The following is a 67,518-nucleotide window of genomic DNA, read 5'->3' as shown; positions in this document are numbered from 1 at the left end:
CTTTCTTGTAGGTTAAGTTATTTATATTATGAAATAACTGGTTTCATGCTGTGTCCAATAATATTACATGTCTGGAAACCCTGGTAATTTGGACCATTGTGGTCAAAACTTACACAGTTAAACAGCAAAAGCTCTTAAAAACTTATTTCCATATGGAGCAATTCAGCTGCTGCTTGATGGTGTCCAAACCAGAACTCTAATTATAGAGAGTTTCAGCACAAAACCTTCTTCATATGAAGTCAGTCAGAGCCAAGATAAATATTCCCTTTTGTGGGATACTGGTAAATGATGACATGGCACATGGTTCAGTGTTTTCTGAATAAAATAAGCTCTTGTGACAATTATAAACTGCCATGCATTGCAGTAATGTTCTCCATGCACGTGACAAAAGGAATTTTCCAAATCTCAATACAAAGCAGGAACCCAGCGTCCTCCAGCTTTGTGTTACGTCACAGAAGGAATGATGTTAGGAGAGTCTCATGGCACACACCCAGTTACTCATGCAAACAACAGCACCTCACAAAACAATCACATTTACATCTGAGTGCTGGATGCATCAGAGCTCATGTGCATATGTATGTGCTCTGCGACACTGTCCTTTTTTATTCTAATGTGAAGGAGGGTGGAGAAACTGCTTTTACCTTTATACACCCATATAGCTGCTAAAGAAACTGGTAGAAACAACTACAAATAGGCCAAAACATCAAGGTTTAAAAATTCATGTGAGGACAATCTCAGTTTTGCAAAAAAAAATTGCAAATGATTTAGCTTACATTTTTCACATTTTGACAAATAACTCTTATGAAACCAAAATATATACTGGAAAATATAATGCAGTATACTAAATGAAGAAGATATGGGAAGCTTTTTTTCATTATGCAATATGTGCAAGACCATGGCTATATTGATACATTTAAAAATATATAGCAATGAAGAACACATATTCATAAACTTTTATCTCACTTTATTAGTTATACATTTCATAAAAGAACATTTGTGATGCCATTTAAGAAAAAAAAGCTACTTTTAAAACCAAAACCAAACACACACACATATATTATATACTGTATATATATAGTACATCAAATATATTTATATACACACACAGTACCATATTTGATCACATATACATCTATGTATTAGGAAGTGTATTATTCGATATAAAATTACATACAATACAATATCGAAGTAAATATATTGTCACATTTTTCAATATGAAACGTGGTATTACTCAATATGTGGTAATATATTAACCCAATATATTATGCTGCAGATTTTCACTATACATTAAATAATTTAATATACTGATCGTTAATATATCAAAAATTTATTTTCATTGCGTATGGGAACAGAAAAGAAAATGAACCTCATCCGTTAAATCAGTGGATGGCAGAAGGGACACATTCTTCAACACAATCAGTATTGTCAGCTGAATCCATCCGGGACTCAACAAGATGTAGAAAAACCCTGGATCAATGATAAATGATTTACATGGATCAATCCCAACTCATTTTGTTCAGTCTGAGAGTGGAAGCAGAGAGATTCTTGTATTTCTGAAAGGTTTGTTTGTCTATTTTGCTGTGTTAGGTGATAAAGGTAATGGATAAAATGAACTGATCTGACAGACAGAGGTAACATGAATATATAAGTACTCTAGAGCAGATGTTATTTCTCCTCAGGGACTCAGGCTCAAACTTGTAAAAGTGAGGCGTTTCAGCGTGATGTTATGTAACTCATCGGGCAAGCAAAGACTTATCACAGCAGTCTGTACAAGACAATCATCTGTTCTCTTTAAACAGCTCGCTTAAAGTGTGTTTTGGGTGAAGGATGTTTTAGAAATTAATCAAATTGTAAAATTTAAGTTATTTTGTATTTGCTTAATCTCCAAAATTCCCACTAGCACTAAAACATTAAATGAAAACCCATGTATTATGGCAAAGCTATCGTATAAATCAATAAGAACATGTCCTGAATAACGGCCTAAAGTCTTCAACATTAACAAATCAATGACGTCTTGAGGGGAGAAGGAAGTCAAATGTTGAATGTTCATTAGATTGATGTTTATGTGCAGCTATATACGGTTGTACACTCTGTTTAAGGATCTGCATGATTGGCTGAGAGTATCTGTAACATCAGGGTCATAATGGGCATGTTCATTCATGTGCACCAGCTGAACCGCATGACCATCTCTCAGTCTCGTCCTGTGCATAGCAACTGCTGTCAATGGAGATGAGTGGGAGAGAAGCGTGTCGTGATCCTTCACCCGCACAAGCTCTCCCTCCCCTCACAAGAACACAAGCTGTTTTTCAGCTCCACGTACACCTGAGACAGAGGCTTCCCAGAACCAATTCAACTTAAGACAACTTTTGTCAACTTCAGCAGAGCACAGTCTTTTTTCATTCAAGCCCACGCTTGTGAAAAAGAAGTCCACTTAAGTATACTTTCAAAAAGAGTATTATTAAGGAAATAGTATAAAAGAAGAATGAGCTTATTGTAATGTTTTCAGAATCTTAACTGCATTTTAAATTATTACAGTTCAAATATATATTAAATTCAATAAGTTAAACTTAACAACAGGACTTAAGTACGTCTTTATATGTAATTTCATAAATCTATTGTCATTGAAATATGGTTAAAGAGTAACTGCTGAATGTACAGACAAGCATTTATGATAAACTAAATATATGTTAATGTAATTTCTACTGGTGAAGTTGCATTTTAGTACATTGAAAATATATTAATCAAAAAACACATTGCAGTTAAAATTACAATCAAGAACTTTACACATTTAGTACACATCAAAATAAGGGTACCTCTTTAAAACACCACAAAAGATGATTAAAACATAAGGACATTAACAAAGTGCACTTATTAAAAGTGTACTTAAGTATGTTAAGAAACATAGTAATAAAAGTGAACTCACTGTAAGTAGGCCTACACTTAAGTGACCTTTTATTAATATTTATTATCTGCAAGTCCCTTTTTTTTTTATATATATATATATATATATATTTGCACTAATACACTATTAGTGTACCTACAATACAATTAAGCGCACTTTTTCATTTCCTAGGTGTTTGTCTGGGTTTGGCACTGTACTACATCATTACTACTGTAGTGTAGATGTAAAAACAGGCTGCAGGCATTCATTTTGCTCGATGCTTCCGGATGTACAGTGCATTCAGTGCTATAGATTGTATCAGTGAAACACTGTAGATTATATCAGTGTTTCCTGGGGAACAAACCCGTGACTTTTGTGCCGCTCGCACCACACTCCAGCAGCTGAGATACTAGTGCATTCAGATGCCCGAGGCGTTTCACGGAACAGCTGTTGAGACAACATGTTATGCTCACCTGGCTGGGAGGGAAATCAGTGAGTAATTGTAATGCCTGGCCCTGGGAGAGTCGTTAAGGGCGCAAGCACTCAAGCGTGAGCAAGCGGTTTTGGCCAGGTAGATACATACATGTGCCTTTGGGCTCAGACTTATGGAGACAAACCAGTGACTGAATGCAACTACTAAGCCAACACCAGAACACCCTAACAACCCTCAGAATCCAAACCTTAAAGGGATAATTCACCCAAAAATGAAAAATCTGTCATTAATTACTCACTCTCATGTCGTTCAAAACCTGTGTAAGACATTCGTTCATCTTTGAAACACAAATGTAGATATTTTTGATGAAATCCGAGAGCTTTCTGACCCTGCATAGGGTACCACATTCAAGGCATGCATTGTGATACTCCCCATAATGATGCCAGGGTGCTTCGTCGGAGAACTGTTGAATAAAGTCGTTATTTTTGTTTTCTTTGCACACAAAAAGTATTCTCGTAGCTTTATAAAATTACGCTTGAACCACTGATGTCACATGGAGTATTTTAATGATGTCCTTACTATCGTTCTGGGCCTTCTCTTGTAGTATCCTTGCTGTCTATGCAGGGCCAGAAAGCTCTCGGATTTCATCCAAAATATCTTCATTCGTGTTCTGAAGATGAACAAAGGTCTTACGGGTTTGGAACGACATGAGGGTGAATATAAATGACAGGATTTTTATGTCTGGCTGAACTATCCCTTTAAGACTAAAGCTCTATTATATATGCAGTGTAAATTTTGTAATAATTATATTAGATTTGAGGAAAGTTACTTTAAAAAGTAATGCATTACAATATTGCGTTACTCCATAAAAAAGTAACTGACTGCGTTACTTAGTTACTCTTTATGGAAAGTAATGCATTACGTTACTTTTTGTCACCTGGGCTGAGATTGCTTATTTTTTTAATAACAAAAAATCCCAAAATGATATTTTTGCCAACTGTAAAGTCCCTTTCACACCAAAAGTGAAATGAATAAGCCTCAGTCTGAAGGACGTGCCTCTTCACCTCGCTCCTGATTTCTCTCAACACAGGGACAGGAGAGCTGTCGGTGAATACACGGGAAAACTAAGTAACTTGTGTTACTTATTTGAAAAAATAGCTCAGATATTTTTGTTGTAAATTTAAAAAGTGACGTGTTACTTTACTAGTTACTTGAAAAATGCAATCTGATTACATATTTTTTTTAATATTTTTAATTTTACATTTCATTTACGTTTTAGTCAATGTTATGCGATTTCATCATTTATTTATTTAATTTGCTTTTTATATTTATATTTAGCTTTAATTTACTTGGTGTAATTTTAGTACTTCAGCTTACACAAAAGCGCTTCAGTTGAATTAACGAATTCTGGAGTTCATTTTATTGTTAAAATCACACATTATCATTAGCAAAAAAAGTTAGCCATTCTCTTTCAAAACATATTTTGTTCAAACCTTGTTATGTTCAAACTGATTTAATTCCAGTGCTGGGCAGATTACTTATAGTTCATTATCTCATCATGAAAATATAGTAGTTAGTAAAGTAATCTGTTGGATTACACACATTAGCAAATGTATTTCGACTTATTTTCATATTAATATTGACCTAACTAGTAAGAAAATATATTCCGTTCTTTATCAACATCATGAAGTGTATTAAACATGACATTATACCACAAACAGCTAATAATGAAATAATAAAAATGTCAAATTAAACTGATTTACTCATACACTCAGCCCACATCGATGTATCCTGACACGAGTTATACAAAGAGAAGAACCCCTGAGATCAATGACAGACAGGACATTAAATGTCCCAGCTGGGAGAAACTCTTTATCAGAGGAGACTGAATGACGTGTTTGTTACTCACGTCATTAAGTCAACAGATATCAGCTATCCTCCCAGTGGAGTGCTAGTGTACTGCATACTGCATAGTACTGTACACACTGTTGACCTCCTATATTAAATGAAACATTATACAACAGCTAACATTTCAAATAGTAATAGGCTGCATTGTTTAGTTCAGTAAGAGGTGTCCAGTTATCATCTTGAATATAGAAACGTTTAGTGATTTTGCATTTTAAATCCAATTTTGTATAAAAATTATGCCATTGGAAAATCTTAAGAATCAGACCAATGGGTATCACTTAGTGCGAGACAGACATGTGAAGTTCCTGTCTTTGAAAGTGGAAACAATAACTATTGTGAGTGGAAGCATGTCAAGCGAGGTCTGAATACCAGTGTACACTAGAAAGTGTTCACATAACACTCTCGACACACTGAAGAACTGAAAACAGAGGTTTCAACACTTGCTCATTTTGAAACAGGTCACATCTAACAAAGTGAATCCTGATAAAGCATCAAAGCTTGCCCAATTTAAAGAGTCAGAGGTTGAGTGTTGAGTAAATGTGCCGTTCACATGAGACCGGAGAACATATTGATCCTGTATTATCATTTTAACATAGCAATTTTCAATAAGGTTCCATATGTTGACATTAGTTAACTACATTAGACAACATAACCTAAAAGTGTAAAATCATTTATTAATCGTAATGTTAATTTCAGCACTGACTAACATATTACAATTTAAGAGTTGTATCTGTTAATATTTCATGGACCTGAGCTAACATGAACTAACAATGAATAGTTATGATTTCCTTAACTAAAATGAAAAAAGATGAACAAATACTATAAAAAATGTAATGCTCGTTGGTTAATGTTAGGTACTGCATTAACAAATGGGACCTGACGTGTTCCCTAATTACTCCATGTAGGAGGAGAAACTCTAATTAAATTCATAAAAGTATACTTAAACGTATTAAATGTGATTTAAAATTACCTGGAAAAAGTGCTTGCACATGCAAAACTCAACACTACATAATGTGGTTAGCTGCGATGTAGTTACAAATTGCAAAAAAATATATATATATTTATATAAACTGTGGTAAATTAAACATATGACGATTTTTCAAATGAACAGCTTTGAAAATATTTGAAACTGAAATAAGAAATATTTTAGCGTATATGGGGGATACCATATATAACAGATTTTTCCTGCTTTTAAAAATGTTTAAGAGTTAAGTGTGCAGGAGACAAACCCAAAAAATGAGAAATTAAATATTAAAAGTTACTAGAAATATTAGAAGTTATTAGAAACTCAAGTCAAATTAAGTGACACAAAAATTCTAAATCCGTCATTTAAACTAGAATTCTTAAGGAACGTTTCTTCAGAATTCTCCAGCACAGTGCAGCTGTATTCTTTGAAAGATCACCCATATAAGGAGAAGGCACTTTTGTAGTATGTCCATGTCCTTGCTGACCAACCTGATGATTACCTACCCTTCTAAACTATGTAAACAACTCGACAGATTGAAAAAGCATCTCGGTGACCTACTTTTGAAATTAATGTTCAGGCATACAGTAACTTGAGAGAAATTTGAAGCACTGTGCACTTTCTTTGAAATTAAAATGTCTAAAAATAAATTCAACAGTAAGGTACCTCTGAACACACATGAGCTCAGCAGGAGATTTACAGCAGAGCAATAACATTGCTTCTGTTAGCCTACTTATTGGAAAACCATAGCACTCAACTTCAAAAGGGCTTCCAATGACAGGGAAAAAAAGATCGTTAGCAAATAAGTTTTACCAGGATTGTCCTGCTGTCCCATCAAAACAGAACTGTAGAATAGGGTTCCGTTTATTAAAATGATCCCAACATTCCATTTCTTTATAAACATCCCAGTTAAAAAAAGCTTTTCAGACCTTTGCTCACATTGGTTTACTTGTCAGCCATGCAGTTTTTGTTCTCCTTTTTTGTGCAGTTACACTCCCTTTCTGGCACTCATCACCTTCCTCTTTCATTCCAGCATTCCTAACCCTTGTTCTTCCCAGTAACCACACAGAGCCTTTAAAAGTGCAGTGTTACGAGACTGAATCTAGTCTAAGAACTTAAAACAACACTATTAGCATCCGAAATCCCCCTGAAACAGATCTGAAATAAAGACACACACACATTTTTAATGAACTTTATTTGAGCAAGCATATTTTTAATTTAAGATAACTTCACATTGCTGGTTCAGTCAGTTCTCCTACTGAGAACATGACACAGCCAGGCTTTAAAAGCAATAAAACAAGGCAGGAATGCTTTACGGCTGTTTATTCCCTATACTCTGGATTTTTTTTTTAAACCCCCAACATTATTTTTGCCCGTTTTTCCTTTTTTTGTTACTTTTTTAAAATACCTTAACTAGGCCTAGAATGCTTATCTCTAGACCTGGCTCTTTCAAGTTTTTTTTTTTAAATATGGTTTTCCATGTTTTGCGATGTTTTCAGTTTTTTTCAATGTTTCTTTTTCCTCTCGGTGAAGATTCAAGGTCGTGTCCCCCTGTAAAACAGACATCGTGACCTCGCAGTTCCCAACACAAACATTTGACGCAAGCAGAGAAAACACGTAAAGGAACACGTTACCTTGGCTTAGACGCTTGGCACGCCAGTAGAGTTGGTCACGGTTTTCTGAGCGGCTTCTTTAGCCTGGTGAGCCTGGAGTACTGCCACCGCCTCATCGACCTGTCACACAGTCGAAAAAAAACATTAAAACACGTCGACAAAACCTCTTCCAATGCTTCATTCTACGCGGTTCACAAAAACAGCGTTCAGCAACGAGTCCAACCTTGGAGCGCAGAGACTCTGGAGACTCCAGCATGTGGAGGAGCTCAGAGTTGTCGATTTCCAGCAGCATACCGGTGATCTTGCCAGCCAGGCTGGGATGCATATTCTGGATAAGTGGGAAGAGACGCTCACCTGTGAGAGGAAAATTAAACATTAGCCTCATTTCGTCAGGTGGTGGGAGGAACTTGCAGTGAAAAGCAGCACTATTTACCCAGCATCTGCTTCTGTTCCTGTGGCGGGGCAGCGGCGAGCATGGAGGCCGTGAGCGGTTCCTGTCCTTGTACGTGCACAGCAGGCTGTAAACAGAGTAAATGAGTACAGTCAGTGTTGGGAAGGTTACTTTGGAAATGTAATAGGTTATAGAATACAAGTTACCCTATTCAAAATGTAATAAGTAGTGTAACTATTTCAATTACTTTATTAAAGTAATGTAACTGATTACTGTATTTTATTACTTTTCTAAATTTCTAACAAATTGTTAGTCCTTTTGAAACATTTAAAGCAGGCAGGGTTAACCTTACAGTAGTGCTCAACACTGATTACAATCAGACTTTCAAAATTCTTATTTACTTGAATATTATAAACATTTAATTTTAAAAGCACAGCCACCACAAAATCAGACTTTAGCACTGCCTTTTACTTTTTAAGGTTAAATACGGATTTAAAATCATAAGATATGGTTTAATAGCTATTATACTGTTTCTGAAAACAATTCTTTGCATAGCTATGACAGGAAACACTGGCATCTAACAGTAAAGGTCATTGCACACGGAGCCTGAAATTTTCGTAAGCACTTTTTCATATTCGTTATCCTAAACATTTGTCACGCACAGAAACCTTGCACACTGAGTCCGATGCGTATTAATTAATCCGTTGTGAAAAAATTTGCAAAACAGTACAACATGGACTGAGTCTTCAAGCAGTGAGGATGATTTTTGTTTTAAAAAGAGAAAAAGAAAGGAAATATTGAGTCCATCCAATCCTGAGATTCCCCCTCCTTATTAAGGAGCAGCGGGATTATCACGGGCGATTCAAGGTTTACTTCAGGATGTCAGTGGCTCAGTTTGATGCTTTGCTAGCGATACTAGAGACACATATTAAAAAGACGACCACCGATTTCTGTGAATTTAGTGTGCAAGGATCTATATACAGTGCTTTGTGCTGCGAGATGAAGTGGATGAACTTGACCATCGCCATTCTGGATTTTGGCGTTCGTTTGTACGGTGGCTCTGAATTGTCAAAACACCTCAAAATGCTTGCTACGGATGTGAAAAATGCAGAAAATCTAATTCTAACAATCTTAATTTTTTTCATGACGGACGAAAGTTTCGGACAAAAATTTTGGACAATGTGTGCAATGGTCTTAAATCTTAAAAAATAAAGCATGCACACAAACCCAAATAAGAAATAAAGCAGTTATCGAATAAACGTGTCCAATTCTGTGTCCTAAACTCCTGAAACATAGCTCTCACATTTTAGAGCAATTAATGCAATTTGGGAAAGAAATCAATCAAATCTGTATGTGATTAAAAAAAAAATTCCGATGTAACCCCCTTCATAATCACTTAAAATTTCAAAAGTAACTAATTTAATTACACATTTTTCATAGTAACTAACAGATTACATTTACTTTGTAGTTAAATTACGTAATTCTGTTACATGTAACTAGTTACTCCCCAGCACAGAGTACAGTAAACTCAAAAGCATATCTTTTAGGCGTGATGGGATAGTCTTACCTGCTGCATGGCCACCTGAGGCGATGTGTTCATGTGCTGCTGGGGGCTGCGGACACTGGGGGCGTATTTGTACTGCGGTACGCCGCGCACTGGAGGAGCGGAAGCTGCAGCCGCTGCAGTGCTGGGTCGTGGACCCATAGTCTGAGCAGCTGAGAGAGAAACAACTCAATATTAATAATGGGCATGTTTGGATGTGGAGACAAGATCACATTCATCTGTTACAAGTAATGTTGCACACACATGTAAGGTGATTGTTCTTCTGCAATAATCTCTGAAATTATTAAACCCTCATTATGGATTCAAAATTTGCATAATATTCTTGCATTCTGGGGACTGTTCAGACCCGGTCATCTGAAGTCATTGTGTATTTTTTCAACTAATTGTGTATTTTTTAAACTATTGCATATGATCACTAGCTTCTGTATTGAGTCAATGGGAAATAAAAAAGTCTGTTTTGATTGTTACTGTATTATTACCATGTTATTACTATATTTACGCCTTTATTAAATCAAGAAATGTTGAGGTTGTACATGAACTCCAGAATAACCACTGATGCAAAACTTTTCAATATATAAGAAATTGTTTGAATATCATTATGTAATTCATAATAATGTGTACTCTAAGAATTACCAGTAACAAACTCAATTGACAAATCAGTTGATTAATTAAGTTCCTCTGAGCTTATAACTCATAACTGCTGAAAAACAAAGCAAACTTATGGTTTAAAAACTAACTCATGAAGTTAATTGCTCAAAATATACAAAACCCACATTTTGTTTTCCCAACCAACATATGTTTAAAACCCTTTAGAATTTTCGATATTTCTGCATAAATGACCCAAAACATCATCAGATTTTCATATAAGTCCTGAAAGTAGACAAAGAGAACCGAATCAAACAAGTGAGAAAAATATTTTTTGTCATTTGAGAAAAATAAATAAATTGTTGCATATCTGTGCGTTGCAAAAGTATGTGAATCTTTGCTTTCAGTATCTGGTGTAACCCCCTTTTATTATTTGTAAATATATATACACACACACACACACACACGGAACAAAATTATAAACGCAACACTTTTGTTTTTGCCCCCATTTTTCATGAGCTGAACTCAAAGATCTAAGACTTTTTCTATGTACACAAAAGGCCTATTTCTCTTAAATATTGTTCACAAATCTGTCTAAAACTGTGTTAGTGAGCACTTCTTTGCCGAGATAATCCATCCACCTCACAGGTGTGGCATATCAAGATGCATGATTAGACAGCATGATTATTGCACAGGTGTGCCTCAGGTTGGCCACAATAAAAGGCCAGTCTAAAATGTGCAGTTTTATCACACATCACAATGCCACAGATGTCACAAGTTTTGAGGGAGCGTGCAATTGGCATGCTGACTGCAGGAATGTCCACCAGGGCTGTTGCTTCATTTATTACTGCATCAATGTGGCGTGGCATGGAGGTGATCAGCCTGTGGCACTGCTCAGGTGTAATGGAAGCCCAGGTTGCTTTGATAGCGGCCTTCAGGTCATTTACATTGTTGGGTCTGGTGTATCTCATCTTCCTCTTGACAATACCCCATAAATTCTCTGTGGTGTTCAGGTCAGGCGAGTTTGCTGGACAATCAAGCACAGTAACACCATGGTCATTGAACCAGCTTTTGGTACCTTTGGCAGTGTGGGCAGGCACCAAGTCCTCCTGGAAAATGAAATCAGCATCTCCATAAAGCTTGTCAGCAGAGGGAAGCATGAAGTGCTCTAAAATTTCCTGGTAGATGGCTGCGTTGACTGTGGACTTCAGAAAACACAGTGGACCAACACCAGCAGATGACATGGCAGCCCAAATCATCTCTGACTGTGGAAACTTCACACTGGACTTCAAGCAACATGGATTCTGTGCCTCTCCACTCTTCCTCCAGACTCTGGGAGCTTGATTTCCAAAAGAAATGCAAAATTTACTTTCATCTGAAAAGAGGACTTTGGACCACTGAGCAACAGTCCAGTTCTTTTTCTCCACAGCCCAGGTAAGACGCTTCTGGTGTTGTCTCTGGTTCAGAAGTGGCTTGGTAGCCCTTTTCCTGAAGACGTCTGAGCGTGGTGACTCTTGATGCACTCCAGCTTCAGTCCACTCCTTGTGAAGCTCTCCCAAGTGTTTGAATCAGCTTTGCTTGACAGTATTCTCTCAAGCTTGCGGTCATCCCTGTTGCTTGTGCACCTTTTCCAACCCAAATTCTTCCTTCCAGTCAACTTTGCATTTAATATGCTTTGATACAGCACTCTGTGAACAGCCACACCTTTCAGTAATGACCCTCTGTGACTTACCCTCTTTGTGGAGGGCGTCAATGTTCGTCTTCTGGATCATTGCCAAGTCAGCAGTCTTCCCCATTATTGTGGTTTCAAAGAACAAGAGATACCCGGAATGTATACTGTAGGGATGGTCATTAATTGAAACTCAAATGTAAATATTCTAATATTTTGAGATACTGATTTTTGACTTTCATCAGCTGTAAGCTCTAATCACCAAAATTAAAACTAAAAAAAAACTTTTGAAATGTTTTACTTTACATGTAATGGATCTAAAATATATGAAAGTTTCACTTTTTGAAAAGTTACAAGAAAAAAAATGAACTTTTTCACGAAATTTTTTGAGATGTACCTGTAATTTCACCTCGGCTCAGAATGCTTTTATGACGCGAGATTAATGTAAACAGCCCAATGTGAACACCCTTGTAATTCGCTTCAACTTTTTCAAATTTTATGAATGATTATTTTAGGTTCAAGTGTGTATAAGGATTCGGAAACAAGCAGAGTGCGGCTGTTTCTAAAGCACGCAGTGCCATCTGCTGTTCAAAACTAATCAACTCGAGAAAGAATCGCTATGCATTAGGAAGAACTCAGAATCGATGCCGAATCATTTCTCGATGAATCGATTTATTTTCCCAGCACTTCTGAATATTCTTTGTCACCAAAACCTCATGCCCTGCAGAGTTTAGCGCCAACTTGCCTCAACACACCTGCCTTGAAGTTTCAAGTATACCAAGCAAGACCTTGATTAGCTGGTTCAGGTGTGTTTGATTAGGGTTGGAGTTAAACTCTGCAGGACACCGGCCCTCCAGGAACAAGTTTGGTGACCCCTGATGTAAAGGCTGAAACTACTCACCAACACGCTGAGTGGACATCATGCGGGGCACCTGAGACGCAGGACGCATGGTGTTGAAGGTCTGAGGTCTGGGGGCAGATGGGCGCATTGTGCCTGGCATGTTCTGGAAGTCTGTAGGAAAGAGGTTAAATGTCTTCATTAGTATGAATCAGTACTATTGGATTCATTTAATAAAGCAGGTTTCTGGGATACAAAGTTGACTTACGCTGAGGCCGGACGCCTTGTGCGGTCCAGCGGGGACTGGGTCTGAGCTGGGTGAGCTGACTGGTAGGGTAATACGCAGCTCTGTTCTGGGCCTGTGATGCAAGGAAATCATTAGTAGAAAAAAAAAAAAAAAAAAAAAAAAAAAAAAAAAAGAGCAGTAATGTTAATCTAAGCAAAATGACAACCAACCCACCTGTGGAATGGCAGCCATGAAGTATCCTGATGGAGGTGCAGGTTGGTAGGGGTTGATAACGGGGTTTGGCACTGCACGGACACTGGCCATCCTCTGCATGTACTGGTTGGTGAGATGGGCCTGCCGTTCCTCTTTGCGCTGAGCAAGAGCCACATACAATGGCTTAGTGGCCACAATACGGCCATTCATCTCAGTCACCGCTTTAGTGGCTTCCTCAGGGGAAGAAAAACAGACAAATCCGAAGCCTTTACTGCGACCACCGTCCATCATAACCTGTGACAGAAGATGGGAAAGACTTCAATTTTTGTCTAAAAGGCAACATGCAACAAAATCAACATGAAATGGCATTTGCAAAGATATTAAATCAAGGGAAACAAATTAATTTTATTCCTCTGAATGGTGGAAACTGGGAATTTTATACCAGAATGGAGCCAAATTACAGCGTTGACAATCGGCAAGACTTTAAGGCTAACGAGCGTAATTGACAAGGCGACAAGTTGATGAAATGATTTATCCATGTTTTAATAAGCCTCTGATCTTAGAGCCTTTTAGATGGATGCCGAGACTTCGTAAGTTGGGTAGAATCTGTGATCTCTGACCAAGTTTGTTTGTTGGCTTTCGTGACTGAAAGCCAACTAACCCTGGTGGTCAAAATCCTATTGGGTAAATTGGCAGTGGGTGGAGTCACACAGACCAAAACAAAAACCAACACTGAACACACATTTCAAAGTGGAATAACTGGCTGTAGAATAGTTTTTTTGAAGAAACAAGTATGTAATGTAATGTTTGCAGACATAGAAGAAACATGCTATGGTATTTTTAGGCTTTAGTACAGTAACTAAAAACATTTCTGCGCTGCAGTAACATGCACTGATAAATTATACACAATTAGACTAAGAAAGTATATTAAAGTAAATCAATCAATTTTTAAATCCAATGAATTTTAGTAGGACCATCACTGTATACATTTAGTTCTTGTAGAAAATGTCTAGAATGTGTATAAATAACTTTGGATTCACAATTGTACCTTGGCACTGGTGATTGTACCGAAGGGAGAGAACTCTTTACGAAGACGCTCGTCATCAATACCATCATCCAAGTTCTTCACGTAAAGATTGACACCCTGAAAAGACAGCAAACGGCTGTGAAGAACTGCATCTGTGAGGGCACTTACAACACACTTCCCCTGGATTTAATAAATAAAATTAAAGATCCAAATGCAGTTACACAGTCTAACTCATGTCCTTGAATAAGAAACATTTGTACATAGCCCTTCTATCCCCAATATCCACTATACAGGAACATGAGGCCCATGGGCTACAAATTCACTGTTGCAGCCGTTTTGGCCAGTGTGGTCCACGGAGGAGGAAACACCGAATTTGACAAGGCTGCAGAGGTCAGAGTTCAACCTCACTGACCTGGTAGCGAGTCATGCGGTCCTGCTTCATCTGCTCAAATTTGCGCTTGAGCTCAGTTTGCCGCTCCACTTTCTTCTGAGCACGACCCACATAGATGAGCTTCCCGTTCATCTCTTTGCCGTTCATCTCATCCACAGCCTGTCAGAAGAGAGCAGAACTAATGTGTTGTACGTGTGCATCCTATGGTTAAGTTTGTGTCAGGAAGTCAATTATTTTGACTACATTAAGTTGAACTGACCCTCTGGGCATCTTCATGCCTCTCAAAACTCACAAATCCAAAGCCTCTGGACTTTCCATTTTCATCAGTCATGACACGGATGCTCATGGCAGAACCTTATCAAATGAGGAAAATCTTTTGGTAATGTGTAAGTCAATAGATAATAGCAGTGTATAAATTGCAGTACTACAAAGAACTTACCATATTTGCTGAAGATGTCCTTGAGTTTTTCATCATCCATGTCTTCCCCAAAGTTTTTGATGTACACATTTGTAAATTCTTTGGCTCTTGCGCCAAGCTCAGCCTCCCTCTCCTTGCGAGATTTGAAGCGCCCGACAAACCTGATAGAAATTAGGAGCATTTAATAGGAGGATCTAGTGGATCTCAAAGCAGTTACAGTGGTGTGAAAAAGTGATTTAAATTTTTTTGCATGTTTGTCACACTTTAATGTTTCAGATCATCAAACAAATTTAAATATTAATCAAAGATAACACAAGTAAACACAACATGCAGTTTTTAAAATGAAGGGTTTTTTTTTTATGAAGGGAAAACAAAATCCAAACCCACATGGTCCTGTGTGAAAAAGTGTTTGACTCATCCAAGAGGTCACAAAAGACCTGTTGGAAACTTTTCCTTCGTCAAAGCAGAGACCAGGAGACTTTGGGATAAGTTACTCTTTATTGAGAACTCGCTGTCCGTCGCTGTAGTCATCCAAGTCTAACTATGGCAGTAGACAATATACATTTCAAGGGGGAGGGATTTACATAGAGGTGGATCCACTCGGAACAAAGCAGGTAAATTAAGTATACAGGTTTAGGAACCCGCCCCAGACTCTAAGGTGTTACCAGCCCTAATCCAATCAGCATAACTATTTAAATGTATAAATGCTAATCCAATCACCCTAACTATTCAACGACTGGGACTGGGGCTCGGGCTCCAAGAGCCATTAAGGACAAAAGGTGAGTGTCTCCGTAATATGACTCATTTAACTTACAATGGAGAAAACAGGTCTGGCAGGAATCTCTTGCTGGAAACTCCGTAATCATCATTTATACCTCAAATGCTAAAATCAGTCTACTAAACTTTCTCATTTTATATACTATTGTATTGGAACCTAAATTAAACATTTAATAAATTTGTAATACAACAGACCCCACAACAACATCTAAAGAACTGCAGGCCTCACTTGCCTCAGTTAAGGTCAGTGTTCATGACTCCACCATATGAAAGAGACTGGGCAAACATGGCCTGCATGGCAGAGTTACAAGACGAAAACCAGTGCTGAGCAAAAAGAACAAAGGCTCGTCTCAGTTTTACCAGAAAACATCTTGATGATCCCCAAGACTTTTGGGAAAATACTCTGTGGACTGACGAGACAAAAGTTGAACTTTTTGGAAGGTGTGTGTCCCATTGCATCTGGCGTAAAAGTAACACAGCATTTCAGAAAAAGAACATCATACCAACAGTAAAATATGGTGGTGGTAGTGTGATGGTCTGGGGCTGTTTTGCTGCTTCAGGACCTGGAAGACTTGCTGTGATAAATGGAACCATGAATTCAGCTGTCTACCAAAAAATCCTGAAGGACAATGTCCGGCCATCTCTTCGTGACCTCAAGCTGAAGCAAACTTGGGTTCTGCAGCAGGACAATGATCCAAAACACACCAGCAAATCCAGCTTTGAATGGCTGAAGAAAAACTAAATGAAGACTTTGGAGTGGCCTAGTCAAAGTCCTGACCTGAATCCTATTGAGATGCTGTGGCATGACCTTAAAAAGGCGGTTCGTGCTCAAACCCTCCAATGTGGCTGAATTACAACAATTCTGCCAAGTTGAGTGGGCCAAAATTCCTCCACAGCGCTGTAACAGACTCATTGCAAGTTATCACAAACGCTTGATTGCAGTTGTTGCTGCTAAGGGTGGCCCAACCAGTTATTAGGTTTAGGGGGCAAGCACTTTTCCACACAGGGCCATGTGGGTTTGGATTTTGTTTTCCCTTCATAATAAAAAACTTCATTCAAAACCTGCATGTTGTGCTTGTGTTATCTTTGATTAATATTTAAATTTGTTTGATGATCTGAAACATTAAAGTGTGACAAACATGCAAAAAAAATAAAAAATCAGGAAGGGGGCCAACACTTTTTCACACCACTGTTATTTCTAGAGGCTGGTTGGCGTAACTTACATTTTATCAAGACATTTAGGATTTTTCAACAATATACCATATATCTTTGTTTGTAATTAGTCATTATTAATACAACAAATGCCAAGCCAAACATTTTTCTTTAATTGAAATGAACAAGGAAAGCTTTCCACAGTTTATTACTCAATTAACAAGGAATAATTATTTAACTTGTATAAACCAGGTTTGTTTAGTATATACACTACCATTGAAAAGTCTAGGTAACATTTTTGAAAGAAATAACTTATTCAGCATGGACATATAAAATAGTTTGAATATGACAGTAAAGACAATAATGTTTCAAAAGATTTATATTTCAAATAAACGTTCTTCTTTTGGAAAACAGTCTATTTATCATCAAATCCTTTTTTTTTTTTTTAATTCATCAAAAAATGCATCATGATTCATGGTTTCCACAAAAATATGAAGCAGCACAACTGTTTTCAGCGGTGATGATTTTTTCCTTGATTAGCATAGAATGATTTCTGAAGGATCATGTGACACTGAAGACTGGAGTAATGATGCTGAAAATTCAACTTTGCATCACAGGAATAAATCACATTTTAAAATATAATCAAATAGAAAACAGATTTTTAAAATGCAATAATATTTCACAATATTATTGTTTTTACTGCATTTTTAAATAAATTTATGCAGCCTTGGTGAGTGCACATTTAATTATCTTGTACAGACGTCAAACTATTGAATGGTAGTGTATCTCAAACGCACTTCTGTGAACAATTTATTGATGACAAATTATTGAAATAATTGGCAGTGACCCTCCTGGAGCACTATATCATACCTGGGATTGTAGACTCTACAAAGTCTGTCATAATGCAATAACACTTGCATGCAATCTTTACACAAACATATATTAGGCAATATAAAAATGGACACCAAAATGTTTTTCAGAAAGTTGATTTAAAGAATAGTTCTCCCCCAAAAAAAAAAATCAATAAAAAAAATAATTTTTCGGTACATTTCCATTTCTGGTTGAACTATACCTTTAAATTTTGTGTTACAATATTTTAGAAAAAACTCTTTAATGTCACTTAGTCCAACTCTTCCACACACTTCAATTCCAAATCAAGTCTGTTAGTCAATAAAGCCACTCCTCATGTTAGCTGGCAAGCTGTTTTAGCGATTTTCCTTCAACCTAATGCTCAGGTTTGGGACAATGCTAAAAATCTCACTTACACTTTTCTGTCATTCAGCAACATGCCGTTCATTTTCTCAATGGCTCTTTCAGCGGCCTCCTGGGTCTCAAAGTGCACAAAGCCGTAGCCCTTTGAGCCATTCTCGTCACAAACCACCTTGAAAAAGGATATCAGGCATAAAATCATGCACACACGGACCAAAAGAAGCACTCGTGCACAAAGAAAATCCAACCTGCAATCATCAAATCGCTGCAAAGCACACTCAAAAGCGTGTATGTGACTTACCTTGCAGGACAGGATGTTGCCAAACGCAGAGAAGGTGTCATAAAGGGCTTTATTATCAATAGACTTATCCAGGTTCTTGATGAAGATGTTTCCAACGCCGCTCTTCCTCAGAGAGGGGTCGCGCTGAGACCACATGATGCGGACAGGTCTACCCTTGATGACGTCAAAGTTCATAGTGTCTAAAGCCCGTTCAGCTGGAAGCAAAAACAATTATGAGTCCACTAAAATGATTAGCACTTAAGGCAAGACACTATTGGCAAAACCATTGTTTTTTTATTTCACGCACTCATCAATTTGAATATTTCTGGATATTTTGCATCCACGTCTTTTGGACTAGTAGAAAGAAAACCTCCAAACTACATATTTAAATGCATGTTTTATTACAATATTGGTGTCTATTTATTTCTTTACGATTTAACGCCATATCAGCGGCAATGGCTATATCCATGGCAAAGTCAACAGTATTAGGATTAAAATAAAATATTTCAATACATTGTTTACAATAATTTAACAATGCTATCTTAAAAACAAATCAACATACATACTTAAAATACCAATAGGAACAATAACAAATACATACCCCAATTTCAGAAAAGTTGGGACGTTTTGTGAAACGCCATAAAATCAAGAATGTTATCTGTTCATTCTCTTAAGTTCATAAACTTATTTAATTGACTAAAGTACAAAGAAAAAATTTCAATGTTTTCACTGACCAACATAAATTTTATTTTGTAAAATTGACAAATTTTGATTTGGATGGCTGCAACACACTCCAAAAACGTTGGGACAGAGGCATGTTTAACACTGTGTCACATCAACTTTCCTTTTAATTACAAGTTTCATTGTTTGGTTATTGAAGATACTAATTGTTAAAGTTTTACGAGCAAAATATTTGTCCAATCTCACTTGATACAAGACTTCCGATGGTCAGCAGTCTGATATCGTCGTTGTCTGATTCTCCTTTTCATGACTGGTCATACATTTTCAATTGGAGACAAATCTGGACTGCAGGCAGGACAGTCTAGCACATTCACTCTGTCTCTATGAAACCACGCTGTTGTAGCTGGCACCATCTTGATCTAATAACCATGAACTTCCCATGAAAGACATCATCTTGATGGCAGTATATTTCTCTGTACAATTCAAATATACAGTCAGGTCCATTAATATTGGGACATCGACACAATTCTTACATTTTTGGCTCTATACACTACCACAATGGATTTCAAATGAAACGAACAAGATGTGCTTTAACTGCAGACTGTCAGCTTTAATTTGAGTGTATTTACATCCAAATTAGGTGAACGGTGTAGGAATTACAACAGTTTGCATATGTGCCTCCCACTTGTTAAGGGACCAAAAGTAATGGGACAATTGGCTTCTCAGCTGTTCCATGGCCAGGTGTGTGTTATTCCCTCATTATCCCAATTATAATGAGCAGATAAAAGGTCCAGAGTTCATTTCAAGTGTGCTATTTGCATTTGGAATCTGTTGCTGTCAACTGTCAAGATGAGATCCAAAGAGCTGTCACTATCAGTGAAGCAAGCCATCATTAGGCTGAAAAAACAAAACAAACCCATCAGAGAGAGAGCAAAAACATTAGGCGTGGCCAAAACAACTGTTTGGAACATTCTTAAAAAGAAGGAACGCACCGGTGAGCTCAGCAACACCAAAAGACCCAGAAGACCACGGAAAACAACTGTGGTGGATGACCGAAGAATTCTTTCCCTGGTGAAGAAAACACCCTTCACAACAGTTGGCCAGATCAAGAACACTCTCCAGGAGGTAGGTGTATGCGTGTCAAAGTCAACAATCAAGAGAAGACTTCACCAGAGTGAATACAGAGGGTTCACCACAAGATGTAAACCATTGGTGAGCCTCAAAAACAGGAAGGCCAGATTAGAGTTTGCCAAACGACATCTAAAAAAGCCTTCACAGTTCTGGAACAACATCCTATGGACAGATGAGACCAAGATCAACTTGTACCAGAGTGATGGGAAGAGAAGAGTATGGAGAAGGAAAGGAACTGCTCATGATCTTAAGCATACCACCTCATCAGTGAAGCATGGTGGTGGTAGTGTCATGGCGTGGGCATGTATGGCTGCCAGTGGAACTGGTTCTCTAGTATTTATTGATGATGTGACTGCTGACAAAAGCAGCAGGATGAATTCTGAAGTGTTTCGGGCAATATTATCTGCTCATATTCAGCCAAATGCTTCAGAACTCACTGGACGGCACTTCACAGTGCAGATGGACAATGGCCCAAAGCATACTGCAAAAGCAACCAAAGAGTTTTTGAAGGGAAAGAAGTGGACTGTTATGCAATGGCCAAGTCAATCACCTGACCTGAATCCGATTGAGCATGCATTTCACTTGCTGAAGAGAAAACTGAAGGGAAAATGCCCCAAGAACAAGCAGGAACTGAAGACGGTTGCAGTAGAGGCCTGGCAGAGCATCACCAGGGATGAAACCCAGCGTCTGGTGATGTCTATGCGTCCCAGACTTCAGGCTGTAATTGACTGCAAAGGATTTGCAACCAAGTATTAAAAAGTGAAAGTTTGATTTATGATTATTATTCTACAAATATGCACATATGCAAACTGTTGTAATTCCTACACCGTTCACCGGATTTTGATGTAAATACCCTCAATTTAAAGCTGACAGTCTGCAGTTAAAGCACATCTTGTTTGTTTCATTTGAAATCCATTGTGGTGGTGTATAGAGCCAAAAAATTTAGAATTGTGTCTATGTCCCAATATTTATGGACCTGACTGTATGCCTCCATGTCAATAGTACCTTTGCACATCTGCCAGTCACCCATGCTGTTTGCTCTGCTGCACCCCATACCATGACAGACATTTGCTTTAGCATCTGTTGCTGATGAAAGTCTGGATGGTCCCTTTGGTCTTTGGGACTGAGAACTGGAAATCCATTTTTCTTGGAAACAAGTTGAAATGTAGTCTCATCGGAGTACAGCACAAATTGTCTCTTTGACTATCTGAGATGAGCTGTGGCCCAGAGAACTCGGCAGCATTGCTGCATAGAATTGATGTATAGCTTTCTCCTAGAGTAACAGATGTTCAGGTTACATTTCTTGATGCAGCAGCAGACTGTGGTAAATGACTGTGGTTTTCCGAAGTACTCCTGAAACCATGTGGCTATATTTATCACCGCAGCATGATGGTTTCTTATGCAATGCCATCTGAGGGCTCAAAGGTCAGTCATATTCACCTGAGCTTTTCTGCCTTGCCCTCCATGTACTGAGATTTCTCTGGATTCCCTGAATCTTTCCACATTATTATAAATATGGTAAGTGGTGAAAGACCTAAATTCTGTGCAATTTTTGATTTGTTTGACACTTCTCTCATGAAATTTGGCACAAAGTGATGAGCCATGATGCAGCTTTGCTTGCAAAGACTGAGATGCTCCTTTATACCCAAACATGACACCTTGACCTACTACCAATTCACCTGCTTACTGTGAACCGTTTTAAAACAGTTTAAGGTGGATATTCTATAAACTTTCACTTTTATTTTGCCTCCGTCCCAACTTTTTTGGCGTGTGTTGCAGCCATAGAATTTTGTTCATATTTACAAAATACATTTACGTTGGTCAGTAAAAACTTTGGAAATCTTTTCTTTGTACTTTTGTCAATGAAATAAAAGTGAAAGAGAATGAACAAAATCACAGATTCTTGATTTGATTGCTTCTGGAACTGGGGTTGTAGAATGTATGACACGGTATAATAAAACTCTAAAATTAATCCAGGAGAAACCTTTTTAAAAATCTATTTCTTTAAAAAAAAAAAAAAAAAAGTTCTCTCATCGTTTTTGTTTTTACAGTTTTAATTTTATTTGAGATTTATATGGACTTTATTTAATTTAATAAAAATATGGTATTTTCTGGAGTCATAAAAAGTAAAACGTTAAACAAAATTTGAATGAAATGAAGTTAAATTTGGACCCGTCTTCATCCAACAATCACACTTCTGTTCCGATACAGACAGATAAATTCATATTTAATTAGACAACACCTCAGTCGAAATATTTAAAACACTTCAGGAAACTTAATTCAAAACATCTGTCTTCATGTACTGTTATTAATCAACTAGGGGAGTATATGCTCAAATCTATGAATTAATATTGTGACCTGTGGTGTATTGCCTTAAATTTGCAATGGATGACCCTGACATTACTGGAAAAAGTGCCTATTTTTGTCTCATGTAAATCATAAAATTGTCCATCTGAATAACCAGATTAACTACTCCAAGGATAAAACTGATACATTCATTACATAGACATTGCTTAGTCCCTGCCTACATTGAATTTTAATTCAATTTTTGCCCAATCCCAAATTCATTTCTTAACCCTTGTTGTGCAACCACCAGAATCCACATGATATATGATGATATATGCAACCTGAATCCCCCCCTCAAAAAAGCTCTCGGATTGCACACTGAACATGTCTGACCTAAATTAGAGGGGCTGCACGTGACACCTCCATGACCATGTTTAAACCCATTGAAAACAGCGTGATAAACCTTAATAAAGCAGGCAGAACAGCCAGCCATAATCAATGCGATCAAGCCATTTTCATGACAGGGGTTATCTGTGCTGCACACTCTCAACCCACCCACGCCCTAAATATGACCGGCATGCAAGTCACTGCTGTCATGCAACACCACGCGCTATGCATGCAGCTGTCATCCTCAACGCTTTATAATTCATAACCAAACCAAGACGCGTGTGCTGCATGTGGATGAGATGCATAAGCACGCTACATTTAATTTTCACCGTGTTTTTATCGTCAGTGACATCATTTACCGTCTGCAGGCTGCTGGAAGTTGACATAGGCATAGCCCAGCGACCGGCGCGTGATCATGTCCCTGCACACCCGGATAGAGAGGATGGCACCGGCTGGGCTAAACTTCTCGTAGAGCATGGCTTCAGTCACGTCCTGGTGCAGGTCTCCAACATACAGCGAGGCCATGGGGTAACTAGGAGCGCTGGGGTTCATTTTCTCTTCTCGCGCAGCGGCGCTAGCGCGTGAGCTCAACTGCGTCAGAATATAGCTAGCGGTCAAGCTAACCTTTACAATGAAAACCGTCGACTAAAAGATTACTTCGCCTGGACGACTAAAACGTTTCGGTTAAAATGACGAATATTTATGGCAACTGAAATTTTAAAACGTGAAAAACCGAATCGAGCAAACCGTTAACGTTAGGTCGTTATCTTTTCGGGGTTGTTGAGATGTTTCAAGGCCTCCAGCTCTCACTTCACCGATTTAAAAAAAAAGAAAGAAAGAAAATGATTTTTTGGAGTTTTTAAAAGTTTTTAAAATTTTTTTGGTATTTTTTTATTTTTTATATAATGTGTGCCGAGGCAAGCTCCGGAGCACACGCGCACTCTCACAGCACTAACAGCCGGGGATCGGGAGAGAAGGGGCGGGGCGAGCCCTCACATATAAATACCCACCGCTGCGTCATCCACCGACGCAATGTGACGCTCAGCGGTTTTGATTGGATGAAACGTGTTAGAGCCTACAGATCTGGCCAATAAGCTTTAAGAACGATGAATAGTTGATTTTTGTAACGAATGTGAAAATAAATACGTAATTTTTTAACATTTATTAATTTAATTTAGAATATGTAATTCGCTTTTATAAATATTTAATATTTATACAGTGGTGGCCAAAATTATTATAACACTAGTATTTTAACCAGCTAAAAAATGGGTTTAAGTCAATTATTTCTGTTTTGCTGTAGTGTGTCAGTAGGAAATATCAGTTTTACCATTAATTTGCCATTAATTGTAATAATCCAGTGAGATTTTAGTGCTCCACACAGAGATCTGATCATCATCCAGTCTGTCTGGAGTGACATGAAGAAACAGAACATTAATATATATAATAATAATAAATAATTATAATTAATATTTATTCAATATGTTAGATGTGAGAATAAATAAAAAACTAAAGGACACATTCTGAAATGTGAAATATGGCAAATTACAAAAGTAAGTCATTAAAATTTGCCATTGACACTCTCTTATGATTTGTTTAACATAATTTTATAGCTATTATTTGGAAATTACACAACAATAGTCTGATCACAGGTTTTTCTTTGCTTTATTTATCGTGTCAATCAATGTCATATCAATCATGTTCTTTACTGACACTGTTTTCTAACTTTGTTGGAGGCAAATTAGTTTGTCATGGAAAATACATATAAATAATATTCACACAATAAATATGAAAACGGTTTATTTCACTTAATAATTCGTATTTGTATCATGGATTTTTCTTGGGTCTGGCACAAAGGTATTTGAAAAGTCAACATTTTTCTTTATATAACAAAAATAACTAGTTAAATTAAAAACAAGTCAAAGAAATGTCATTTCCAAATGTAATTGATCAGTAATACTTCAATAACTGCACTTACAGTGGGTCTTAGTGGCAGATATATTAGTGATAATTGCTTTGATCAAATAGGATGCAGGTGAACCCATATAGTCTTTGATCAGTGTTGTCTTTTAATCTCTTTAACAATCCTCATTGTTCATAGTTGATTAACAGCATAGGTGTCTGTACTGAAGATCACCAACAGAGGGAGTCCCAGACCTGGAAGAACCACTGACTGCCGCAGATCAGGATTATATTCAGATTTCCAGTGCAAATGTCCCTGCTGGATGTAGGAAGCATCATTTTATTACCTTCTAATTATTTATTAATTTATGAACACAAAGGCTATTGGGAGTATTTTGTTCTACAACACTAGCAAATAAATATTTTCAGAATTAGGGGAAACTAGAAGTTGTCAAAGTCATGGCAATTAAATAGCAGTTTCATTTTTCTATGATTATTTTCCAGAAAAAAAAAGCACTCTGATCTGATAGTGGGGCATGTTGTCATAAATGATCTGGATTATTATTTTTATTGTTAACTAAAACTATTATAATTGAAAAAAAAAACATAAATTAGTAGAAAAACTTCAACTTGAACTGAAATAAAATCTAAATAAAGCTAAATAGAATAAAAAAAAACTAGTGAAAATGTCATAAAGCACATAAAATTACAGTGAAAACGGAAAATATAAAAATAAAAGCAAACTCAAAATATGATGTGTCACATTCTGCTGTTTATTGCAGTGTTGACAAAAATATATTTTTTATTTTTGGTAATTGAAATACAATAAAATAAAAATATTAGATTTAAAAACAAAAACAAATAATTTCTAATGTAAACAGAACTAAAAACTAACCTAAGGTAAATAGAAATAAAAACTAATAAACAACAACAAAACCCAAAAACGTAAACTAAAATGAAAGTGAAAACTGAAAATATAAAAATAAAAGGTAATTCAAAATATGATCTTAGAACCGGATCCCAGATATTTCATATTTACAGACTTTACAGTGTTCAATTATTTCATGAAAGATTGATTTAATGCTGTCTAATTGTCCACACTAACCTAACTGGGTCATATTAAAGTCACCTTTATTTCTAAAGAGAGATTGTTTCAGAGCAGCTTCACAGTACTGAACAGGAAAGTAACAGAATGACACAAACTGAAATTATGAGGCAAATCTACAATCTGCTATAAAGCAGCTGCAGCGAGACAATAGTGTTGATTCAGTTCGGCTCAAGAACTCTGTAAAGTTCATTCATTATCAAACAAGCGATAAGCAGCTCTACTGAAGTTCAGTATTGATTCAATTCAGGTCAATAACAGTGTGCAAAATTCATCAATTATGAACCAATTAGATTCATCAGAGCTATAATGCAGAAGACAATAATGTAATTATTGTTAAGTTTTGTTCTCATAGTGTTAATAAAGCTGAATATTAAATATTGAATGAACACTGTATTGATGGCAGAGCTGCAGTGTGTAATAATGCACATGTATTGTCTTTGTGTTACTCAGAGAAGTTTCTGTCTCCGTCCCTTCCTGCTGATTACTCATCCTCTCTCCACATAAGTGCTGTTGTTCAGCACCCATCTCCATGGCAACAGGGCCCATCCCACAGCCGTGGCCCGAGGCTCTTCACTGACACACCCCAACTGAGAGGAGCGGGGCCTTTCCAGAGAGCCTTCCAGAGGTGCTCCAGTTCACTTCAAAATACAGTACTGGGTGGACAAAACAAGCATTCGTTTTGAAATCGGCCTGGAAATCACAATAGTGCAATTACAACATATTTCCAGGTTTATACAGTATATAATAGAATATGTATGTGTGCGCGCATGTTTTTTTATACCATTAAATTAATTGTATTTATTCCAGTTTTAAAGAGCAATTTCTAACCACTAAAATGTGCAGTTACTAATCATTTTCATGATTTTGAAAGATTTTCTGGTAACACTTTACAATAAGGTTCATTAGTTAACTACTTAAGTTAACATGAACTAAAAATGAGCAATGCTTCTGCAGCATTTATTAATCTTAGTTCATTTCAACATTTACTAATGCATTATTAATCAAAAGTTGTGCTTGTTAACATTAGTTAATTCACTGTGAACTAAAATGAATGACTGTTTTTTCATTAAAAGATGAAAACTGTAATAAATGTATTGTTCATGTTTGATAATACAGTAACTAATGGAATATGGAATATGTTATTTGGAAAATATAAAATAAACCCTCAACCACAAGATATGCTGTAAACCACAAATAAAGTATGCAAAACCATTCTGAATAAAGCAAGACATATTTTAGATAATAAATCAATGCATATTCTGTATAATACATTTATATTACCGTATTTAAGTTATGGTGTGGAAATCTGGGGAAATACCTTCAAAACCAATTTACAATCCATAAGTATATTACAAAAGAGAGAAATCTGAATTATTAATAATGTGGGATTACTTTATTAAAAGGATATGTGGATGTATAAGGGGATTGTGGGCTTATAAGGCTGATTGTGATTATAGAATGAATGGTTGTTTTGGATAAAAACCATGTGGTTGGTGTTTAGTTATTGTTCATTTGGGAGGAATATATAAAAATAATATAGGGATTGATGTAATACATTAAAAGATATACTGGAACGTAATGGAATTTGGGAAAAATAATAAGCTTTTGCTTACACTTTTATAACGTCTTTGGGACGTGGTTTCTCCTTGGTTCGGCAACAGTTTGTTGTGTTTATATATTTTGTTTTGTTTGAAATAAATAAATAAAGAACCTTATTGTAAAGTGTTACAGATTTTCTTAATCCTCATAATTCCTTAAAGGGATACTCCACCCCAAAATGAAAATTTTGTCAATATTCACTTGGCTTGAATATATATTATTATAATATATTATTAAATATTGAATATCTGCGTTACTGATGACAGAGAATAGCGTACGCACTTTGTCAATAAAGTCATTATTTTTGTTTTCTTTGCGTACAAAAAGTATTCTCGTCGCTTCATAAAATCCAGATTGAGCCACTGATGGCAGATGGACTATTTTGATGAAGTTTTTAATACTTTTCTGGCCAGTCAATGGGACAGTCACAAGCCTCCCGGTTTTCATCCAAAATATCTTAAAAGAGGACAAACAAAGCTTTTATGGGTTTGGAACGACATGGGGGTAAGTGAATATTGACACAATTTTCATTTTTGGGGTGGAGTAACCCTTTAAGATTTTAAAATTCCCTGATATTCCCAGGTTTCATTATTATATTATATTATCCAACACATTTTGACCATTGAACTATACAGTTACTGGACCAGGATTTAAAAAAAATATTTCAGTTTTAAAGAGCAATTTCTAGTTTTCTCTAGAAATTCTAGTAAAATAAGCTAGTTTTAAAACTGTCCAGGTTTATTATTGAAGTGTCATTGATATACTTTTACAGTTTTTGTTTTTTAATTTTAGTGAAAGTTTTTTAGTCGAGTCATTTTTATTTTAACATGTCTATATAGTTTTATTAAGCTATTAGTTTATGTAGTAAACGCCCTTTTTTTTAGTTAATGTTGAGTTAACATTAATGGATTTTTTTTGGCTGCCGTTTTAGTAAACAATAATAACTGTGGTCCAAGTTTTCCATAAGCAGGACGCCATTTAAGCATATCACCACGTGCTCAATACTGTAGAGACATCATGACATGAACAACAGATCACGCCTGGAGCGCACCGGGGACATCAGGCCATCTGAGCTAGTCAGCACCTGCCTCAGTCACCTGTCCTGAAAGTCACCTCTCCATCTCTCTCCGGTCCAGCGAATCTGGTGCAGGACTCGGATGACTGCAGTCCCACTGAGATATGACCCAGTTCCTGCTCTGCATGTAAAACAGGTCTGAGAAGACAACCACTTGACCACCAACACGCTCGAAGCCGAAGCAGCATTAAAGCACTGTCCCAGATTGAGAATGTCAACTGACCCTCATGTTGTTCCAAACGTCCGTCATTCTTTTTTACATTTAGCAGACAATTTGATCTAAAGCGACTTACAAATGAGGACAACAGAAGCAATCAAAACCAACAAAAGAGCAATAATATGCAAGTGCTGTGACAAGTCTCGGTTAGGCTAACGAAGTACACTTTGCTAGTTTTGAAAAAAAAAAAAAAAAGTAAAATAGAAAAAGAATAGAAAACAGTGTTAGAGGGTCTCAATACTTGTATTTATTTTTTCAAAGAAATAAAAGTTGAAAGAACAGAAAAAAAAGAATTGAGAACGTTAGTGTTAGAAGATCATTTTTAAAATTTTTAACAAAAATGAATGTGGATAGGAAAGTCTTCCAAGTCTCCAGTAGTCGTATGATAGTTTGTGATCAACAGACCCAATTCTTTTAGACACGTCTTCTAATGTAGCTCTCCATTCATTTGTATTAATGAACGTTAAAAGCAGCACATCAAAAGTCAGTTTCACCACAGAGCCAGTTTTGTTTGAAATCACAGACGTCACGTCCTCAGTTTCAGAGTTTGATAACCCCAGTTTCCATTCACTTTTGGAACAACATAAGGGCGACTCTCATGCGTTGGGAACTATTTCTTTATTATTTAGTTGAAAATGCTTTTTAATCGTAATTTGTGTCACATAACCAACCCCATTCCCCTGCAAGCACTTATGAAAATGAACACCAAGTCCAGGATCTTTCTGGAAAAGCCAGGTTTGAAAAACACCAGAGACCGAACGCAACGCAAAAAGACTAAGAAATCATGTGGTTTGTGTTTTATCTGTTTTAATTCCACTAACATGAGATCCAGATCCCTCCGCCCACCCTCCATAACAAATAACAATAATGCTGAGTGTTCCGTATGAAAATTCAAAGACAGTTTCTAGGCAGCCCAATCAGCCAACTCCAGTCACCCTGATTAACTAAAGCCACATGCATTTTAGGCAAGTATCAAAAGAGTAAACAAAACAAACTAAAAACAGATTTAGTAAGTAGTAGTACAAATAAAACAAAACCGAAACTCCTAATAGAAAACAGTATTAATCAGATAAGCGCATGAAAAGCATTACTTACTGCTCCGGTAACAAGACTTTTATATCAAAGTTACAGTATAAGCCATGTGTCAAGTCTTTTTGATCTTAGGTCGACAAAGAGAGATTGTACGCGTTATTCACCAATGAGAAATCAAACACTTGACAATTGAAGTAGAATGTCTTGCACAAGCCCAATCTGTCACAAGTACTCGTTCATACTGACTTTTGGTTTATTTCCCATGATTCTTTAGGAAAATTAAGAATTCAGTCTAAGCCACAAGAAACCCATCACTAAATGCTCCCCTAGCAAACTCAGAAAAGGGTTCATTCTCTCTCTCTCTCACACACACACACACACACACACACACACACACACACACACACACACACACACACACACATATGCATCTACAGCAAAGTCGATGGTGGCTTGATGGTGACTAGCATCCCATGAGCACATGCATGAGCACACATCAAGCCAACAATCTACACTGCATTCTCCAATCCACAATTAACACATGTTGAAGACAAACAACTGCTGTTTGCCCCCCAAACAAACACACGTACACAAACAGTCTTTCCTTCACACTCTCAAATCCAAACACACACATAAATGACGGGCTGGTGAGTATGAAGCTGGAACTGTAAAAGCGTCAGCGTTGTCTCTCGCTGTGCTGACTGAAAAGGTTCTTTGTGGAGTTGGCTTTAGTTTTCCCGGCCCTCCTCTGTTTCCTCACCGTCGGCCTGAGTGTCAGAGGTCCACAGCTGAAAGCATCAAAGCGGGGGACGTTAAAGTGTGCACATCCATATCTGTCCACTCAAATGTCTATTTATTTTTTTTTAAAATATGGACAATTTAATGAGTAGAAAGGAGCATGATACCCAGAGCTGTACATCTTATTTGAGAAAAGTACATCGTTTTTATTATTGACAGCCGTAAGAAGAAAGAATGTTACATCCTGACCTTTCTTGACTTAACTTATGTTTGAGCTCTTTATAATCAGGATCGACTTCTGTAGGTAATATTGCATTTTCCATATTTACTTTACTTTTCATTAAAATAAGCAAAATGTGGCAAAAAAAGCTACATCTGTTTGTAATTGTAATTTCCATTCCTGTTGGTTTTGAAATGCATTTTCAGATCTGTATATTTTATATAAATTATCCGGAGGTTAGATCTAATATTGGAAAATTCTAAATATATATTTGTATAATTCATCAAAAATTAGTTCTGTCAAACAATTAATCGCATCCAAAATAAAGGTTTTCGTTTATATATGTGTGTGTATTGTGTATATTTATTATGTATATATAAATACAAACACATGCATGTATATATTTAAGAAAAATGTAGTTATATATAATATAAAATATAATAATCTAAATATATAAATGTATATACATGTAAATATTTTCTAAATATATATTGAATGTGTGTTTATTTGTATATACATAAATAAACAGTACATACATATATTATGTAAACAAAAATTTGTTTTTAATCGTGATTTTCAAGGTGCGTAAACGCTGTGATTGGTAAACGTCACCTATTTCATGTGTTTCAGAAGGGCGGAAAACAAAACCAAAAAAATTTTGAAATGGGAAGTTAGCTTTGAGGTATGAATCTCTAATCACTTATGTGTGTAAGTCACTTATTTTTCATTTCATTACCTATTTAAAAGTACTTTAAATGTGAAAAACATGTATCCAAACCTCTGCTTTCCTCTCAATCAAACACTATCCAACGTATGAATGCCTCCGAACATGTTCACTTAAGGATTTTAACATTTGAACAGCTCCTATAGTTTGTAAGTGAATCAAATTAACTTGTTGTATTCCACCAGAGATCTTTCCAATGACTGTCCAAACTTAACAAGATTTTTACAAACTCCTTTTATGATTACGACGATATTTTAGTGAGTGTTTTTTAATTAGGAAAGCGTTAAAGCGCTAGTAAAATCAGTTGCTTGTATGATTATTGGCAGTGAAATTGTCAGGTGTTTACATGCCAGTACTGGGTTAATATCAGAAAACAACAACTCACTGTCAGATTGTCTCGAAGTAGCTGCATGATGAGTGTGCTGTCTTTATACGAGTCTTCAGTTAACTGGTCCAGCTCAGCAATGGCATCATCAAAAGCCTACAAAGGAACAAATACATGGTTAAATAAGTAATACCAAGCTTAATTCTGTGTATGAGCTGTGAGCCCCATGAGCACCCATTCTAACCTTCTTGGCAAGTTCACAGGCCTGCTCTGGAGAGTTCAGGATCTCATAGTAAAAGACTGAAAAGTTGAGAGCCAGGCCCAGGCGGATGGGATGAGTGGGCTGCATGTTGTCTTTGCTGATGTCAAAGGCGGCCTGGTACCCCTCCTGAGACTTCTGGATGATATCTGTGTACAAACACAACATTATTTATGCAAGAATCATTACATACTTTCCAACAGAATAGCACAGATTAAGGCTGACAATATACACTGTTAAAAACTTTGGGGTCAGTAAGCTGTTTTTTTTTTGTTGTTGTTGTTGAAAGAAATGCATACTTCTATTCAGAAAGGATGCATTAAATTGGTCAGTAAAGATTTCGGTTTCAAATCAATTCTGATCCTTTGAACCTTCTATTCATCAAAGAATCCTATAAAATAAAATACAATTAATGTATCCCAGTTTTCACAAAAATTTGAAACAACACAACTGTTTTCAACATGGATCGTAATAATCCTTTTTTTCTTGAGCAGCAAATCAGCATATTCGAATGATTTCTGAAGGATCATGTGACACTGAAGACTGGAGTAATGATGAAAATTCAGTTTTGATCTCAGGAATAAATTACATTTGAAAATATATTAAGATAGAAAACAGTTATTGTAAATAGTTAAAATATTTCACAATTTTACTGTTTTTATTGTATTTTTGATCAAATGCAGCCTTGGTAAGCATCAGAGACTTTCAAAAACATTGAAAAAAATAAATAAATCTTTCAAACAGTTGAGCACATAAAACATTTACAATATTTTATTGAGGATTTGCAACCCATAAAATATTAAATTCAAGGAATCTGATCTTAATGTGCTTTTTATATGGCCAGTTAAGTGTCCTAAAGCTGGTTTCATGCCCCTCCAGCCTTGTGTATGACCAATTCAGCATTTAGTTTGAGTCACTCAAGTTTTGTGAGGCGTGTTACATAAAAGAAGAAATATTCCTCCCCACGATTATGTTGAGAAAACTGCCTGTGGAAAATATGCTTTTACTTGAATTAGATTTTTAAGCTTTTAAATCCAACATTAAACACTTTACATGTATGCCTTATGATAGTTACTGCAGTGGGAAAAATTGGAATAAATAAATCTTCAAAGCCATTTTTAAACATGCATTTCTTTTTTTCTCTACATGGCTGAAAATGAGATATTTTCTTCTCCTCTGCACATTGGAGAGCTGTTAGTAATAGTCAATATCATGGTGCATCAAGAGCTTGCGGTTGCCCGTATTGATCCATGCTCAGAGAGAAATACATAAATATTTGAAAAAGACAGCAGCTCTGTAAAGAGTGTTTGACGAGAGCGCTGTGTCTGATGAGCAGTAATTGTTCATCTGAAGAGCTTCAGGAGGCCGTGGCCGAGAGCTCCACCCGCAGGAGCTTCAGCCCAAACCCAGCTGGACGACACACATCATCCAGATGCTGTTGCCATGGCGATGATCATGCAGCCCATCACACTGACAGTAGTAGGTCAGCGGCTGCTTATGCTCAAACAGACGAGCAGTGTTCTTTCCTCTTTAGAAAGAATCAACGAAACCTGCAGCTCATCTATAATACTACACAAACAGAGTGATCTAGGATCTGCGGCACAGCCCGGTCCTGTCGTTTCCACAGATGGCAGCTTCAGTCAGATCATTGGCTCCTGTGCTGCCATAGAAACACACCAGGCTCTTAAAAATTCATCAAACCCTGCAGGGAGAAGCAGCAGCCCTAATAACCTCATGCATCTATCGGAAAGAGTGAGTTATTACTTCCACAGACGGACTAAGACCACATGTGGAGGGAAATCACTCATTAGCCTCATTAATGAAACCAAGCGAGGTGGAGCAGGATAGACCGAACTGCGTGCTGCAGTGCTTCCATCAACAACACTCCATCTGCAGCCGAGATGTCCGCTTGTGATGAGACAAAGACTGGATGGTGGAAAATAAAACCACAACATTTGCATTGTACTCACTGGAAGCACACAAAACATAACCACACAGGGTTTTATCGATTTATTCATTCAAATTTAATGTTTTGCCACGATTTTATTTTTTATAAATCGAGGAAGCATGATTTCAAATAGAAATATTGCCAAACGTTAGAATTAGAAACTTTGACAATATGCCAACGGCATTGTCCAATGATCCAACCATATGTCGCTCATATCACACAGAATGTGCTTTTGTGTTGACAAAGATCCAACGCAGGCAGTGGAATAGGAAAACATGCTTGTGAATCTATTAGAACCCCATGGCCTCACCCCCTTCGTTGCATGTTCCCAGGGGCGGGGTTTATCTAGGTTTATGATGTCAGTAACCCGGAAGTATTTTGTTCTAGTCCCTTACAAGCCGTTCGCTGTAGGCGATGCTATGCAATTTCTCCCTTTGCATTGAACATTGAGCTTCGTAACTTTGTAGATGTTGTTTATGCACACACAGCTACATTACACACCAACAGAAGTTAAAAAGTTGAAATCGTATTATATGGCCCCTTTAAACTTGGCGTGTTTTTAGAATGCTGTTTCATGCATGAAACGCTGCAAAAAACAAACGCGTCCATGTTTACATAGAAAAAAAATCACAATCGAATAAAAAAACCTGTAAAAAACTAACACTGTATGTCTGACAGGCTCAAAGCTGCTGTTCATTGTTTTTACAGAACATTTACGGTTAATTATAGTCTATTGGTGTTATACCTTCAGTCATTTAGAATTTGAATTACCTGGACTTTTGAGAATCTTTTAAAGCATTTTCCTTGTATTATTTCTGAACATAAAATACGTGTTAGACAAGTTTGTACAAGATGTAGTTGTAGTTCATGCATCTTTTCTGCAAAGGTATTTAACAACATCATCATGTTGCTAACGTGTGGTACACTTGGAATATAATTTTCTATTAAGAAAAAGTTACTTGAATCATGTTGTAGTTACATTTTTAAGTTGACTAGTAAAATAAAAACAAAACATTCTGAAAAAATTTCAAGGCTTTGTTGTTTTTTTTTTTTTCCATATCGCCCAGTCCTACAACTAAATAATTTGACTGGCTTGGTTCTTTGTAATAAAGCAGAGATATGAGCTACGGTGAGGATATTACATGCGGGCATGAAACCGTCACACTGGACGTCCTTAAATTAATCTGCAAGCTGCTTGTGTCTCAAGAGCTTCATGAACTAGGACACAAGACCTTCAAATCTAAACCTCCATCCCTCATCTCCACATATATAATTAATGAAAACTCTGAGTCTGTGGCTACTTCATGAGATTTCAAACTCTATTAACAGGATTAAGTGATTGACCTCTTGAGTTCAGAAGCATCAAACACAGTCAGGTGGTGCTTCTAGGAAACTCTTGCTCTTTTCCAAACCCTAGCAATGTTCCTCGCTATTCTAGTAGGTGCACAAAGATAAAGAGCATTTTTAATAAGATGGATCTATTTTCCATCAATCCTTTGAAGGACTTGATAAAGTATTTATAAAGGAGATTTCCCCTGATGCTTATAGCAATGCGTTCTGAGATTCTCCATAAGATGCTGCGATATAAAAAACGAGATGGCGTGTATTCTGCGGCATACTGTTTGGATCAGTGTTTGTGTTGGCGTGCGTGAGATGCTTCTAGGTAGGCAGCTAGAGCATTTGGAGCAGGGCCAGTATACTAGTTCAAGGACAAACAAATGAGTAAAACAACATTAAAATCACCACAAGAGTTATATTTGCAGTTATGTAAGATTTTTCATGTGGACATTATTGCTCTGTTCCAATCTGGCCAGCATTTCAAGCATTACTGGCATGCTTTTTTAAATAAGCATTAACATGATGCTCATTTAGCCAAATTTTGAGACATAACTGTAAAAAAAGAAAAAAGAAAATTGAAAAGTAAATTATATGAATTCCATTTGATACCGAAAAGTATGGAGTATTTTTTGCAACACTGTGTGTGCCATGTATTTTATGTTGCATTGTTTATGCTTTAAAATATTTAATAAATTGTTAATGTTTTATGCCATCATTTGATTACCACCGATTTTGTTGAACTTATTGTTGAAATTGTTAATTTAACCATTAAAACAATCAAGAGAGAAAAAAAATGTATTTAGGGAAAAAATAAAACCGACTTTGGGGGAAAGAAAACTGATTTAACAGGAGCCAGCATTGTATACCTGCAAGTGTGGCTTACATTCTGAACCACAAACCATTTCTGTTTTAAAAGAGAATTTGTGCAACATTCCTTCAATAATCAGCCATTAAGGGTGTGGAAGCACAAGTAAAGACCTGTTCCACTGCTATCAAACCCAAAAAATCTGCAAGTGTGTGATGGAGGTGTGGCTGCACAGCAGGCAGCAGACATATGTTAAGCCTCCAACTCAGAGGCACCACGCTGAACACCTAAGACCAGCTAACATTTAGATCTGTTTCTCAAATCAAAATAAAGAATATTAAGAAAAGACAAATGTGTATTTTGAATAAATCACATATAAATGTCATTTAGGAGAAACTGACCGGTTTTCTCGTCCCCTGTGGCGACCTCAGCCAGGTAGCGGTAATAGTCTCCCTTCATCTTCAGGTAGAACACCTGGCTCTCTGCTGGAGAAGTGCTGCGGATCAGAAACTTGTCCAGGAGATGCTACGGAAGAGAGACACATGGAAGTAAACACACGGTCTAAAATAGTAATGTTTCTCACAAATTGGTTCCCACACTTTATGCCCAACAAATTTCCATGACTTGTCTATAAAGATTTCCATTTTTTTGGAAACACATCAAGACTCATAGCTGCTCAGATAACTTGTCAATATTTGACATGTTGTTCATGTCAAAAGTTGTTGAGAGGATGTAAGACGTAACATCCAGCTGGTTCTTTCTTTGCAGAAGCCAACTTCAACCCATTACCCTCCTAATGCCAGATTAAACATCACATTCTTCTGGACGCAGTCTAATTAAATCTGGAAAATGTAAGGAATGTCATAAAAGCAAAGCAGAACATTCCATGTGTCACCGTATAAGAAGTCTCAGGCAGCAATCCAACTAAAACAGCCCAGTACAAGGAGAGGCAATGGCCCTGTCTGATTCATTAAAGCCTTATCCAGTTGCACACAGCAAGTCTCACCTCCAGTTTCCTGGAAGAAAAAACTCTGTATCCAAAACCACTTCAGAGGAAGAGCCAATTTGGTGACCGTTCAAACAAAGGACTCCATTGTTTTGTTTATCTAGATACAGTTTTGGGCAAAACCAATGACCTCTAGCTACTGACTCACTGGCTGAAGTCCCGCGACGATATCTTACAAGAGGACAGCGCTTCAGTAATAAATTACGAAAGTCAGTTGGTTCCAGATTTTATACAAATTGGAAATATTTCTTCTGAATGAGAACAAAGGGGCTGGATTCATGAAAATAAACTAAAAAAAGAAAAATAAATTTCTTAAAGTCACAATGAAATCTAAATTCACAATTCCTATACTTTTTTTATTAATCAAATATTGTTTTTTTATTAATTTTTTTAAATTAATGTGCCTTTGTAATCTTGAATAAAAATTACTTCCTATTCTTCTTGAAACAGCATCTTTTCTCTGATGACATGTTCACCAGCACAAGGGCGGGACGACCTGTCAATCACATGAGATCACAGCATAGCAAACGACAATGATCCAAACAATTCCCGATGGACAAAAATCAAGTCCTGCCTTACATATCTGTCTTATTTGAGAAGCTCTTTCGCTCTGATTATACGTCACAATAGAGAAAAGACGATTGCAAGTTTTTTTTAATGCCCGAAATAAATACATTCCAAAAAGTTTGTACAAATGTTCCCAAGTGCAACTCTTAAAATCCTAAGAATTTCTCATTTTCTTTTCTCAATTCGACTTGATTGACTTGCTGATCAACTCAATGAAAAACACTTCAAAGGCCAAAAAGAAAAAGAAAAAAACAATTATGAAGAACTTTATTCTTAAGAACGTTTCATGAATCTGGCTCCAGTTCTTTATTCCTGACCCTAGCTCTGGGTAAAAACAAAAATAAACACCTTGCTGACAGGACATTATTCACCACATCCCATTTAAAATGTCAAGCTCTGCCATGGTCATGATCCCTATAAGCGGGTCTTTCCCTTTCGAAGCTCACCAGAACGTCTTTGCAGATGGCCTTCAGCTCAGTCTCAATCTTCTCACGGTACTCTTTAGCCATCTGCTGTTTGTCACTGCCCTCGGTCTTCTGCTCGATGCTGGACACCACCCTCCAGGCGGACCGACGGGCGCCCACAACATTCTTGTAGGCCACAGAGAGCAGGTTTCTCTCCTCGTCGATCAGCTCCTCTCCAAGCTCAGTCACTTTCTTCATGGAGTCGGCCATGTCATCGTAGCGTTCGGCCTGCTCCGCCAGTTTGGCCCTCTGCACATGTTGGCTCTTGTCCATAGCTGCTAGGTTCTACAGGAGAGACAAAATGTCAGTTACATCATCCCAGAAAGATGAACTAATATGCAAATTTATAATTTGTGGTGTACTAAATGCTTTGCTCATTGGAGATAGGGATGCAGCGATTAACCGGTTCCGCCATTAACCGCACTTTAAAACGTCACGGTTAATTAATCGTAAAGGTTCCACAAAACCGAGTGTTTCTGTTGCACGGAGCTGAACTGTTGCAGCTTGTGCAAAATGAAAACAAAGTCACACTAGTGGTGCACCAGCTTAAAATTACGTGCTTATCAGAGACACAAAGGCTACTAACAGTTACACGCATTAGATTAGTGACAGAGGGACTAAACAGCGAAGCTTTATTTCCACCAGAGAAATGCCTGTCGAAAGTGTGGGACCATTGTGGGTACACCAAGAAGTCGAAATATTGCCGTAAAAAAACTAATGCTAAAGAGCGAATACATAAGGGATAATGCACGGCTAGCTGTACATTGAATGATTTTAATGCACGACATGAAGGCAAGAACCACCTGACGCGAAGCTACGGCTCGTTAGCTCAGCATTCTGCCCGCTTCAGATCAGAAAGAGATTAAATAGTGCGGTAAAATCACATTTATTTGAATTAATTAATTATATTTAGCTACTTGTATTAATTATTCGAGAGAGAAGGAGAGAAGTGACAGTTGCCTGTGTGAATTAGCCTACCTGTGTCTGTGTCTCTCCAGTAGGCTATTTCATTTATTTAATTAATAAAAGTCACGGGCAGCGTTCTCAAGACGTTTGTGTCCTCCTGAATGAATCTCCGATCTCACAAACCAAAACAATAGACATGATTTTCTCAGGCTACATGTAAAATCATATGAATTATTATAAAGATTATTAAAATGAATACGTATGGATGACAGTTGATTACAATAATATTTCACTTTATTAGTAACAGTTTCCCCTGTGGGATAAATAAAGTTAATATTAGTTGTATATTAATAATACTTCATTAAATGTATTTACTATTCCTGTTGTAGTATTATTCATAAGTAAAAACCAACAAGATTTTTTTTTCACCATATTTCCAAATTCTCTACCCCAGGTACAAAAGAAATGTAAAGAATGTACAAACTGAAAACATTAAACACTATTGTGATCTATTTCCATTTCTTATTTTCAAAAGAGAAATACTGTCATGGATGTTTACAGAGCAGCGGTCACCTTTTTTAATTCTAATGGGAGAGATGGACTTTTGTTTGTTGTTTGTTTATTATTATTTTGTGCTGTATTGTTGGTTACTGTGTTATTTCTGTTTCAAAAGCCAGTAATAAATAACACTTTAACATCTAAAGAGTGTTCATGTGATTTTATACATTATTAAATGTTATTTATGAATAAATGCATAATAATCGTCATAATCGTAAAACCGTGATTATTCATCAGACAATAATCGCACCAGCAAAATCTATAATCGTTGCATCCCTAATTGGAGATTGGGCTGTGTGATTAATCGAAGTCGAATCAAAATCGCGATTTGAGACGTTGCAATTTGCTAATCGCAAAGCCTGCGATGTGGACGCGATATTACACTGATCCAGAGCATATGCATGACTGCCAGCCTTGAGTGACAGTCTTATTAACCAATAGAGTGAGCGCACCTCCATTCTCCCCGATCAGCGCTGCTCTAGCCAACTGCGTAAACGCTCACATTTTAAAAAGGCAAAACAGATCGAAAGTTAGGCAAATTAAAACTAAAGAAAAACGTATGTAACTTCAGCTTCGAAATGACAGACAACGAACAAAAAAGGTCATTTGCAAGAGCTGCGTCACAACACATATCAAGAGCTCCCTTATCGGTTCTGCTTTCAGTACTGGAGAATAAAAGATACATTTTTAGATGTTTTTATTAGTAGGCTACATGAACGTTATCTTACACATTTTATCTCCCCAACAGATTAATTTGAAATAAGTTTAAAATGCATGTTCGCTAATTCAGAAGACCGCTCACACAGCCCGTGTCTCTGAATGCTTCTTACTCGCTCCACTCTGTGCGTCTCCCGCGAAAACAAACAAACAAAAAAACCCAGTAGAACCCCTCCCAAAACACAATAGAAACTGTAATGGATTTAAGGGTTATGATGGGAATTGTATTGGTTTTAGTGTAAACTATAATGGTGTCTACTGGTATTTGATGCATTCTATTGGTGGGATAATCTATCAGATGGCAACTAATAGAACAAAGTGATGGTTTCTATTGTTTTGTTTTTTTTCAGCAGGGTAACGATACTCATATTGTCCTGCACATTATTGACAATATTGAGCTGAAGCTTGACTTTGCAAATTTAAAATCGCAAATCAAATCACAATCGCAATATTTGTCAAAAATATTGCAATTAGATATTTTCCTCAAATCGCACAGCCCTAATTGGAGATCGCAGACAATGCAAATTGGTGGAGGGCAATATAGCTAAAATAACTGGTTGATATTTTGACAATACCAAATATATTTATTAAATATTTACGTATTTAAAATATTATTTTTTTTAAACACATTAAAGGTCTGTTCACTCCAAGAATGATAACGATAAATATAACTATACTAAATAAAACATTTATTTGAAAAATATCTCAAAGTTACCACCAATATCGTTCCTCCATGCCATAATCGTTACAGTTGTGGTGTGGACTTCCCTAAACTCATGGAATTAAAACGATTATTAAACTTTATAATTATGATTATTACAAACTTTATAGTTAGCATTATGGTTATCCTCGTTGCAAACATGTCTTCAATGATAGCTATAAAGATAACTATTTTAGAGTCCACACCGATGGACATTAACACACTTTATTATAAACGCACAGCAGTTTTGTTGTCTGCCACTTCAAATGCTCGAGATCTCAAGTGATTCATTGTATTTATGGTTCATCAACTGAAAAAAAAACAAGTATATTTCAACTAGACATATTGTAGAGGTGTGCGATATGACAATTTTTGATCGTAGACGATAAAAATGTCTCCACGATCTGCTTTTGAAGAAATATCGTAGTATCGTGACACATTATATCAAATACAGTTCTGGCGCCTCCGTCTCTATATACTGTACAACACGACATACAGCAGTAGAGCTACTCTGACAGGACACTGCACTTATTCGCGATTGCAAAAGTACATTATTTGTATACAAGCCTTGCTGGTTAAATGTTTAATTTGCGCGCTGGTCTGACGTGCGCTTTTTCTGAGCGCATTCACCTGAAGCACGTGCACTAAAAAGCCTGTCTAACAGCGCCTGATTACTCAACTAACTTATCTTTTGCGCTAATACTGTCAAAACACACAAGGTTTACATACAGACTGAGTTGGTTATCTCTAAAATGAAAGTAAATAGTTAAGAGAGAAATGGATGCGTGTCTGTATATTAGATGCATGCAGCTCTTAAAGGGACAGGACACTAAACATGCTGTCATTAAAGGGATAGTTCACCCTAAAATTTAATTTCTGCATTATTTACTCACATGTTGTCCCAAACCTCTATTAATTTCTTGTGCTGAACCCAAAATAAGACATTTTGAAGAATGAGGGTAGCCAAACAGTTGCTGGTCTACATTGACTTTGATAGGAAAGAAAAATCCTATGGAAGTCACTGAGGACCAGCAACTGTTTGGTTTTCCACCTTCTTCAAAATAGCATTTATGTTCAGCAGAAGAAAGAAACTCATTCAGGTTTAAAACAACTTTTGAGTTAATGATGGTATAAAAATACAACATTATGACAGAATTGACAGACAGATGACAGAATATTTATTTTTGGGGGAACTATTCATTTAACGTTAACAAAACAACAAAACGCAAAGAGAAAAATCACTCCCTATTCTTGACTGAAAAACTTTAATACAGTTGCTTTAGGAATCAGTCTATGTAGTGTTTTATTTTTATATTTGTTCATTCAATCTCATTGAATGCTCTGCTAAATACACCTATTGTACCTGAAAATAAAGCACTGTTTGTTTTATTTGTATATTATGTGTATTTGTAATGTGTATCTTTGTTCTTATTTTTTAATAAGAAAGATAAAATAATGACAAAGATTTTTATCTTCGCCCACTTTGGCCTAAATATCTGCCATGTCTTTTTTTTTTACCTTGAAAGGCTTTGTCTTTCTAGTTCGGCTGTAATGCTCAGACAACTTGTAAAACCAACATGACAAAGAATCGTGATATTTAAAAAAAAAAAAAAATTGTGAAATTATATTTTTTCCATATCGCCCACCCCTAACCTATTGTTATTGTTTCTCTCTGTCGTTACTGTTCCAGTTGTGGTGTGAGATTGATTATTATAAGTGTATAAGTGTGAACAGGCCTTAACAGTTTTAGTGCTTGAATTTGATTCGACTTTGCTCGGAACTAATTCGCAAAATAAAAACAGACAAAGTAGCCGATTTAATTACTAAATAAAATCTAAATCATAAAATATTAACACAAAAGTTTAATTAATAATATATATAAATTTCACACACAGCCAAGTTCAAATACCAGAACCACTGTGATTACATGTTAATACATTTTAATTATAGCAAATATGATGTTGGCAGATATGCTGATGTGTTTCACATTTGTGACCCTGGAGCACAAAACCAGTCTTAAGTCGCTGGGGTTTATTTGTAGCAATAGCCAAAAATACATTGTATGGGTCAAAATGATTTTTTGGCATCCTCAGATTACAGATTTTCAAATAGCTGTATCTCGGCTAAATATTGTATGATCCTAACAAACCATACATCAATGGAAAGCTTATTAATTCAGCTTTCAGATGATGTATAAATCTCAATTTCGTAAAATTGACACTTAACAGTGGTTTTGTGGTCCAGGGTCACATTTGAAATAACTACATTTCTTTCACATCAGTTGTGCTGATTTATTAATCTAATGTTTATTGCATTATCTCAGTTTCGTGCATGTTGCACCATGACGGTGTTTAGTGTTTGTGTGAATGACACTACGCCTTCTATAAATATTAGTATTTTTGGTTTGGTTCATCATGTGACTTTCTCATCACCACCTGCTTTTTTGGTGGTCATCAGTGTATTACTGTACAAAGGTACAGTCAGTACTTCAATAATCAATAGGTTGCTATATTAACATTATATCAGTTAATGAAATACGGTTTTTAAAAGTAAATGCAAGTTAAATCCGTAAAACATAAATGTTGCTAACTTACCGTATTTTTTTTTACAGTGCATTTCACATGTGATGACAGAAAAGGAGTGAAAATGGCCAAAAATGCGGACATGCATTCGCCGACCACGCCCAGTCCACACAGCAAGCAGCGAACAATGTTCAAACAAGACACCCCATTTATTAAAAAAAAGGCTGATCTCCGGTCTGATCGCGGTCCATCCGGGAATTTATGCGTGCGAACTCCTCCCGCCCTGCGCTCGCGCGTTCCGCTCTTTACCTGACGCTACCTTTCTAGCGTCCGCTTTGTCTCAATACGAAACCACGCTAAACCGGGCAGCTCGTCTGCCCCCATTTAATCCAACAACAGCCTTTTAGACAATGAGAATATATTACATTGTGCTGACAATGACCAAAACACCTATTCATTTCCATAAGCAAATTCATAACGACACACACTGTCGCTACCTTCAACTGACAGGAACTCCACAGTAAAGCAGTGAGGTAAACGCCCTAATTTTTTGCCTAATGTGCCCAACACGATCTAGCTTGCCAGATATCCTCCAAGACCGAGCTTGAATGCGATAAATCATATTTTCACCCTTATATTCTCACTAACATCCGAATAAAGACAGATGAAGCGATATTTGCGTGCGGAGGAGGACTCATCCTTCCGTTGTCTGAAACGGTTGAAGGAGCTAAAACGCGGAAAACAGCGTTTATTAAGTCAAATAACAGCCCGAGCGTGGTTTTATAAGTTAAATTTATCATTCTGGTAATATCCGCGCTGAACCCAACCGTCACTGAGGCATTTCTCAAGCAAAAGCGTTGAAGCATCCCTATGACAAGCGCGAATTACGAACCATTTCGAATGATATAAACGGTTTAGTTAAAACGAGCAGATAGGAAACAAATAAATACTGTTCTTATGTATGCAACAGCGCACTGAAGAGCTGAATGAAGCGAAAGTACGCTAACCTGTGAATGAGAGCGGTCTCCTTCTGTACGACTCAGCTGCCACTCTGCGACTGTGGCGCGCGGCGCAGCGTTCTCCGCGATCCACGGGGTTTCCCTCCCACTCACGCGCTGCTGGAGCAGGGGCCGCTGCCTAGGCAACCGGGGTTTTGATTGGCGCGCGCTGCAAGGATGATTTTAACCCTGTAAAGCCTGACGGTCAGAAAAATCTATTTATAAAACCTCCAGAGAATATAACAGTGTGGAGAAATAAAACACCTCACTTTTATTCTCAGGTGCAGATGCCAAAAAGTAAGATGACATTTTAATAGCTTGTGTAAGATCAATAAAACAGGCCACTTACATGAAAATCATATTAATATCAGCTGTCACTCTCAGTAATGTCTTAGTAAGATGTTTTATAATCAAAGCTCTGTAGTATTTATTATGAGGGGGAAAACATATAGGCCTAATGAAATGCAATGCAATGCAATGATGAAATGTTGCTCAACATATGATTTTTCTAAAAAAAAATGGTGTATGGATAATCAAGTCCAGTTAGTGTTCATCAAGTATATAAAATATATTCTTTTACTTTATGTAAACTAGTATTTTTTTTTGAATGACACTAAAATGCCTTTTATTTGCTTATAATGCATGAATTATTAAGCAATCAAAGGCATAGTCGATTGCGTACAACATGATTTTCAGCAAAGTTTTGATCATGTTGATAATTTAGGCTTTAGTGTATATTCCCATATAAAAATGTTAGTAGGCTTCATAGGGTTAATGCAATTTATGCCTTTTGACACATTAATTAGATCACAATGAATATATTTAATTTTATTAATTAATAAAAATGTTTTATTTTTTTTAATTTGAATACTATATTCATATTTAATTCCCATTATTATTATTGTTTCTTCACTTTATTATGATTTTCTCCACCTCAGCAGGTTACACCATACAATTACAGATATGGAATGATTGATAACATGTATATGTACTTATTCTACACAAATAAACAGCAACTCTGAACCAAAAAAGCCCAACTACAAAAAAGGGTAGTGAATAATAATATAACAACATAATGATAATAAAGTGAAATAAATAGAAAACTATACCATTATTTCTATTTCTTTTATTTTCTCCCTCCTTTTCAATATTTTTCACAATGTTTATTTGCATAATAAATGACTAATGTTCACTAGTGGAAGTCAAAGTGTTAATGAAATGCGTGCATTGCTCTGTTTAGATTTATTTAAATTTCGACATTGTTGCTTTATTGTCTTGCTTATACACCCTCAGTTTCACTGTAATGGGGTTTGTCATAATGTAGCACAATAGTTGACTCAGAGGACAATGATACATCAGTGTGTCAGACTTCATGCTTTTTTTTTTATAGATGCTGTCACCAAAAAACTGAAAAAATCATAACACACAAAGATGATAAAAGAGCAAGGAAGACAATATTGTCTGCTCAGCTGCATGGTCTGAACACACGGCGTCAGAGAGCAGCTCGGCCTCTAAACTGGAGCAGAGGAACCAGATACTAATAAAAGCTGAATCTCAATTATCTCCCATCCAGGTCCATAAAGAGAACATGTGCTAATTTTTAACAGGGTCACATTTTCTCGTTGGAACAGCGTGTTAAGATGTTACAACCCAATTTATGGGTACAGTCACACCAGCATTGTAAGTTCTTGATCCTGTTGGCATGGTTTTCGATGCTAAATCGTTTATGTAATTGTTATAATGTGACTCTCTAGAGATAATTGTTGTTGCTCAATAAGTTATACTTTCTCAAACGTAAGATTTTGACTCATAAAGAGGGATTTTTACCCCACCCGCAGCCACACCTACCTCAAAATGCTCAGCGCCGATTCACCATCATTGTCATCGGTGAGTCATTGATGACACAGACTCGAGGTCATTCACACAAATCAGCTCAATCCAGGGACAATTAATTATAATATGCAGTTACACAGCCAACAAAGAAACAGAAAAACTGCATTTGAGAAACTGAAGATTAATGAAAACTTTTTTTTTTAAATGATTATGCATAAGATGCACAAATCCTGAGTTGATTGTTACGACAACTACATTTGCTAAACTATTACTTAACCTAGTTTAATTTAAACAGAACATTAAGTCCCGCCTTTAAAATGGTGATTTTGGCTTGTCACACCTTAAAGGTCTTGACCTTTTTAGAATTGTGTCACAATAATCTTGTGAATTTATATTCATTTCATTCTTATAAAAATCTATTTTTAATTACAAATTACGTTTTAAGAGTTTCAGGTGGTATATTACCCTATTTATGGGGTAATCATTTCCAGTGAGTGATCTGAAGTATTTTATATTGTCCTATTTATTGTAATAGTCTCTCCATCAGAATGCTTTATTGAAGGGTGTGTCCTGACACGTCTCAACCTGCAGGGCAACTTCCTGTTGGTCCACTGACTGTCTGAATTCTCTGTGGAACTCCCAGTCTGGAGTGAGACTGGGACAAACAGGGATTGGCTCTGGGAAAAGTAGTGTCATTTTTATCTAAATCTGATACAAGCACCCTGTGATTGAATGCTTGAGTTCAGGGCAGAAGCAATTATGACGAACAGATTAATAAAACTACCAAGTAAAGCACAAAATCGAAATAAGTTCCTGTGGTGACTGAATAGTATTCCTTTAACAATTTTTTTCTTTCCTCTTAATTCATTATTAAACATTCAGGTTATTACTGAAATAAAGATACTACAGTTACAAAGTGGTTTAGATTTAAAGCTGAAAAGGACTAGTGTTATTTTAATACTTATGGTAGGCTATGCTATTATAGCATTTATTACTATATTTTGAACTAGCTTTTATATATATATATATATACACAGTGGTGTGAGAAAGTGTTAGCCCCCTTCCTGATTTTTTTTTTTTTGCATGTTTGTCACACTTTAATATTTCAGATCATCAAACAAATTTAAATATTAATCAAAGATAACACAAGTAAACATACCATGCAGTTTTTGAATGAAGTTTTTTATTATGAAGGGAAAACAAAATCCAAACCCACATGGCCCTGTGTGAAAAAGTGCTTGCCCCCTAAACCTAATAACTGGTTGGGCCACCCTTAGCAGCAACAACTGCAATCAAGCGTTTGCGATAACTTTCAATGAGTCTGTTACAGTGCTGTGGAGGAATTTTGGCCACTCATCTTGGCAAAATTGTTGTAATTCAGCCACATTGGAGGGTTTTCGAGCATGAACCGCCTTTTTAAAGTCGTGCCACAGCATCTCAATAGGATTCAGGTCAGGACTTTGACTAGGCCACTCCAAAGTCTTCATTTTGTTTTTCTTCAGCCATTCAGAGGTGGATTTGCTGGTGTGTTTTGGATCATTGTCCTGCTGCAGAACCCAAGTTCGCTTCAGCTTGACGTCACGAACAGATGGCTGGACATTGTCCTTCGGGATATTTTGGTAGACAGCTGAATTCATGTTTGCATTTATCACAGCAAGTCTTCCAGGTCCTGAAGCAGCAAAACAGCCCCAGACCATCACACTACCACCACCATATTTGACTGTTGGTATGATGTTCTTTTTCTGAAATGCTGTGTTACTTTCACGCCAGATGTAATGGGACACACACCTTCCAAAAAGTTCAACTTTTGTCTCGTCAGTCCACAGAGTATTTTCCCAAAAGTCTTGGGGATCATCAAGATGTTTTCTGGCAAAACTGAGACGAGCCTTTGTTCTTTTTGCTCAGCACTGGTTTTCGTCTTGGAGCTCTGCCATGCAGGCCATTTTTGCACAGTCTCTTTCTTATGGTTGGATTTTGTTTTCCCTTCCTAAAAAAAAAACCTTCATTTAAAAACTGCATGTTGTGTTTACTTGTGTTATCTTTGATTAATATTTAAATTTGTTTGATGATCTGAAACATTAAAGTGTGACAAGCATGCAATAAAATAAAAAATAGTATATATATATATATATATATATATATATATATATATATATATAGTAGATTTTATACTTATATATTTACTTATATAGACTATATATACTTATATAGAAAGGCAACAGTAACTCAAATAACCACTCGTTACAACCAAGGTATGCAGAATACCATCTCTGAACGCACAACACATCGAACCCTGAAGCAGATGGGCTACAGCAGCAGAAGACCACACCGGGTGCCGCTCCTGTCAGCTAAGAACAGGAAACAGAGGCTACAATTCACACAGGCTCACCAAAATTGGACAATAGAAGATTGGAAAAACGTTGCCTGGTCTGATGAGTCTCGATTTCTGCTGCGACATTCAGATGGCAGGGGCAGAATTTGGCGTAAAGAACATGAAAGCATGGATCCATCCTGCCTTGTCTCAACGGTTCAGGCTGGTGGTGGTGGTGTAATGGTGTGGGGGTATTTTCTTGGCACACTTTGGGCCTCTTAGTACCAATTGAGCATCGTTTAAACGCCACAGCCTACCTGAGTATTGTTGCTGACCATGTCCATCCCTTTATGACTACAGCGTACCCGTCTTCTGATGGCTACTTCCAGCACGATAATGCACCATGTCACAAAGCTCAAATCGTCTCAGACTGGTTTCTTGAACATGACAATGAGTTCACTTTACTCAAATGACCTCCACAGTCACCAGATCTCAATCCAATAGAGCACATTTAGGATGTGGTGGAACGGGAGATTCGCATCATGGATGTGCAGCTGACAAATCTGCGTGATGCTATCATGTCAATATGGACCAAAATCTCTGAGGAATGTTTCCAACACCTTGTTGAATCTATGCCACGAAGAATTAAGGCAGTTCTGAAGGCAAAAGGTAACTAGCAAGGTGTACCTAATAAAGTGACCAGTGAGTGAGTGTGTGTATATATATATATAGGATTTCCTATATATCCGGAAAGGATTTCCTTTTTCCCGAAAATGCTACTTAATTGTATTACATTGGACTGACTTTGCTCATGCAGGGTATAACAACATTTTAGACTTAAAAGTCACACATTTTTTTACTTTCAACTGATAATTTTTGTACTTTTGGGGGGATTTTACAAAAACCTACTTATAAATTTCTGCACCTAAAAATACATCCACAAAATAAGCTCGGTCTACAATCAATCAGTTCCCAAAAATAATTACAAAATTTGTGCTAATTAAAAGAAAAGAAGTTGACAAAAAATAAAGATTAAATCGAAAATTTTGGCAATAATATAGCATATTGAGAGATTAACAAGTAATTTTTAAAAGGCCGATCATTTTTGACAAGGAACACCAAATTAGGTGAAGGGTTTTCAGAACAGCACAAAGGTTAAACTTACTTATTTCAGTTAGTTGCCAAAGCAACAGTTCTAATTTTTAAGTTAGAAATTTCCATCTAATATTTGTTATTTGAGCTTTATTCCAGTTAACAAAAATAAATACTAATAGTTTTAGTTAATAACAACAGTAATGAACAATAATTGTGCAAATCTGCATGCATTGAGCTAATGTAAAACCAGTTTAAAAAATCTGTTGACATTGCCAGAGCTCCAGACATGTATTAGGTCAAACAGGCAGAGTCCGATTCTGTTTGCTTCTGCTGTGATTACTGACATGCTGTGTTGTTGCCAAGGTAATGATGCATAATAACTGCCCTAGAAACACTGTTCCTTGTTGCCACTGTCAATTCTTTTTCCATTCACACATTGAAAGTATATTTAGATCATGTTTTTAGACTCGGGTTTCTTACCAGCTGTGTTGAAGACATGCCTCACAACGTCATAAAGTTAAATTTTATTAAAGAGATATATTACACTGGTGTGGAAACCAGGCGGCTTGAGCAGGAATATCAAACATTGAGGCGATATTGTTTGAGATAATTCCAAAGAGAAATAACTTTTGCAGCAACATTAAATTAAGAATACAGTAACCTCGGGCACATCCAGTGATTTACAGAAACACATCAGATTCCAGTTTCAGTGTACAGAACCAGTTTGTTTTGGACTAAAAGAGATTGATCACTGGAAAACAAAATTAGTAAATGAGAAAAATAAAATCAAAATTAAAGTTTTTGCCCAGGCTAAACGTCAAGTAGTGGGAAACCGCTTCCATGTCCGTTTGCACTCATCTATGACTTATCTACCAAGCAAAAGCAGACAAATATGTCCGTAACTACCACATTTATGATACTGATGATCAACTGACGATCACTGGTAGTGTTCTAATTTCTCTCAATCTATTAAATTACACAAGTAAGATGAGAAAAGAAAGCGTGTGAGTGCAGGTTGAGGTAATACACTGATCTGATCGTAGCCAAGGCAAGTGTTCTGAAACAGTGTTGAGAGGGAAGTTAATCGTCATCAGTCTTTGATCCACGGGATTCATGTCTGTGGTGAAGGGGAAGATGCGTGTATAAAACTCAGGTAAGAGCGCTGATCCTGTCCTCGTAAATAAAATTTGAGATCAGGACTCTTATTGTGATGTTTTATACAATCAACCTCTGGTGTCCGGGGGCCGTTCACGCCTCCACGCCCTCCAGCTCTGGGGGAAGAGGGCTCTTGGGGTGCTTGCTCTCAAAATGCTGCTTGAAGGTCTTGGGATCTGGCATTTGCGACTGTAAAACAGAAAGGTTTCATGGTTTAGTTTACCACGCTATGGCTCAAGGAATCCAGGTCTGGCTTCATTCCGGTTGAAACAAACACTTTGCGCAAACCAATTAATTCCTGAAAGATTACGGGTGACCAAAATCACATTAACTACATTAGGGTTGTCACAGTTTCCGCTTCTCTTGATTAATTAAGAATAATAATAATTTAAATTATTATTGTAATGATTATTATAATAATCATTTGCAATATTGCAATTTTATCCTGAAAAAATTCTGTTCAGTTGACATTTCTATCTTGCATTGCTTGGGTTGCCAGATGTCAATATTTTAAATCCACCAATCAGAGCTTTTCAATGGATACATTTTTTACTAACATATAAACACACACACACACACAGAGTATAACTTCAGTAAAACTGTAAAACTAACTCGTTGTTTATTAGTACTTATAAAGCACATATTAATGCCTTATTCTGCATCACCATAATTTAGATCCCTTAAATCTACCCTATACCTAAACATCACAACTACCTTACTAACTATTAATAAGCAGCAAATTAGAAGTTTAGTTACGCAAAAGTCATAGTTAATAGTGAGAATGGTTCCCCAAACTAATATATATATATATATTAGTGCTGTCAAACAGTTAATCGCATCCAAAATAAAAGTTTTTGTTTACATAATATGTGTGAGTACTGTGTATATTTATTAGGTATATATAAATACAAACACATGCATGTACATATTTAAGAAAAATTATGTTTATATATTAAATATATTTATATATAATTTAAAATATAATAACATACATATATAAATGTATATACATGAATGTTTGTATATTTATATATACATAAATAAACTCACATATCTTATGTAAACAAAAACGTATTTTGGATGTGATTAATCACTATTAATCGTTTGACAGCACTAATATATCTATCTATATATATATATATATATATATAAAATACAGATGGTTTCAAATCAGCTCAAAAACTCATTAATTATGAAACAAATTAAATGTAAGCTGTAATGCAGCTTTACAGAAGAAAGTGTCATTATTCAGCTCAATTCAATTCACCAACAGTGTCATCATTATTGCAAAGTTCATCAATTATGAAACAAGTTCAATTTCTGTATTAGCAGCTCTAGAGAAGGCAATAGTGTCATAATTTGGTTCAAGTCAGTTCAGTGTTAATTCAGTTTAATAACAATGTCCATGTTGCCAAGTTAGTGTCAGTCTCATCCAATAGTGTCAGTGCAGTTAAACTGGTAATATTAACTGTCTTTAATATTAATCCCTAACTGAGCAAGTGAAAGCTGACAGCAGCGGAGAGAAAAATCTTCCCATTTTAGCGAACTCCATTGAGAGATTCAGCTCAAATAAAAGGGTAACAGCCACTCTGTGTTCCTTCATGAAGCCGCTTGTGCTACAATATAGGTTTTTTTTTCATTTTAATAGAAAAGATGCTAACAATTTGGAACATTGCAATTAATTTCACTGTTTTGGCTTTTGAGAGAAGCTTTTACCAGTATTTCATAATGTAGAGAGTGTTTTAATTGTATTTAGTAAATATAATAAATCAGGAAACTAGATGAGGTAAAATAAACCCTGCATGTGATGCGAGTTGACGTTCTCTTAATATCTTGCTTACATGACAGTACAAAAATTCTAATGCAATATAAAAATTTATTTTTCAAATGAGGACAGTCCTAATTAAAAACTGTGATTATAGGTAAAAGAAGCATGAATATTTGTTTAGTCATTAATGTGCATCCCTAAAATATACATACAGTATTATAAACGTGCGGTCACATTTACCATCGTCTGCCAATTTTTACAGGGAAAAACTATTATTTCAATAGGAATCCAGGCAATGAGGAATTACACTAAAGATTTCCCCCACACAGATTTCACAACAGTTTCAAGTTGGTCATGTCAATTCACCGCATTACCCAACAGAAAGCTGCCTGCTTTGATGACTTCTTTGTGAGCTGTGCTTCACACATCACTACTCGACTGACAATAGACAACGGACTTTTCGCTAATGTGACCACAGCTTCAAGAAACTGAATGCAAGTCTTTTTACCTTAAAATACACTGACTTCTAATGAGGAGAATGTCTTTTTGGTGAGTGGATTGCTTTAACAACAGCAACAAATGCATGTGTAAAGCAAACTATTTTAAAATTGTGAAATTTCATTCACTTAACTGTATGTGGCTCCGCAGTCACAAAAATACACAAAACTGCCAACATCATCTGATGGTGATTTTAAGATGTTTTGTGCCTCATGCGTGGCTCTCAGTTACTGGTAATTGGTAGAAGGTGTACTGACAAGTCAGATTTTTTACCTACAGTGAATAACTTTCATAGTCAGAAACAAGTTGCAGCTTGAGAACAAAATTTCCCAACACATTCATTGTCTACACACACCCATTTATAAAATCAGCTTTATATCGACAGCATGGGTTCCTTTCTTTGGGCCGTGTTCAGAAAATGTCCAAAGTGCATAAAAACTGTCATAAGTGGGTATTGAAACTTGGTTGAAAAGAACATCTAAGGATGATCTGTTGGGGTAAAAATAACCGGCTATAATTACCACTAACCCTGCAGACGCCACATGTGAACACCAGCGCCGCTTTCGCCGCGGTCTTCTGGTCGTGGCCTTTGGATTTCTTGATCTCTGCCTGCTTCTTGGCGTTTTTCTGCTGAGACTGGATTTTCTGGTGTCCACGAGCCATGCTGTTGGATGGAAGCCAAACTGACGTCAACAACATACTGAGAGTGAAGTATGAGTCATGGATTTACATACTCGGCTATCAAGAACAAACAAGACACAGAATCAACAGCAAAACCTCATCATTATATCAGTGTTTGTGTGCCAGTTATCTAGCAACAAACCAAACTCCACATTTATTGTGCTAATAAAAATTCAGTCAGATAAAACTCCACCAGGACTGTGTCTTGTCTCGTATATGAGGCTTAACTAACACTTAGTGTGTACACCATGTTCTGTTTAAAACAATAACAATGCCAGGCAGCTGATGTTGTGAGTGATCAGAAGACACAAGCTGCTCCATATGAATAATATTACAGTAGAATAACGTCTACAGTTATTCCAGTATCCTATACTTTCTAAATAAATATTAATATAATAGCACACAATAAGGGAGAGTTTTAATGTTCAAAGTTAGCTGTTTGTGAGCTACATTTAGGTTCGTTAGCACATTAGCTCGACAGCTAGCTCTATTTCACACTACACCATCGATGTATGTCGATAACCAGAGTTTAAAAAGACGAAATATCAAATAAGCAAAACCTCGCATGCTTTAAAAGTTTACGTAGATTAGGGAGTAAACATACTGGGCTTAGTTAACAACATATGGTTAGCCAGCTAGCATGCTAAGCACACAAACAAAACTAGACCTTTCGACACACCAACATTCCCGCAAACCGCGTGAATATGGGTTGATAAAATACGACTATGTGTTCTTTTCTATGTAGAACTAAATATTTTGGGCATACCTGGCGAACAGACTAGATCCGTTGGCAGCTCTGAATTTGTTAAGTGTACTCCCGCACGCTTCTGTCAGCTGTGCGCTTCTCCTGTAGTTCCTGCACTGACCACAGCGGCGCCGAGCGCTAGAGAGCCGCATGCGCTCCGCACGCTACACGAGAGCAAGGCGTGACCTGCCCATATAATAATACATTCTTCTTCTTCTTCTATTTTTACGGCGGTTGGCAACCAGCGTTTTTGGTGCATTACCGCCACCTTCTGCTCCGGAATGTGGATCAGAAAATAGGTTCACAAACTAAATCACCCGCTAATTTAATATTAACTAACTCCTGTGAAAACTAATTTCCCCCCCCCCCCCCCCCCCCCCCACACACACACACACACACACACACACACACCAGCCCACTTACCCCTCACCCCTGCCATGCTTTATCACAATACTACTACTACTACTACTACTAATAATAATAATACTTGTTAACCTTCCTCACTATTCCTTTTACTCTTCATATCCTATACAAAACACCAGTTACTCTTAAGAAGTTTATAAGAATTCTGGTCTGTGCCCTATGCTCTATGCTCAATAATCCTTTTAGTGTGATGTCCTGAACCCCTATCTCCCTTAGCTCATTCCTCATCACCTCCCTCTGTACTCCATACTTGTTGCATCTTAAGACCACATGCTCTACTGACTCCTCTTCCTGGCAGCCCTCACACAGTCCAGTATCATGCTTCCCTATCAATTTAAGTGATTTGTTCAATAAGCAATGTCCCAGTCTTAGCCTAGTTATCACCATTTCCTCTCTCCGATTACCACTATCAACAATTTTGTGTCTAACGTCCTGTTGAATTTGATATAAGTGTCTTCCTTTCCTTTCTCCATCCCACCTCTCTTGCCACTTTTGATTTATTCTCTCCCATATCACACTTTTAACCTCTGCTTTGCTAACACGTACCTGCATTTCTATGTTTCCTTTTGTTAACGCCCTTTTTGCTAATCTATCTGCCATTTCATTCCCCTTAATCCCTACATGACCTGGAACCCATATAAATTTCACCTGCCTTCCTTGACTTATTATTCTTGTTATTGACTGGAGTACTTCAAACAGAATATCTTGGCGACTTTTTGAATAGAATGACCTTAGACTTGCTAGAGCTGATGCTGAATCTGAGCAAATCAAAAATTTGTCCTGTCCTGTCTTTTCCACCCACCTTAATGCGATTAACATGGCCAGCATCTCCACTGTGTAAACCCCTAAACTATCAGATGTTCTTCTATTTAATCCTATACTTCTGTCTGGTATCACCACCCCCAGTCCCGTTACTTCAGTCTCTGGGTTCTTTGCACCATCCGTATAAATCTGTATATACTCATAATATTTTTCCACTACCCAATTATTAAATACTCTTTCCAGATTAATACCCTCCTTTGCCTTCCTTTTTTCCTCTAATACAAACCAGTCTACCTCAGGCCAGGCTAGCCTCCATGGAGCAATCTCTGGATAAACTACCGTGGAACTTATCCTCAAATGAAACACTTCCAATTCTTTAGCAACAACATTTCCAATCCGACCAAAATTCTCCTTTAGATTTTTCCCATTCTCCCAACTCCCCTTCAGTACTGCTTTAGCGGGATGCAAATTTATATGCCCTTGTAAACCTACCCAAAAGTTAGCCATCAACTGCTTCCTTCTTAACTCTAGTGGCAACTCCCCCATTTCTACCTGTATGGCTGACACTGGCGTTGTTTTGAAAGCTCCGCAACATATTCTCAGTGCCCGAGCCTGGACTACATCTAACTTTTTTAACTGCGATTTGGCTGCCGACCCAAATACTACGCTACCATAATCTAATACTGACCGTATTAGAGCCACATATATTCTTTTCAGTGATAATCTGCTCGCACCCCACTCTCTTCCCCGCAAACATCGCATTATGTTTATTACCTTTTTACACTTTTCCTCCATTTTCCTGATATGATCTGCAAATGTTAATCGTGAATCCAAATTAATTCCTAAAAATTTAAAACTTCCAACCCTCTCTAGGTCACTTCCATACATTTGTACCTTTATTCCATCCGGAATTCTTTTCCTTGTGAAAAAGACTGACTGAGTCTTTTCTATAGAAAACCTAAATCCCCAATCATATCCCCACTCAACCACTTTATCAATTGCTCCCTGTATTTTCCTGCTTATAAATTCCATATTCCTTCCTCTCTTCCACAATGCTCCATCATCCGCGAACAGCGATCTTCCTATATCTTCTGGAATTTTCCCAAATACATCATTAATCATAATAATAAAGAGTAATGGACTTATCACGCTCCCTTGAGGTGTACCATTTTCAGCTACGTATTGATTTGACATGTCTGTCCCTACTCTTACTTGTATTTTTCTACCGAAAAGAAAATCCTTTACCCAATTAAACATCTTCCCTCCAATCCCAATCTTATTCAGTTTGATCAGTAACCCCTCCTTCCACATCATGTCATATGCCTTTTCTATGTCAAAAAATACCGCTATTACATTCTCTTTATTCACTTGTGCCTTCCTTATTTCCGTTTCTAATCTTACCACCGAATCTATTGTACTTCTTCCCTTCCTAAATCCACTCTGACAGTTAGTCAATAATCCTCTTTTTTCAAGGTGATGAGTCAGTCTATCTGCTATCATTCTTTCCATGATTTTACATAAATTTGACGTAAGAGCAATTGGTCTGTAACTAGTGGGTTTAGTTGGATCCTTACCAGGTTTCCTTATTGGAATCACTACTGCTTCTTTCCAGGTATTCGGTAACTTTCCCTCCTTCCATATCCTATTATACATCTCCAGCAGCTTCAACAGTGACCTCTCCTCCAATTGTTTTAACATTAAATAACAGACTTGATCTTTCCCTGGAGATGTAGGCTTAGCTCTACCAATTGCTCTCACCATCTCTGCCAAAGTAAATGGATCATCTAATACATTTCCAGTTTCTTCCTTCCTATTTAACTCATGAAGATGCTGACTCAATGTTACTGATCTTCTCCTCCTCCCTTCTTCTGACAAATTGTCTGAACTATGCACCTTTACAAATGAGTTAACCATAACCCCTGCTTTCTCCTTGTTTGAAACTGCTATTTTTCCTTCAAAAACCATAACTGGGTATTCCCACTGCCTTCTGTCTCCTCCCATCCTTTTTATCATTCCCCACACTTCTCCCACCGGTGTAGTTCTTCCTATTTCATCACAAAATTTCCTCCAGCTAGTCCTCTTTGCTTGACGTACTGTTCTCCGAACTACTGCTTGAGCCTTCTTGTATCGAATAAGATGTTGCAAATTATGTGTTCTTTTAAGTAATCTGAAAGCTTTATTTCTATCCTTTACTGCCTGACAACACTCTTCATTCCACCATGGCATCATTTTTCGACTGATCATGTTTCTCCCCTTAGGGATAGCCTCCTCTGCTGCCCTAATAATTGCAAAAGTAACCTGATTATTAACATCATCTATGTCATCATAAACCTCAACCCTCATCATTGCATCTTCACTAAATTTCTTAAACCTATCCCAGTCAGCTTTACTAAAATTCCATTTGGGAATTCTATATTCTGGTCCCACTTCCAATCTCCCACCCACTGAGCATATGACAGGGTAGTGATCACTCCCCACCGTGGATGCTGTCCAAACCTCCCAATTACTATTTCCTGCCAGTGACTTAGACACTAACGTTATGTCCAGTGCTGACTCAATCCCTGTTACTACATTTATTCTAGTTCCTCTACCATCATTCAAACAGACCAATTCCCTTTCATCCATCAATTCTTCAATCACCTTACCATTAGCATCTGTATGTATGCTTCCCCATATTGAGCTGTGGGCATTGAAATCTGCACACCAGATTACTTTTTGTCTGTCTTGCCCTTCTATTTTTAATAGCTTATCTAAAATCAACTTCTTACATGGGTTATAGTAATTAACAATACTAATTGCCCCTCTCCTTTCCCACACCTCCACCACTATGTACTCCTGATCATCACCATTCCCAAGTATTCTATATGGAATTCCCGTCTTAATGAAAACTGCACATCCTCCACCACCCCCTCCACAATTCCTATCTCTCCTAACTACTGTATATCCATATATCACATAATCCAAATTTGGTTTCAACCAGGTTTCTTGAATACACACCACATCTGGTCTCTCATCCAGTTCATTAATAAACTGCTTAAATTCTTGTCCATTAGCCAAAATACTCCTAGCGTTCCATTGTAAAATAATAACCATTATTAATATTAACCAATCCATGATTCTTGACTTGACTGATTTGTAAGGGTCTCCCTCACCTCTTCCCATGTCAGTCCTATTAATCCAAGGTGATTGACTGCAGCTTTAACTACCAACTGGATTTTCTCATTTTTAGATTTTACCTCTGCTGTACTATTTATCACACCTGCTATAAATGTTACTAATTCTGTTTTTTTAACATAGATTCCTTCAGAGTTACCTTGCTGTTGCTCTAGTGTTTCCTTATCCACTTCACGCTCTTTATTTTTCTTTTCCCCTGATACCTTGACAGCTTCAGCATATGTGATTCTTTTTTCCACTCTTATCTTTTGAATATTAGTCTCTCGTTTCATTACTTCACACCCACTGAAAGCCACATTGTGGGCACCTCCACAATTACAACACTTTGGTGGTACCCCTGATCCACACTTTCCATACTCATGGTCCCCTCCACACCTTGCACATCTTCTCTGCCTATTACAGTTTATTGCAGTGTGCCCAAACCTTTGGCAATTAAAGCATCTCAATGGTTTTGGTACATACAACCTCACTGGGTAACTCATAAATCCCAAAAACACTTTCTTTGGCACGGTTTCTCCTTCAAACTCTATTGACACTGTTTCACTGTCTTTTATCACTCCATCCCTTGCTGATTTCATTCTTTGAACATTAATAACTTTTGCTCCCTTGATGTTCTTCTTCATTTCCTCCACTGTTACACTTATTGGTACCCCTGTAATCACTCCTCTCGCTCCCCTTTTTTCCTTTATCCCCACCCTTCCTGTACTTTCCACCTTACATTTTACTATATCCTTAATTTTTAGAGCTTTCTCCATTTGCCCTGCATCAGCACATCTTACCAGTAAGTTACCATCATTAAGGATTTTTGCAAACTCAATCTCCCCTATTTTGTTTGCTATACTTGTGGTTAACACAAATGGGTTAACTTTCTTCATAATCTCCTGACTCTTTCCATTGAACCTTATTACAACCTCATATTTCTCCTTTATTTCTTTCTGAAAAGAGTCCCCTCTATCATCATCATTTTCAGACTCATCACCATCGTCACTCCTTACTCTTTTTTTATTTTTATCACCCCTCCTTTCTACTCCACCTCCTTCATACAAACCCTCGTTATAATCCATATCCCCCCACCTACCTACCTCCGACCCATTCACGGAGCAGTCGTGCTCAACCACCTGTATTTTCTGGTAAATATGATAATCCGTTTCCAAGATTTTAAATTTCCCTCCAGTCTGATCGAAACACAAACACCCAGTAGGACGTGACGCCAGAACACTTCCGGCCTCAGATCGGTCAGCACGTCAGCTCAAACAGATACACACTCACTGCCGCATAATAATACATTATAATAGGTATGTATTCATATCTAAATAACCTGCCTATGTGATGGTCTTGAAGGTACTGTTTTTTTTTTTAAATTGCAGTTCATAGAACAAAGAACATACACGGGCAATAACATATATACATGACATCAAAACAAACACAATAAGAAATTAAATAAATAAAATAGGGAAAACAATAAGAAAATTACGTCAAATAAATAGGCTACAAATTATTCAAAGAGTAGATTTATTTCTTGTTTCTTTTAAGGTATACTATATTTTAAAATTAGTAAAATTATTTTTTTTTTTTTTTCCCATTTGTGAATAAAGAATTTTCCATATATTATGAATAAATTCACTATATATATATATATATATATATATATGAATATATATTCACCAATATACCAAAACTTGAAGGCACTGAATTATTTTGATAACACATATAAAATCTACCTCACATGGAAGATTTCAATAAAAATACATAATAATGTAAGAAAAAAAAAAAAAAAAACCCTAAACAAAAAATGTCAGAATATGTATTAACACTTTGATATTTTATTCTGACTCTAATTATTATAATACTTGCCAATTATTTTATTCACAAATGTACATTTTGTCTTTGATGGGCATAAAACACACACAATTTTTTTTTCAAAAGTCAATAATTGCTGTCAATTAATAATTTTCCCTCTCTGGCTCATGTTATGTTATTCACTTAATTATTATTATTATTATTTAGTTTATTTATTTATTTTACTTTCTGCCTTGTATTATTTTTGAGATATTGTCCTCTATTGTTCTTGATATTGTGTAATTCTGTACTTGTTATAAAATATTTTGGTATTAATTAAAAACACAAAAAACAAACAAACATAGGAGCGAGCAGCTAATGCTCTCTAGTTGACAATCATTTTTATGTTAAGTTATCAAGCGGTGTAAACAGCAGACCAGACCTTAGATTGAAAACCTACTTTTCTATAAAAAAAAAAATTAAATTAAAATCCAATAATCACAGACGACTCTGATTGGTCCGTCCAGAGCAGCGCTGAGAAAAACAACTCATTAACAGCGCCATCTAGGGCCTGGATAATACATTACACCAGAATAACAACACTGAGAAAGCCAATGAATTAATAACATTGAAGAAATAAAATAGAATAGTTATTTAAACCCATTCTCCCCGATCATTTTTCACATTTATAGAATCTCATATTTAATTCCATAACTGCAATTTCAAGCTGCTTATGCCAGTATTTATTCTATTTACATGAAAGTAATCTCTTCTGCCACACACTGGAATTAATAGTTATTGCACTGCTTATGATTATTGCACTAATAATCATCCAAAATGTATGGCCCGGCCAGAGACTTTGAACTGAAGGTTGAACTGAAGCATGTTAAAAAATGTAAATTTTACAAACAGCATCTTGACATAAAAAAAGAGAAACGATTTAGTCCATAACAGAGAAAAAGCATGCATGAACTATATTTATCTGACATGTTTTTGTATCTGACAATTTTTTTTACCATGCAATAAAACAACTTAACATTAAATCATATGCGGTTTATTATCTTATTTATGTATTTATTTGATTGTAATAACAATTCTGTTGAAAGTGAATAAAATTAAAACACAAACCTAAAGTAAAAACAAGCATTTTGTTGCTTTTATTGTGTTTCACTAGCTGGTTCAGTTCCATGTAAGATTTTTCTTTCTGTGATGCTTTTCACACATGAAGTCTATTTTTGTCTCTACCAGCAGGTGGCAGTATTAATCTTCAATAACCCTTTTGGCCTCTCTCACCTCACTATCAAATAAATGACTAGCCATAAGAGAAAGTAAAAGCTCAGCTTAATTTGGAAGCATTCATTCAATAGATCTTTTTAGACTGACAAGATACTATTCTTCTAGTACAGTTATAAGTTAACTCTGAATGTTTCTGTATAGATTAGTATTGGATATGAATTTCTTAATTCTGATGAAAAAAGATAAATTCTGAACTGTGCAGTTTTTTTTTTGCCATGTAGTATATAGTGAATGGGGACACAAATCAATACTTTAGTGGCATGAAGGCATCTGTCCACATGTATGAAATATTGACATAAAAAGCTACATTTCTACTTGAATTTAATGAAACTGAAAGCAGCCGAATGCACGTTAGAACAAATATAACTTCAACCAATGGATAAACGCAAACCTTTTCAGTTCCAGCTCAAAGAAAGAAAAGGTTGAGAAGGAAATTCGTTAGCCTTCCGTGCTACTGCACGTCTGAATATGCAAAACACTCTCACTCGACTATAGCTGAAGGCTACGACTGCAAACTGTCTCAACATCTCAAAAAATTAGAATATCATGAAAAAGGTCAATATGTTTTGTCACTCATTTCAGAAGGAGAAACCCATATATTATATAGATTCATTACACAGAGTGTGAAATATTTCAAGCCGTTATTTCTTGAAATCTTGATGATTATGGCTTAGATAACGAAAACCCAAAATTCAGTGTCTCAGAAAATTTGAATATTACATAAGATCAATAAAAAAAGGATAATTTAAACAGAAATGTCAGGCCTCTGAAAAGTATGTTCCTTTCTATGCACTCAATACTTGGTTGGGCCTCCTTTTGCATGAATTACTGCATCAATGCGGCGTGGCATGGAGGTGATCAGCCTGTGGCACTGCTCAGGTGTTATGGAAGCCCAGGTTGCTTTGATAGCGGCCTTCAGGTCATCTGCATTGTTGGGTCTGGTCTCTCATCCTCCTCTTGACGTTACTCCATAGATTCTCTGTGGGGTTCAGGTCAGGTGAGTTTGCTGGCCAATCAAGCACAGTAAGACCATGGTCATTGAACCAGCTTTTGGTACCTTTGGCAGTGTGGGCAGGTGCCAAGTCCTGCTGGAAAATTAAATCAGCATCTCCATAAAGCTTGTCAGCAGAAGGAAGCATGAAGTGCTCAAAAAGTTCCTGGTAGATGGCTGCGTTGACTGTGGACTTCAGAAAACACAGTGGACCAACACCAGCAGATGACATGGCAGCCCAAATCATCACTGACTGTGGAAACTTCACACTGGACTTCAAGCAACATGGATTCGGCACCTCTCCACTCTTCCTCCAGACTCTGGGACCTTGATTTCCAAATGAAATGCAAAATTTACTTTCATCTGAAAAGAGGACTTTGGACCACTGAGCAACAGTCCAGTTCTTTTTCTCCACAGCCCAGGTAAGATGCTTCTGACGTTGTCTCTGGTTCAGAAGTGGCTTGGTAGCCCTTTTCCTGAAGACGTCTGAGCGTGGTGACTCTTGATGCACTGACTCCAGCTTCAGTCCACTCCTCGTGAAGCTCTCCCAAGTGTTTGAATCAGCTTTGCTTGACAGTATTCTCAAGCTTGCGGTCATCCCTGTTGCTTGTGCACCTTTTCCTACCCAATTTCTTCCTTCCAGTCAACTTTTCATTTAATATGCTTTGATACAGCACTCTGTAAACAGCCACACCTTTCAGTAATGACCCTCTGTGACTTACCCTCTTTGTGAAGGGTGTCAATGTTCGTCTTCTGGATCATTGCCAAGTCAGCAGTCTTCCCCATTATTGTGGTTTCAAAGAACAAGAGATACCAGGAATGTATACTGTAGGGATGGTCATTAATTGAAACTCAAATATAAATATAATATTTTGAGATACTGATTTTTGACTTTCATCAGCTGTAAGCTCTAATCATCAAAATTAAAACAAACAAAAAAAACTTTTGAAATGTTTTACTTTACATGTAATGAATCTAAAATATATGAAAGTTTCACTTTTTGAAATAAGTTACAAGAAAAAATGATAAACATTTTCATGATATTCAAATTTTTTGAGATGTACCTATACATGTCATGTTTTATTCTTTCTGAAACTGAGAAACATTTCCTGTAAATGGTGTTACGTTTCTTTTCACATCACGAGAAAGAAGAGTCTGAGCTCTAAACATTCTCCATAAGGACATATGTCTGGTATAAGACAATGAGGAAATCATTCTCTAAATCAGCATTTGTTTTGTTTAAACACATACATATATAGTGTTTATCGGTTTTGTATCACACACCATCATAATTTTGCATGAATGTAGGGTGCAGTTTCGACCGTGCCTGGGTGGAGATGTCCTGCCTGAGGGTTTCTAAAAGGAAATCTCACAGGTGTCAGACCCTCAATAGCAACACGAGAATTATAGTCTGTCCTTTGTCCTGGTAAAAAGAAGGATTTTTCACAGACATCCCAGGAAATTCCCATTTTAGACACCGTGTTACTTTATTAAGCCATTCTGGGTGTATAAACAGATTAGTCACATCACAAAACAACCAGATAACATTACCAAACTATTTATGTTTTCTGAACAAAATATGAGTACGCTTTTTAAATTTACCAGGTGGTTGCTAGTGTTAGGTGTTGGTTTCTGTTTAGTTCCTGTCTGACCTTATTTGGTATTTCCTGTTATCGTTTAGTTAATCTTCCTTCTTTAAGATCACCTGTTTTAATCAATCATCTTGTTTGCTCCTTTGTTTCCATTCCTTTATAAGTCCTCAGTTCTCCCCTTATCTTTATCTTGCTTTAATGTTATTTTAATGGAAATTTGTGTGTTGATGACAATTATTAAAGACCCCTTTCATCTACTCCTTCGTCGTGTGCCAGTACTACAACCACGTTCCGTGACAGCTAGGTTGTTGCTTTGCCTTTTTTTTTTTAATTAGGGTGGTTGTTGCTAGGCTGTTTTGTGTGGTTGACCTCTAATGCAGTATATTCTTTTCTCTATGGAATATAAATTTAAAAATAAAGATTCTTCATTGGAACTTTTAACATGCAATCTTTTTATTGCACAAAAGATTCTTTGTAGTGAAGCAATGTTGAGATTATTAATAATTGTTCTTTATAGTAAGAAAAATAGTTCTTGCTGCTTCTGGAAACTTTATGAGAGTACCTCCTTTTTAAAGTAAAGTTTATATATTGGCATATACAGTGGGGCAAATAAGTATTTGATACACTGCCGATTTTTCAAGTTTTCCCACTTACAAAGAATGGAGAGATCTGTCATTTTCATCGTAGGTACACCTCAACTGTGAGAGACAATATAAAAAAAATAATCCAGAAAACCACATTATATGATTTTTGAATAATTAATTTCCATTTTATTGCATGAAATAAGTATTTGATTACCTACCAACCAGCAAGAATTCTGGCTCTCACAGACCTGTTAGTTTGTACCATCTGGATGATCCAGAGGAGGCATGGGAGAAGGTCATGTGGTCAGATGAGACCAAAATAGAACTTTTTGGTATAAACTCCACTCGCCGTGTTTGGAGGAAGAAGGATGAGTACAATCCCAAGAACACCATCCCAACCGTGAAGCATGGGGGCATCATGCTTTGGGGGTGCTTTTCTGCAAAGGGGACAGGATGACTGCACCGTATTGATGGGAGGATGGATGGGGCTATGTATCGCAAGATTTTGGGCAACAACCTCCTTCCCTCAGTAAGAGCATTGAAGATGGGTCGTGGCTGGGTCTTCCTGCATGACAATGACCCCAAACACACAGCAAGGTCAATTAAGGAGTGGCTCCGTAAGAAGCATTTCAAGGTCCTGGAGTGGCCTAGCTAGTCTCCAGACCTGAACCCAATAGAAAATCTATAGAGGGAGCTGAAATGAAAATGAAACCTTTATGGAGGAGTGGGCCAAAATCCCTGCTGCAGTGTGGGCAAACCTGGTCAAGAACTACAGGAAACGTCTGACCTCTGTAATTGTAAACAAAGATTTCTGTACCAAATATTAAGTTCTATTTTTCTATTGTATCAAATACTTATTTCATGCAATAAAATGGAAATTAATTATTCAAAAATCATACAATGTGATTTTCTGGATTTTTAATTTTTTTTATATTTGTCTCTCACAGTTGAGGTGTACCTACGATGAAAATTACAGATCTCTCCATTCTTTGTAAGAGGGAAAACTTGAAAAATCAAATACTTATTTGCCCCACTGTATATGGTTCCACGAAGAACCTTAGTCAAGGAGACTTTCCATTCATAAGTTCTTTATAGTGGAAAAATGTTCTTTATATATATTTTTTTTATATTCTTCACACAAAAATATGGGAGTCTATGGGATTTTATCAACTACCAGGCAAAAATTGCAAGTTTGATCCATTAAGGCAGTAACAGCACATGCTGATGGGAACCAAAACTGTTTGGTTACCAACATTATTCAAAATATCTTTTTTTTTTTCTATAAATCTCAGTCTCAGCAGATGACTGAAAGTTATACAGCTTTGGAAGAACATGAGGGTGAGTAAATGATGACAGAAATGTTCATCTTTGGGTGAACTATCCCTTCAATATTGCATTTAATTCATGTAAAAAAAAAGAAAAAAAAGTAGTTTCTCGTGTCATTCCTTGAATGCTTTTGGGTGTATCATGAGTTGCAATGAGTAGCTATAATATCTTCCCCGCTCTTGAGAACTTTGATCAAGTCTCGACAAAGCTGTGGTGAAATTCTTGTGTAAATGTGTTTTAATGCGCAATAATTGCATCTCTCAATATGAAAGTCCCTTAGCATATCAAAACATTCTCAGATGTGGGGGAGGAACCTGAGCTTGACACAAGAGGAAGTTGTTTTGATCATCCTGTCAGTCACTTCCTCTGTTTTCCACTGACATCCAACCATATTGAAAACGTGTCAACGGACAGGTTCCACGTTCACCACAATGGCAGAAGTACCCACAAATGCACCAGTGACCCTTGCGACAAAAAAAACTTAATTGCATTGAAAGCACACTTCAAATCTTAGAAATATATTTAAAAAACTGTATACTTGCAGATGAAATAATATTAATGAAATAAAAGGCCACTTGACTTAAAGAGAGATACTTTTATGACTGTTTCTTTACAAACTTAAGTACTCTTTTAAAAAGAGCACTTTGTAATAATGTCAAATTAAAAATCCTACTTTAAAGTCCTACCCTGGCTTCACAGACAAGCCTTAAACCAAGTCCTAGACTAAAATGTAAATCTGAGCTGTTTCAACTGAAA

General features: G+C 36.7%; 3 protein-coding genes across 7 annotated transcripts; all 3 read right to left on the bottom strand.

The window, feature by feature from the left end:
* Positions 1-7,008: 7,008 nt before the first annotated feature.
* On the bottom strand, positions 7,009-24,018 carry LOC306847406 (polyadenylate-binding protein 1A-like). 2 transcript variants are annotated; one of them, XM_079381335.1, is made up of 15 exons: positions 23,384-24,018; positions 18,561-18,754; positions 18,316-18,431; positions 15,143-15,282; positions 14,963-15,057; positions 14,725-14,862; positions 14,334-14,429; positions 13,307-13,579; positions 13,115-13,205; positions 12,910-13,020; positions 9,758-9,906; positions 8,233-8,317; positions 8,023-8,153; positions 7,821-7,919; positions 7,009-7,737 (listed from the first exon to the last, which is right to left on the bottom strand). In XM_079381335.1, exons 1-14 carry the CDS (start codon positions 23,574-23,576, stop codon positions 7,827-7,829), a joined length of 1,905 nt encoding a protein of 634 aa, XP_079237461.1. In that variant the 5' UTR covers positions 23,577-24,018; the 3' UTR covers positions 7,009-7,737; positions 7,821-7,826. The 2 variants fall into 2 exon arrangements, with proteins under 2 accessions (XP_079237461.1, XP_079237462.1); XM_079381336.1 differs by having other exon boundaries at positions 23,354-23,999.
* Positions 24,019-29,148: 5,130 nt separating this feature from the next.
* LOC306847411 (14-3-3 protein zeta-like) lies at positions 29,149-44,850 on the bottom strand. 2 transcript variants are annotated; one of them, XM_079381342.1, is made up of 6 exons: positions 44,759-44,850; positions 38,331-38,633; positions 36,713-36,836; positions 32,206-32,369; positions 32,022-32,117; positions 29,149-30,742 (listed from the first exon to the last, which is right to left on the bottom strand). In XM_079381342.1, the coding sequence occupies exons 2-6, from the start codon at positions 38,619-38,621 to the stop codon at positions 30,683-30,685; spliced, it is 735 nt and encodes a 244-aa protein (XP_079237468.1). In that variant the 5' UTR covers positions 38,622-38,633; positions 44,759-44,850; the 3' UTR covers positions 29,149-30,682. The 2 variants fall into 2 exon arrangements, with proteins under 2 accessions (XP_079237468.1, XP_079237469.1); XM_079381343.1 differs by lacking the exon at positions 44,759-44,850 and adding an exon at positions 39,327-39,428.
* A 5,280-nt stretch (positions 44,851-50,130) lies between these two features.
* LOC306846793 (zinc finger protein 706-like) lies at positions 50,131-55,067 on the bottom strand. Of its 3 annotated transcripts, XM_079380408.1 has the most exons (4): positions 54,857-54,947; positions 53,938-54,073; positions 51,217-51,332; positions 50,499-51,105 (listed from the first exon to the last, which is right to left on the bottom strand). In XM_079380408.1, the coding sequence occupies exons 2-3, from the start codon at positions 54,070-54,072 to the stop codon at positions 51,237-51,239; spliced, it is 231 nt and encodes a 76-aa protein (XP_079236534.1). In that variant the 5' UTR covers position 54,073; positions 54,857-54,947; the 3' UTR covers positions 50,499-51,105; positions 51,217-51,236. The 3 variants fall into 3 exon arrangements, with proteins under 3 accessions (XP_079236532.1, XP_079236534.1, XP_079236533.1); XM_079380406.1 differs by having other exon boundaries at positions 50,131-51,332; positions 54,857-55,067; XM_079380407.1 differs by having other exon boundaries at positions 50,499-51,332; positions 53,938-54,147; positions 54,857-54,953.
* Positions 55,068-67,518: the final 12,451 nt, after the last annotated feature.

This window comes from Barbus barbus, assembly GCF_936440315.1.
Source record: "Barbus barbus genome assembly, chromosome: 27".
NCBI lineage: Eukaryota > Metazoa > Chordata > Actinopteri > Cypriniformes > Cyprinidae > Barbus > Barbus barbus.
The sequence above is the reverse complement of the archived record's forward strand: the minus strand, read 5'-3'. Positions and strand labels throughout refer to the sequence as shown.

Coding starts and splice junctions, on each gene's coding strand:
- LOC306847406 (XM_079381335.1), bottom strand. CDS start 23,576: ATGAACCCCAGCGCTCCTAGTTACCCCATGGCCTCGCTGTATGTTGGA. Junction 14,863..14,962: donor GGCATGAAGATGCCCAGAGG/GTCAGTTCAACT, acceptor CTCTTCTGACAG/GCTGTGGATGAGATGAACGG. Junction 13,206..13,306: donor TCATGGCTGCCATTCCACAG/GTGGGTTGGTTG, acceptor CTTGCATCACAG/GCCCAGAACAGAGCTGCGTA.
- LOC306847411 (XM_079381342.1), bottom strand. CDS start 38,621: ATGGACAAGAGCCAACATGTGCAGAGGGCCAAACTGGCGGAGCAGGCC. Junction 36,837..38,330: donor CCATCTGCAAAGACGTTCTG/GTGAGCTTCGAA, acceptor TCTCTTCCGTAG/CATCTCCTGGACAAGTTTCT. Junction 32,370..36,712: donor CACAGGGGACGAGAAAACCG/GTCAGTTTCTCC, acceptor GTTTGTACACAG/ATATCATCCAGAAGTCTCAG.
- LOC306846793 (XM_079380406.1), bottom strand. CDS start 54,987: ATGCGGCTCTCTAGCGCTCGGCGCCGCTGTGGTCAGTGCAGGAACTAC. Junction 54,074..54,856: donor GGATCTAGTCTGTTCGCCAG/GTATGCCCAAAA, acceptor TCCATCCAACAG/CATGGCTCGTGGACACCAGA. Junction 51,333..53,937: donor TCACATGTGGCGTCTGCAGG/GTTAGTGGTAAT, acceptor TCTGTTTTACAG/TCGCAAATGCCAGATCCCAA.